Source organism: Camellia sinensis, chromosome 2, assembly GCF_055761805.1.
Source record: "Camellia sinensis isolate YWXY chromosome 2, ASM5576180v1, whole genome shotgun sequence".
NCBI lineage: Eukaryota > Viridiplantae > Streptophyta > Magnoliopsida > Ericales > Theaceae > Camellia > Camellia sinensis.
In genome coordinates, this window is record NC_138962.1 from 17,781,483 (window position 1) to 17,853,571 (window position 72,089).

At 32.6% G+C, this 72,089-nt stretch overlaps 3 protein-coding genes and 1 long non-coding RNA gene across 4 annotated transcripts; 2 read left to right on the forward strand and 2 right to left on the reverse strand.

Annotated features, from left to right (window-relative positions):
• Positions 1-9,357: 9,357 nt before the first annotated feature.
• LOC114311400 (protein NUCLEAR FUSION DEFECTIVE 4) lies at positions 9,358-17,119 on the forward strand. The gene is made up of 3 exons (XM_028257544.2): positions 9,358-9,896; positions 10,832-11,652; positions 16,358-17,119. The coding sequence occupies exons 1-3, from the start codon at positions 9,567-9,569 to the stop codon at positions 16,833-16,835; spliced, it is 1,629 nt and encodes a 542-aa protein (XP_028113345.2). The 5' UTR covers positions 9,358-9,566; the 3' UTR covers positions 16,836-17,119.
• On the reverse strand, positions 12,464-16,358 carry LOC114311401 (uncharacterized). Its single transcript, XR_003646477.2, has 2 exons — positions 13,218-16,358; positions 12,464-12,986 (listed from the first exon to the last, which is right to left on the reverse strand). It is a non-coding gene; the product is annotated as an uncharacterized LOC114311401 (long non-coding RNA).
• Positions 17,120-17,405: 286 nt separating the features above from the next.
• LOC114311398 (endo-1,4-beta-xylanase 5) lies at positions 17,406-22,232 on the forward strand. Its single transcript, XM_028257543.2, has 8 exons — positions 17,406-18,367; positions 18,503-18,537; positions 18,762-18,924; positions 19,188-19,363; positions 19,676-19,777; positions 20,012-20,158; positions 20,542-21,180; positions 21,647-22,232. The coding sequence occupies exons 1-8, from the start codon at positions 18,283-18,285 to the stop codon at positions 21,998-22,000; spliced, it is 1,701 nt and encodes a 566-aa protein (XP_028113344.2). The 5' UTR covers positions 17,406-18,282; the 3' UTR covers positions 22,001-22,232.
• Positions 22,233-39,958: 17,726 nt separating this feature from the next.
• On the reverse strand, positions 39,959-42,975 carry LOC114311402 (Pathogenesis-related thaumatin superfamily protein). The gene is made up of 3 exons (XM_082913847.1): positions 42,484-42,975; positions 41,684-42,353; positions 39,959-40,634 (listed from the first exon to the last, which is right to left on the reverse strand). Exons 1-3 carry the CDS (start codon positions 42,554-42,556, stop codon positions 40,376-40,378), a joined length of 1,002 nt encoding a protein of 333 aa, XP_082769973.1. The 5' UTR covers positions 42,557-42,975; the 3' UTR covers positions 39,959-40,375.
• Between the last annotated feature and the right edge of the window lie 29,114 nt (positions 42,976-72,089).

A 72,089-nucleotide genomic window follows, 5' to 3' on the forward strand; every position in this document is an offset into this window, starting at 1 on the left:
CTGGGTCACGACGTCAGCAGCAATAGGAGCTGGGACAAGTCGATGGCGTTGCTCGGCGCTGTGATAACAGTCGATATGCAAACGACGGTGGTCTTCAAAGCAAGAAGAAGCTCTGGTTTGTCGAAAAAGAAGCTCTGGTTTCTTCAAAAAAGATAAAGCTGGGCTGGTCTCTCAGTTTAAAGAGAGAGAGCGCCAAAACGACTGTGCAACAAACAAAAAAATAAGAAGCTAAGGATTAGGGTTTTTGTCCCTTTCCTTAAATAGAAAAAAAGGGTATTATTCTTTGAATATTCCCTCAGATATACTAAATGTGTATATATGCATATAGTGTGCCTGCTGTATTCCCAAAAAAAGAAAAAATGTGTGTGAGCTTATCTTCTCAATAATAAAAAAATGGGTGCTTTATTTTTTGCTTAAAGTGAAAAAGAAAATATTTTTCAGATGTTCTAAAAAAAAATTAGGAAAAAAAAAAAGAGTAAATTTTTTTTTTTTTTTACTTGTCGATTTTATCTGTAAATTACAGTGAGTCATCAACTTTATCCATAACTTCTATCAAGACAACATATTTTTGGGGGCGTGATGCGAAGTAGGGCCGAAGAAGTGACAATATGCATGTCCAAGAAATTTAAAATTTGTCATACACGCAAGGGGCAAATGTAAGAGACGTTAACATGAATCCACTCAATTAATTAGGCCTAATGAGAAAGTCTACGATTGGTGGGCCCGAATTTATCGCAAGATCAAGATTGGTTGGCACGGATTAATCGCCAGCAAATGGGCCGAATTGCTCCAAGCCATGAAAGGGTTCAGATCTATGAACTTAGAGACTTACTCGGGCCCAGACTCGAAAGGGTATTAAGCAAGCCTAGAGATCCGAGGCACTCGGGCTTTAAACAGATTCGATTGCAATTTATAAGTCGCTCCATTAGTGAGTCCCAAAACATTTGTGAACTTGGACCATTTCGGGATCAACCCATCAGAATCATGAGTGAGGTTAAAGCCCGAACAAAGGGCCGGGCCCGAATCCCGAGGACGAATGGTGGAGATTAATTCACTCATCAATTAATTTAGCCTATACCTGAGTTGAGGTGGCACGATCTTGGGAGGTCTATGAGACTCAGTATTATTTAGCGGCAGGGGGTCCTCTAGGACTAATTGGGGATCATTGGTTAGGTGTGGCTAAGAAGAAGGGTTCGCCGAGAGGTTGATTTCCTCTTCGAGATTTTTCTCATCCTCGGACAGGTCACCTTCTTGAACAAGGTGGTTAGAGAGAATATTTCTCATGTGCCTTATACATGAGCTCCATCCTATATTATGAGGTGCCTATAAATAGCACCCACCCATAGCTTTACAAGGAATGAATTTTGGAGAGGTAACTATTGGGAAAGAACTAATTTTCCTTTTCCATTATCAACCTTTGCCAATATTCTCTCTCTAACTACTTTGCCTTCTTCTTCATCCAATCTCTTATCTCCATCATCTCTTTACTTTTGTGTTCTTAGTTGTAGTTATTGAAGAATCTAAGCCTTTCATCATTTTCTAGGTAATTCGAATTTTTCTTCAAAAATCTTCTAATTTTCCAACAACGTTTTTGAACCCTCTCATACATTTGTTTGGTGAATGAGTTTTGAATTGAATGAGAAGTTTTTAATGTGACATATGATATATGATATAAAAATTTACAACCCATAACCAAACATACAACTCAAAAATCTATTATAAGTTTATTAAAAAAATTTGAAAATATTGTTTTATTAAAAATATATATAAAAAAAAGTGTCAATTGCAAAAAAAAAAGATTTTTTTTTTTTTTTACCATGTTCCGGTTGACCGACCGAACGACCGATTATCCCAAATTCTAAAAAAAAAAAAAATTCCATCTGACACAGAATTTTTTGTAAAATTTTCTTTTTATTGTAAAAATATAATTTGAAAAATACATCTAAACAGAACATTAAAATATAAGAATAGAATTATAATTTGAAAATTTATCCAAACACAGCTTTTCTTATATTATCCCAATCACTAGCATACTTTGCAAATGGTAAGTACGAGCGAGGAGACGGGTGAAGTGAAGTAAGGTCCTGTTTGTTTAGGGATTATAGGAAGGGGATTGGAACTACTAATACTTTGGTATTACTAATACCTTGTTTGTTTTGAAAGATTACCTTGGGACTACTAATACTTTGGTATCACTAATACCCCTAGAAGGGGGATTTATAGTGAGGAGGTAGAGATGGTATTAGAAAAATAATGAGGGGATTAGAAATTTTTTTATTTTTTTTATTTTTTATATATTGAGATTTTTTAAAAAATATTAATGTTTAATTTTTATATTTTTTTTATTTGTTTTATTATTTTGTATAAAAATAATTTAACAATTTCTTACTATTAATCCCCTCACTATCAATTCCCTCACTATTAATCCCTACATTATTGATTCCTTTACTAACAATTCTCTTATTATTAATCTGCTCACTATTAATTTCCTCTATCCCATCTCTTAAAACAAACGGGCGTAAGTGAAGCACCGGAATAACGTGCAAGACAGAGGTCGCATAATCCAGCGGTTCCCACGTAATCTCACTCAGGTAGGCAATGAACACGCTTCCCGCTTTCTACGCCTTAATCCAACGGCTGGGAAACGTGCCGTAACCTCTGACTTTAGCCCCACTACCCCTGAGCTTCCATGCCTATGTCTGCCACGTCACGTTTAACAAACTAGTTTCGTGTAGTAACACTTACCTGAGTCTCTTTCTATTTTTAAATTTTTTTAAAACATAAGCATTGATAATAAAATTAGACATAATTAAATTGGCAAATTACATTGGCGGTGTATTATTTTGATCTTTAACCTTTTAATTGATATATATTTAATTCTAAATTTTTAATCTCATTCTAAATAAGAATAATTAAAGATATTATTTTCTTTGCGAACAAAAAATGCTTCGTTTTGGGGACAAAGTCGTCAATCTCAATTTGGGAACTTTGCTAAAAACCAAAAGTCAGCTTTTAACTCATTTTGAGTTACATCATCTCTCTAACTTTTTACACATTTAAAAAAAATAATAATAATTAAAACGTCAACTTTTAACTAACTTTCCAAACCAATCCTAGTTTGACAAAACTAAATATCAAAAAGCTATTTTAACTTTTAAAAAATTATTTATGCTATCAAAGAAAAATTATATAAAAATGATAAATTTTTTATATTTCTATATTTTTATCAAATTAATTTTTATTATATATTTGGATGATAATCATGTAATAAATGGTTATTTTTGTTATTTTGTTATGGTTATTATGTAATAGATGGTTGTTTTTTTGCTGTTAACATATATTTTTTTTATGATTATCATTTAATAAATGGTTATTAGACTTTTAATGTATAAACGATATATTTAATATATAAAATATTTTTAGTTTTGAATTTTTTTAATTTAATGGATTGGTTTAATAACGACATTAAAGTTGTCACCATAATGGACTTTTGAAAAAATAGAAATTAATTTAATGAAAATAAATATCAAAAAGTTATTTTTAAAAATTATTTCCACCCTCCTAAAAGACAAAATTATATAAAAATTATGTGTTTTTAATTTTTTTTCACTAATTTAATTTTTAATTTCTTAGAAAAAAAATTTAAAAATAGATTTTTAAAACCAAACCAAACATAACTCTATAACCAAGAAAGTCCTAGCATTATCATTACAAAAAGACCATTACATTTCAAACAATATATAAGTTAACCAAAGCAACTTAAGTTATATGGCAATTTTACCTTTGGAATGGACCGTTTGTAAAGGAAACTTCTTTGATTGTTTTTGTTTGAAATAAAATTCAAAATTCAAAATAAAATATATCACAATTAAAAAGTTAGAGATCAAAGTGATATAAATCATAAACTATAGGAATTGTTAGTGTAATTTGTCATAATTAAATTAATCTTTTGGTGAGTTCCACACCCATATATAGGGGTTGCATAGTTCGGTACGATTTAAGAGTAAATTTACAAATCAAACCATGAATGAGGGATTGATAAATAATTAAATCATAATTTGGAAGATTTGAATTTGTCAATTGATTGAAAAATAATCTTAAACTATTATTAAGTGTTTTCATAATATATAACACTAATTGAAATAATATTTTTCATAGGATTAACACCAACTAATTTACATAATATTTATATATATATATATATATATATAATACTAATTTATAATAAATTTCACGTCTTAAATCTGCCTTACATTGATTTAAACTTTGATATTTCATTAGAGGTGAAAAAAAAATATTAATTGTAGTAGAGTGGGGCGATTTCAAAAAACAAATTATAAATTTCACATCTCGAATCAAAGTATCCACAATTAACAAACGAATTTTTACGAATTAGTGCGATTTTAACATATTTGACTCATATGAGAGTTATGTTTTTGTGCTATGTATTTTATTATTATTATTTTTTCTTACAGGAAAATCTTTCCACTCTCCCGCAAGTTCAGGGCATCGCCCGTTGCAGAGATCACTAAGGTGCCTGTTGTCACGACCCGCTTTCCTGTACCCAATGGTTAAGTATCGTGATGACCAGTAACTAGGGTTACCTCCGGCCAATTCTTAAACAAATTAATAAACGCGAGCAGAAGTAATATTTAAATGAGGGTACCAAAATAATCATCGGAGCTTCTATTTTTATTACAAAATATATTGACCAAAAAGGCCGATATTTACATATAAAAATATCATAAAAGTGTTGTGTGTGTCTATTTCGCAGCCCCGTATCTAAGACTTTCCAAAAATTATTTCTGAATTGCATTGTTTCTTGAAAATTGGTAAACAACTATAAACACTTGGCAGAATGAGAAATATTATACAAACAATATAAGGGACACGAAATAACCATAGATAGTTAACTAGACCAAAACATTTACATAACTCAATTTGGTAAATAAATCATTGGTAAACAAATCATTTAAATGGCAAAAACTGAAATATAAAAATTATGTAAATAAATAACCATAACCACGGTGCTGAACAGAACAGAGGTACGGACTCAAGAAGTGGCTCGTACAGACTATAGAGGTGACTCCCACAATAGTGTAGCACTTATCTCCGCACAATACTTTGCTCCGCATAGAACAGGGGTCAATGGATCCATGACAAACAGAGTACCACAAAGTGGCCAAACAGAAATCAATGGTTATTTAAGTCCCCAAAGCGTGGGACTCCCGTGGTGGTACTTACAAAACATAATTATAGTCATAATCAAATATTTTTTAAAAGTAAAACAAACATATCCATGATTTCCTTTTAAGGAAATAGGGTTTAAAAAATAGTCCACGTAACTGAAATATTAATATAGTTTATAATAATTTATAAAGCATAACTTATATAAAATAAATGTAATAAGTCAAAATATATGTAAAATACATTATGGTAATTCAAAATATAATATAACTCACCTTAACTTTAATACCTTACTCTTTTTTTTCACTACCAAAAACCCTTTCAGTATCCATTATTTTTTCATCCTTTCTTTCACTCTTCTTTCCGTCTCTCATTTCTTTCTTTCTTTCTTTCTTTCTTTTTCCTTTCTTTTCCTTTTCTTTCTTTTTCTCTAGCCCAGGTGAACCCGCTTCTCCTTTAATAGGGAGGAGAAACCATTCTCTCGCCAACACGTGGCCAGGCTCAAATCATTCATTCTTTTATTAATTTATAGATTTATATTTATCTTTTAATAAATATTTAAGATAATTATATTTTTACCAAATGTTTTAATTTAAATATAAATTAATTAATTCTTAATTAAATTGCACTCTATCGTATACCAACATAAAATTAATTATTTATTTTACTATGACATCTATTATTATTATTATTATTATTTTGAGCCAAAATGAGAAACAATTTGTGACTTTAAAAACTTTTAAATCGTTTTATTTATGATAAAAATAAATAAAAAAAATAAAATAAAATGAGAATACAATGACAGAATCATATGTAGGAGTTGAAAAAATTTGAGATGAACTTTTCATTAATGGAAAATAATTTCAAAATTAGTATCCTTATAATTTGAACCAACTTTTAAAAAGTCGAAATAAATTTTTTTTTTTGGAATACTGAACTGAAAATTATATGTATTTAATTATATTATAATTTTGGTAGGTGCTTGAGCCCGACATCTTCTGTTTCTTTTCTTTCTTTTTCTGTAATAAATATAAATTATATCTAGTATCCTTCGCAAATTATGTACACAAAAAAAAAAAATAGTATATATAATCATATAAAATTATAATATAATTAAATCAACTAACAAAATATAATATTTAGGTACTAATTACCCGCTATCCTACTTCTTAAATGTGCGTGTGTCCTATGCTCCAATGATGACTCTTTTTTTTTTATAAACCATTGCTTTGATACCATTTGTCACGATCCGCTCCCTGTACCCAATGGTTAAGTATCGTGATGGCTAGTAATTGGGGTTACCTCCGACAAATTCTTAAACAAATTAATAAACGCGAACGGAAGTAATATTTAAATGAGGGTACCAAGATAATCATCGGAGTTTCTATTTTTATTACAAAATATATTGACCAAAAAGGCCGATATTTACATATAAAAATATCATAAAAATGCCGTGTGTGTCTATTCCGCAGCCCCACATCTAAAGCTTTCCAAAAGTTATTTCTGAGTTGCATTATTTCTTGAAAATTGATAAATAACTATAAGCACTTGACAAAGTGAGAAATATTATACCAAGAGTATAAGAGACACGAAATAACCATGGATAGTTAATTAGGCCAAAACATTTACATAACTCAGTTTGGTAAATAAATAATTGGTAAACAAATCATTTAAATGGCATACACTGAAATATATAAATTATGTAAATAAATAACCATAATCACGATGCCGAACAGAACAAAACAGAGGTCATAAGAGTGACAGTCAGAATAGAGGTACGGACTCAAGAGGTGGCTTGTACTGACTATAAACGTGGCTCCCACAATAGTGTAGCACTTATCTCCGCACAGTACTTTACTCCGCATAAAACAAAGGTCAATAGATCCATGACAAACAGAGGACCACAAAGTGGCCAAACAGAAGCCAATGGTTATTTAAGTCCCCCAAAGTGTGGGACTTCCGTAGTGGTACTTACAAAACATAATTATATATAAGGTTATAATCAAATATTCTTTAAAAGTAAAACAAACATATCCATAGTTTCCTTTTAAGCAAATAGAGTTTAGAAATAATCCATGTAACTGAAATATTAATATAGTTTATAATAATTTATAAAACATAACTTGTATAAAATAAATATGATGAGTCAAAATATACATAAAATACATTATAATGACTCAAGATATAATATAACTTACCTTAACTTTAATGCCTTACTCTTTCTTTTCACTACCAAAAACCCTTTTAACTGCCAATTTTTTTTTCTTCCTTTCTTTCACTCTTCCTTTTTTCCCTCATTTCTTTCTTTCTTTCTTTTTCCATTCTTTTCCTTTTCATTCTTTTTCTCTAGCCTAGGTGAACCCGCTTCTCCTTAAATACGGAGGAGAAATCATTCTCTCGCCAACACGTGGCCGGCCCAAATCATTCTACAGATTCGTTCATTAATTTATAGATTTATACCTATCTTTTAATAAATATTTAAAATAATTATATTTTAACCTAATATTTTAATATAATTATATAAATTAATTAATTTTTAATTAAATTGCACTCTATCGTATACTAACATAAAATTAATTATTTATTTTACTATCACATCCATTATTATTATTATTATTATTATTATTATTATTTATATTTTGACCCCTAAACTTTTAATAATTATATTATTTTACAAAATTACACATAATAATATATAATAAATTATATATTTTCCTAACTGTGATTAATAATATTAATATAAATTATACGGAATAATTAAAAATTTGAGTTGTTACACCTGTTGTTCATTCCAAATAAGGAGACTATAACTTTGAAGTGCTACGTATTTTCATTGAATAAAAACAAATGAATTTTTTTTATCTATATTTTAACACGAAATTCGCTTAATCTAGTAATAAGAAATATACATCATTCATAACACACATCCATGCATACATAGTTATTAGGTGAATTATAATTACTAATTAGTGTGCATGTAGGGCTTGCTTTCAATTGGGGGTGAAAGTGTTAAAAACATGAATCTTTTTCAAATATGCCCTATAAATAAATAAAAGTATCTGTAATTTATCCTATAAATAAATAAAATACTTCACTAATGTTAAAAAAAATCCCACGTGGGACCCATTGCTGGGTGGAGTCTGAATTCCTTTTTTTAATAATAAATTTTAAATATATATATATATATATATATATATTTTATATTTATTAACAAATATATTTTATTTTTTTACTTTACTTTCAGCATGGATCATCCCTTCCCAACGAAGTACTGGTTGTGTTAAAGACCTCATAAAAATATATTTGCGCATAAATAAAGAAAAATATTATATAAGATCACTTTTTAAATTTAGTGATATATAATAAAAATGATTGAATGAGAATTAAAATATTAAAAAAAATTACTTTATATATTTTAATAGACTGCCACACTATTAAATTTAAAAAAGAAATATAATTTTTGAAATAGAGTATTTTTATTCATAAACAAGTCACAGAACACACATAATAAGCAGTAATTATAAGTATTTTATGATTCATTCTCTCATTTGTTTGTGCAAATAATAAAAAAATACAATTATAATACCATAAAGTGAGTCTCACTGTTTTTAGGCTTCGTTTGTTTGGAGAGTTAGAGAGGTGATTGTGATTGGTAGTGAGGTGAGACGCACCAATATTGTGTTTATTTTGAGAGATGAAGAGGGAATTGATAGTAAGCTCCGGATTAGGATGGGCCTCCCCAAGGAGATTCGAATGGGTTTCCAGGACTTGGTATTAAAAAAATAGTCCGACAGACTAGAAATTTTTTTATTTATTTATTTTTTATTTTATTTTTTACACGTCGGGCATTTGTTTTTGAACATTAATATTTAATATTTTATATTTTTTGTTAAGTAAAAATCATTATTTTATTTATTTTATTTTATTCTGGAAATTTTTTATTTTATTTTTATTTTTTAAATTTTTTTTACATGTCCATTTTTTTTAAAAAAACATTAATGTTTAATGTTTTTGTATTTTTTTTATTTGTTTTATTATTTTGTATAAAAATAATTTAACAATCCTTACACTACCAACTATTATCAAAACAAACATAATTTTACTTAATTCCCTTACTATCAATCCCTTCCATTTTATTTCAACTATCAATCTTCTCCATTCTATTTCTGAAAACAAACAGACTTGTTAGGCCTTGTTTGGCAAATGCTATTTTTTTTGCTATCCACTAGACAGTTAATTCCGCTTTAAATAACGGCTCACATTGCATACTCTAACTTGGAAGTCACCTTCTCTTGTCTATTTCTCTGGTTTTCAGAGTTATTGCCTTATCAATTCAAATCTTTTGCTTTTGAAGTGTTTGGTTCCTAAAAAAAGCCAATATGGGTTTGGAACTATCTCCGACGAGTCCAGCCGGAAAATGGCTGGGATTCGTGACCGCCGTCTGGGTCCAAGCCATCTCCGGCAACAACTACACCTTCTCAAACTACTCCGACGCACTCAAGTCCCTCATGGCTCTGACCCAACTCCAACTCAACAACCTCTCCGTCGCCAAAGACGTCGGCAAAGCATTCGGCCTCCTCGCCGGCCTCGCCTCCGACCGCCTCCCCACCCCTCTCCTCCTCCTCATCGGTTCCCTAGAAGGCTTCGTCGGTTATGGCGTCCAATGGCTTGTCGTCAGCCAAAAAATCAAGCCTCTTCCTTACTGGCAGGTAACCACAATATACAATTTAAGAGAAATTACTAATTACTATTTCAAGGAAAAAAATATTTATAAAATTAATATTTATAAAATTATTACGAATTTATAATTATTTTTTATACACACTTGATGATTTCCCTACAATTTACAGGGGTGTTGATAAAAATCAATGAAATCAGTAAATTGATCAATCTAATTTAAATTATCGATTTAATTTGATTTTTATTAATTACGATTTTAGTTTTTAAAAATGGTAGTGTTACATGTTCTAACTAGTTTAAATTATCGATTTAATTTATTTTTTTATTAATTAGAATTTTAATTTTTAAAAATGGTGGTGTTGTATGTACTAACTAATATATTAATCAGTGTTATTACATTATTATTGATCTCACTTATTATATAAATTATAAAAATTTAAAATCTCTAAAATTATGTCATATTATTTGTTAATATACTAATTGGTGCATTATTTTTTTTAAAATGATAAAACTGTGTAAATTGGTTGGATTCTTAATTTCAAAACTTTGGTTGCAATTACTAACCGTGACTTATTTATTATGTTTTAATATTTTTATAAGTAACAATTAAAATATAAAATAATTATTATAATATTAAACATTTTTTTCATCTTAAAATTAATAAATTTTAACGAGTTTAATCAAATTAATTATTATTAAATTATTTATTACCATAAAATATATATTATATAAAATTTATAGAATTGTAAAACCAAATGAAATCAAACCTCTCTGTAGTTTTATTATGATCTGGTTCTACAAATTTAACAATTCAGACCCGTAGGAACCGAACAAGTTCTTAATTTACTTTAAAATCAGACTAATCCCATCCTTATAATCATCTTCATTCATTTCACACATTTTAACAAAACACTATACATTCATGTATTGAAATTTGACTGAAATTGTGAATTTGTGAGTGTAGATGTGTATCTTTCTGTGCATGGGAGGGAACAGTACAACATGGATGAACACTGCAGTGCTGGTGACCTGCATTCGAAACTTCCGCAAAAACAGAGGACCCGTTTCGGGGATTCTAAAAGGGTATGTGGGTTTAAGCACCGCCATATTCACCGATCTCTGCACAGCTCTGTCCTCCTCCGACCCTTCAACTTTCCTTCTCATGCTCACAATCGTCCCCTTCCTCGTCTGCCTCACCGCCATTCTCTTCCTCCGCGAAATCCCACCTTCCTCCACCGCCGGCGAAGACAAAGAAGAAGCTCGGTACTTCGGAATCATCAACGCCGTCGCCGTCGTCGTCGCCGTCTATCTCTTGCTATTCGATGTCACCGGAGCTCACAATTGTTTAATTTCTCAGTCATTCGCAATCATCCTTCTAATCCTCTTAGCTTCTCCAATTTCAATCCCGCTCTACATCGCAACCCAGAATTGGATTCGATCTAATTCCGAATCAAATTCGGACCTCGAGGGGGTTGTGACTGAACCGTTGCTGGGTATGCCGGAGAAAGAGAAGACGGCGACGGAGGCTGCGGTGGCGGTGGAGAGGAGAGCGCCGGTTATCGGAGAGGATCACACGATAATTGAGGCGTTGAGGACGGTTGACTTCTGGGTATTGTTTGTGTCGTTTCTGTGCGGAGTTGGGACTGGTTTGGCGGTGATGAATAATATGGGGCAGATGGGTCTGGCTCTCGGGTACGTGGATGTATCCATATTTGTATCGCTCACCAGCATTTTTGGGTTCTTCGGGCGGATCATTTCGGGTTCGGTTTCGGAGTATTTTATCAAGTAAGTTTAAACATACTCTTCATCTCATATTTACTTGGTTTAGGTTTATTTTAGGAATTAGGACTGGTAATTATATATTTTAATTAAAAAATTAAAATATTATTATAAGTTGTTATAATATTTTTATTTTTTTACATATATTTTTTAAAAAAATTAAAAAAATATTAAAATAATTTATTTCAAAACGAGAACTTAAAAAAAAATCAATGTATTAATTTATTGATTTATTTAAATCACATCTATTCGGTTTGTTTTTGCACTTTTTTTTTAAAAAAAAAAAGTAAAAAAATAATAAAGTTTGAGTTTTTTTTTTTTTTTTTTTTTCTACTTTTCTAAAAAAAGTTTTAATCTTTATTTTGTTTATTTATCAAATCCTATGTATTGAATATGTGATGCTTATAAAATCAATTTATATTTAGTAAAATAAATAATTTAAATAATCAAAATAGAATCATAATAAATTTTTTGAACCCATACAGCACCCATAAGTAATACTAAAAAGTAGAAATGGGATTGACATAAATCCTCCTTGGTTCGTCCGTCGAAAGAGTTTTAAAACACTCAGAATCTTTTAAGTTTAGAGATGCTTCCATTTGTCATCACTTGAAGAAGCGGTGCCACACGCCTGATTAATATATATTTTTTAAAAATAATATGTAAAATCGTAAGTTATTGATATTGATTTTGAGTGGTGAATTTTATTATTTTACTTTTATAACTAAGTCAAAAAAATTTAAATAGTCAAAAAGTTAATTTTGTTGAGGAATTTTATAAAGGAAAAGTTTTAGACAACTTGTTTGGTTTCAAAAACTGTTTTTTTCTTCGTTTTTTTTAAAATATTTTTTTATTGAACTTTTAAAAAAATTCACATGTATACTTTACTTTTAAATTACTTTAAAGTACATCTAAATTGGGTAAATATAAAAATAGATATAATTTATAAACTTTATATTTTAAACACTTTTGTGATCTTATTTGGTATGAGCATTTTGATTGCTTCGAAGCTAATAAAGCTACTGGTCAAATCACTGGTTAAAAAAAATGAAAATTGGAAAATGGTGGAATTGGTAAAAGATTGGGGGTTGAGTTGGTAATTTCCAAGGAAAGAGGGGAGACCTGAGATTGATGACCTCTTTCTTTGTTAATTCTTAACCTGATGCAATGCAAGTAACTAATGATCCAACAGGTGAGAGCAAGCAATGAACTGGTCAGCTTTTACTGTACTTTTTTTTTTTATACTATAATCAATAAGGCAGTGTTTTTCTGTGTTTTTTTACTTTAATTCTTTGTGGTGGTTGCCCTATGAAGAAGTAACCAATATCTAAAATTTTAGACTTAGGCCCCGTTTGGAGACTTACTTTTTTAGTCAATTAGTCAAAAAGTTACTAAATTAGTCAAAAAGTCAACAACTCGTACCAAAAAGTCAAAGATTCTCTTCTCTCTACTTTTTGCACATCTTTTTGTAATTAGTCAAAAAGTCATTCCAAACATATAAATTTTTTTTACCTACTTTTTTAACCAAATAGTCAAAAAAATTATTAAATTAACCTTTTCCCAAACGAGGCCTTAAATTCTTTAGGACTTCTTCAAGAAAGGCCTACCCTAACCACCGGAGAAATGGCAAGTAAAAGGTCAATTTTGTGGAAAAGACTTTAGAAAAGGCTGAAGTACTCTCCTATAATTTCAAACTTCTTTTTATGGATCTAACCTTCACTGAGGGATTGAATATGACATGGTAGTATTATTAATAAAAAAAATTTACACTGCTTTTGTCGGGATTTGTCAAAATTATCTAGAAAAACGCCGGAAAGACTTTTGCTAGCGTTTTTGAGACTTTTACCGGGATTTAGAAAATGTTAGAAAAATCTTTTTTTCTTGTAGTGGCTTAATTTATTTTGGGAAGTAAGATAGTGGGACAATTATACTCAATATTTGTTCTTGATCAAGATGTAAGTATATATTGTTTTCATTTCATTCCTATTCATTTTTAGTGATTTTGAAGAAGAATATTTAAAAAAAAAAAAAAAACAAATTTGAAACACTCCATTGTTTTTATATTGTTGTCATTTTGTGACAAAACAATTTTGAATTTTTTCCGTGAGAGTACAGTTTTTAAAATTTAAAAACAACTATTTAATCTCCTAATAAATAGGTTATTTTTTGGGAGAATTTTTTTTAAGGTCCCTGGTATTAAGAGTTTACAGCATAAAGGACACTCAATATTTTCATAATGTTTAAGGTCTCTCAAATTGATCCAGAGAAAATTGGTCAAGAGAGAGAAATTTCCAGAATTTCTCTGGACTTCGGAATTTCTCTCTAGAGAAATTCTGGATTTATCTTCAGAGAAAATTTCTCTGACTTCGAAATGTGTTTTAATCAAATTTTTCTGACTTCGGAATGTGTTTTAACCAAATTTCTCTGATTTTGGAATTTATCAAATTTGTTTTCATAATGTGTTTTAACCAAATTCAGAGATGACTAACAAGGATAACCAGTGAAACAACATACTAAAGTTGCTGAAGAAACTGTCTCAGGTTTGATGTTGATCTCTAATTGAGATATATAGAAGGAAAAGAAACTTGTGCACTTCTGCCATTTTTTTTTTTTTTTTGCTCTGGATTTTTTTTTCTTTGGATCGCAATGAAAGGTAATAGACATATATATATATATATATATATTAGGGAAGTGGGGTCTGAGTTGGTAGAGAGATAGGGAGTGTTGTATGGGTTCTATTGAGGGAAAAGAAGGAATAGTTTTGGAAATTGATACCCAAAAGTTATCTTAAGAACAAGATGAAGGAGGGGGCACTACGCCAAAACAGGGCATTAACGGTGGTAACGAAAACCGTCGTTAAAGGTACTATTAACGGCGGTAACGAAAACTGTCGTTAAAAGTATCATTAACGGCTGTTTTTTTACTGCCATTAAAAAAATCGCCGTTAATGCCCACTTTTAATGGCGGTAACAAAACCGCCACTAATGCCCAATCATTACCGCCGTTAATGACGGCGGTCTTTGCCGGCGAAACTCCGACGTGCTCCGGCGAAACTCCGGCGAGCTCCGGCAAAACCATCTACAATAAAGTAAAAGTAATGTTTAAATATTTATTTAGGGAATATATTTCATGAAGAGTGGCTATGGTAGAGTGGTTAGTGTGGGTGGATGAGAGGTTGAGGGTTCAAGACTTGGGGAGTGCAAGAAGAAAGAATTATTTTTTGAAAAATTTGAACCTATTTACGGCGGTAAAAAACTGCCGTTTTTGGTTGACTTTTAACGACGATAATTTACCTTTTTATGACGGTTGTACTTTTTCCGACATGCGCATAAACGGCGGTAACAAAACCGCAGTTAATACCGTCGTTAAAGGCTTTAACGGCGGTTTTACAGCCTTTAACGACGGTAAAAAATCGCCGCTAAAAGCCCAATTTTGGCGTAGTGGGGGTTGGGTTCTATCGTTTACTAGCGTTGGGGATGGTGATAGAATATCCGGTATGTGAATTGAAATAGACGTTCTGTGAGTAAAATTTCTCTGATATATGTTTAGGGACCTTAGATATCAAAAAATAATATTATGGATCTCTTTCATTACGAAAAGTGGGAGATGGACCCTAAACTAATTTTCCCTATTTTTTTTAAAAAACATTTATATTTTTTTAGAAAAGTAAAAGTAAAAGCAAAACACAGAAAACAAAAAACAATAACTACTTTGTTGACACCAATTTACCATTAACATACACTGACGTCATAGTGAGGTCATAGTGCACCTTCTTTGCTGCTAACGACAGGATAAGGTTTTGATATTTTAAAAGCAAATGGATTGATTGTATGGTAATGGTATGGGCAAATTGATAAAAACAAACATTATTATCGCCCATGTTTCAAGTGTGGGATTTTATTGGATATCTATCTAGTTCCTTTTGTGCTCTTAAAATTCATGGACCATATGGTTTGAAGTTAGGAAGTTCTTTACAAATACAGTGTTTTGATTGTGGATTCGAGTAAAAAAAATTCAAGTAATAGCAAAAGAGTAGAGAAAAGGTGACAAAAGTATAAGTTAAATTTTTGTCACATTTTCCCATTTTTCTTTTATTTTTTTTAATAAATCACTACTCAACTCCAACATCCAAAGACAACCTTAATTAGTTGATTAATACTTCTGTGATCTATTTTGTGTTCCTAGCATTACTCTAATTTCACCAACTTGAGAATCAATTGCTTAGATCTTATATACCCTTTTCACTCCTTTTTACGAATTGTGGACCAAGATTGATGAGGTAAGAAGACAAAGAAGAATAATTAATTGGAATTGTAAATCACAAGCACATAGAAGAACACAAGACTTGTGTGGTTCATTCCAAAACTAGGGCTAAGTCCACGGTATGCACGGTTTCTATGGTTTTTTCTATAATTTGAAAGGGTTACAAATGCGATATATAGATAGCCGCCCCCAACTATATATTTATGAAATTAGTAGCACACGTGACAAACACCAAAATACCCTTATTTGGAAATTTGTGATCTTGGTTAAGTATTCAATATAATACATAACATCATGATTCACACTATGTCAACATAGAGATTTGGTTATGCTTGTCTGATGGATCCATTCTAATACATGTCTACCAAAGTTAGAAACTGATCCTGTTATAGTACTATAAGTATTTATCTACTCATACTGATATGATTCACATTTCATTATTTTGCAGGAAAGCTGGAACACCAAGGCCTCTTTGGAATGCTGCTTCACAAATTCTAATGGCTGTTGGTTACATTCTGATGGCCATGGCCTTGCCTGGTTCACTATACATTGGCTCAATAATTGTTGGGATATGCTACGGTGTCCGTCTTGCTGTCTCCGTTCCGACTGCCTCTGAATTATTCGGCCTCAAATATTATGGTCTCATCTACAACATTCTGATCCTCAACCTCCCCCTCGGCTCCTTCCTCTTTTCAGGCCTGCTTGCCGGTTTTTTATACGATGCAGAGGCGACAACTACCGCTGGAGGGGGAAACACATGTATCGGTGCCCACTGTTACAGGCTTGTGTTTATTGTCATGGCTATTGCTTGCGTTGTAGGGTTTGGTTTAGATGTTTTGTTGGCATTTCGGACAAAGAGCATCTATGCCAAGATTTATGCAAGCAAGAAGTCGAAGAAATCAATAGCTGTGTCTAGTGTCCACTAAACACTAATGATAGGGATACAGAAACCATTTGCAGAACCGTTCTGTATTCTTTGGAGACGGGTGTGGCCGGTTCTGATGGTTCTGTGTATGCAGTATTACTGACTGGTAAATGCTTAGAACGACAAGCGAAAATGAAGAAAATAGGTATATAGGATTGATGGGTACTTTTATACCCAGTGATATCCTAGCTGAGTATTTGGTATTAAGTCATCTCTAAGAAGTATTGTTGTATTGCTTTGTGTATGAATTGAATTTTAAAATAATTCTCAAGCTCCAAATTGTAATTGGTTTGTTTGTTTTGTTTAGATCAGTTCAATGCATTCTTCTAATACAGATTTCAGTCAACATTTCTATTTCTGCAGCAAAGGTAAATTTGGGCTCAACTTGTGCAACCCAAGCCAGCCCTTAAAATGTTTGGGCTTGGCTCTGTGAATCTGTGATGGAATCTTGAATAGAGACTAGAGAGAACATTTTTAGCTTCAAAAATTGGTGGATGTCTATTTCTTTCCTAGTTTCTTGTACCAATAAATAGTCTATACATTTATTTTCAAGTTATTTTTTTGTTCTTCTTCTTATTATCTTTTTTGAATTCATCGTATTACGGATACATAAAAATCTCTCTAGTATGAGTTATCATTAGCATGTTAAATGAAATCAAACTACTTGAATTCACTTGTATTTGGCTAATTAAAAATTTATCAAGATCACCTCATTATGTAAATAAGTCAAGTTTGAACATATTTTCAAATTCATTCAGTTATCAAATCAAGTTTAAATAATCTACTACTCAGCTCGATAAACTTATATGTATTATACAAATTAAGTTATTCGAATTCAACTCATATTTGACTGGTAAAAAACTCGTTCAAAATCAAATCGTTATTCAAAATAAGTCAAACTTAAAATACTTTAAAACTTATTAAGTTTTCAAGCCGAATTTAAATAACTTGACTCATTTATCCTTTGCCAGTATACTAATAATTAACAACAACACTTCTGAGTCACAGACACAGAAGAGGCTCCTTTCCAGTCACAGGATCACTGCGTTGGTTAAGAGCTTTGATGTCAGTTTTTGTTTCAAACTGCACCAGTAAGAGATGCACATGTTTGTTGTTTGTTTCCTTACATAAGTAAAAATCATCACACACCATCAAGTTGACTTGTCTGAAATGTGGTGATCGTTAATTCATTCACATTGACATCAAAACAAGAGACACTCACGAGTCAATTAAAAATAAATGTCTTCTCATTGAGTTTGGTAGTAGTACAGTACAGCCTGGGAATTTAATTATGCCTCAAGTTTCTTTCCAGTTCATTTATATAATAGATTGAATGAGTTTAGTTTTCTTGGAGAACAGAAAACTAAACTCAATCACTCACACACTCTCTCTCTCTCTATATATATAAATGTGTTTATTATTCAGTTGTGTGTCTCTGAAAGAAACTCATGTGTTCTAAGCAGAAGAGTATGCAAGGCTTTTGCCTCTGGCTTCTCCTCCTTTTCTATTGCTCTTGCTTGGCTTCCCCTTATGGTTCTCTCTCTCTCTCCCTCTCTCTCTCTCTCTCTCTCTCACACACACACACACACACACACATTCACACATCTATTTCACTATTTTCTTTAGTTGGGTATTCACTACTTATTTATTTTGTTTTCTTGACTGCAGATGGGCCTCTATACGATTCTTCTGCTTACACAAAGGTAAAATAAGAAATACTGAATTCTAATTAAAAAATGACATCTACACAATTAAAACAATATTATCAAATTATAATAGACATTGCAAAATGTTAAAAATTGACATCAACATTATAATTTTACAAACAGTAACAATCTTATTGTTACAATGAGGTGCTTAGGCAAAGATATGCCATTGCTGGTTTAAGAAGTGTTGTGTAATGACTCTTTTCATATGGTGTGAACAGTGTAAACAGCAACCGGAGGAGCCGCTTTACGATGGAGGGGTCCTAAAAGATCGTGCTCCTGATGTCCAACCGATTTTCCATGGCGACAGTGGAAGCACAGTTCATTATTGGCCTGGTTTCGTGTTGCAAAATCTCACCCAATCCACCATTTACTGTTTCTCTAGTTGAGTTATCTATATTTTCATTTTTATGGTCAATTTTCTAATTCTTAGCACAATTAAAAATAGAATTCGTGTAAGTATTAACATCTCAAATACAATTACATGATTGATTCCAATTATTTGCTAGGATCCACACTGCTTTAACACAGCAGATTCCAATTGTAGGTTCTATAGTATATTCATTTGCACTCAACCGAAATTATGCAATTTGTGCAAATTTAGTGAAAAATACAAAAAAATGTGTTTAATCTTTGGATCTCAACAGGTTGGGTGAAGATAGATGGTGCAGAGTCAGCTCTTGTGAGGGCAAGTCTGATGGCTGACCATATTACAACCTACAAATGCATAGGGACCGTTGTAGCCAAGCGTGGATGCTGGTCTTTTCTCAAGGGCGGCTTCGAATTAACTTCATCCTCAAATTTCTATATACTATACTTTCAGGTGGGTAAATGCAAACTTACTCGCATGATAGCCTAGCGATAATGAGAGCGAACTGTGAAACAAGACATAACTATCGAATGTTTTGTGTTTGACTCTTGCGGGTATCTCTTGGGTTAAATTGATACCTGTGGCTTGCGAATGACTACAACTATCCAAAACTTATTCTGCAAGAGTGGGTCCAAATGGAGCCTTAGAAGATTCATCAATTTAAAAATAAAGAAGAAGAAGAAGAAGAAGAAGAAGAAGAAGAAGAAAGAAAGAAAAAGAAAAATGAGTCAGCCTATTGACTATTTGCATTTGTTGTTTTTACAGAGTTCAGACGATAGAGATATCAACATAACAGTTACAAGCACTTCTTTGCAGCCATTCACCAAGGAGCAATGGAGAATGAACCAACAGTACAAAATTAACACAGTAAATTCTTTAGGCTTCATCATTTAATTGCAACAACATGATTGAAAATATAAGTCCTAATACTAGAGCCTTTGATTTCGAAGTGTCATAAAATCCTGAAGTTTCCATAGGGGATCCCTTCGTCCTTCAAAAAAACAAAATTTTAGTACATTCTACAATGCATCAAACAATACACGGCTTTGTTTTTGTTTTTGTTTTGGTTTTTTTAGATTTCCCCCCCTTGTTTCTTTGAAGGAACGAAAGCGTGCTGCAACAATTCATGTGTCAGATGGACATGGAGACAGGTTGCAAGGAGCCAAGATTATGGTAGAGCAAGTCTCAAAAGATTTTCCATTTGGATCTGCTATAGCAAAGACCATTCTTGGAAATGTTCCCTTCCAGGTGACAAGTTCTGCCTATGAAAGATTAAGAGAAAAAAAATGAAGCATTGATAATTAATCTGAACAATTGCCTGTTTGGTACCATTTTCATTTTCGTAAAAACACAAAAACTTGTTTGATGAACTGGTGTCATGAAATTTTTCTGAAAATAACCCATTTATCAAGAAATACCAAAAGCACAAAATGAAAATGATGGGCTTTTGAACTTTTTATTGTTTTGTTTTTCAAAGCAAGAAAAATAAAAAAAAAACAAATAGTAAAGCAGCTGACCTTGTGCACCTATGCTATAGCCAACAGATTGGTGAACTTTCATTTAGCTCAAGCAATACACAATTTCACTAATATTTTATTTTTACAAGTTGAATCTTTCTCTATTTGCTCTAGAACTGGTTCGTTGAGCGATTCAATGCAGCAGTTTTTGAAAACGAACTCAAGTGGTATGCAACAGAGCCAAAACCGGGGCATATTGACTACACCTTACCAGACCAAATGTTAGAATTTGTTCGCGCAAACCAAATAATTGCCAGAGGGCACAACATTTTCTGGGAAAATCCCAAATATACCCCCGAATGGGTTCTTAATCTCACAGGTCCCGAGCTGCAATCTGCTGTCAGCTCACGCATACAAAGCCTGATGAGCAAATACAAAGAGGAATTCATTCATTGGGATATTAGCAACGAAATGCTTCATTATAATTTCTACGAGCAAAGGCTTGGGCCTAATGCCACATTACATTTTTTTGAGATGGCACATGAATCGGACCCATTGGCAACACTGTTTATGAATGAATTTAATGTGGTGGAGACTTGCGAGGATGGTAGTTCCACTGTGGATGATTATATTTCGAGGTTGAGAGAACTCAAGCAAGGTGGTGTGTCAATGGATGGGATTGGATTGGAGGCTCATTTTACAGTGCCAAATCTTGCTCTGATGAGAGCTGTTCTTGACAAGTTGGCTACATTGGAACTTCCTATTTGGCTTACTGAGGTTGATATTAGCAGCACAATTGATAAGGAAACACAGGTGAGGAAGCTTTAATGATAGTTAATTGATAATTTCACTGAGAAATGATATTATGTTTATCATTTGATTTATTGTCACCAAAGAGTAACATATAGGGATAACCACAAAAAAATGGGATCTACACAAATAATTACAATTTGACGGAAGAAAAAAAATACATTAGACATGACAAGTCACAAAATTTGCAAATAAAAAGGGGATAATCTATAAAATTATAAATCTACCCCTTCTCCTTTCTCTCTTCTCTTCCTTTCCTGTCTTTTCTCTTCCCTCTCTGCAAACCTCCGTCACTGCTGGCACACCACCTTCTCTCGCGACAGCCAACAAATAAGAATTGTTTTTTAAAACTTATATTGACGTGGTAGTTTATATATATATATATATATTCAGTTGATTTTGAATTCTGATGACGTGTTGCAATTTTGTGGCTAACTTTCTTTTCTTTTCTTGTTATCGTCTTTCGCAGGGTGTTTATCTAGAACAAGTATTGAGAGAAGGCTTTTCACATCCTTCTGTAAATGGGATTATGCTATGGACTGCTCTCCACCCAAATGGGTATTGTTACCAAATGTGTCTTACTGATAACGACTTTCATAACCTTCCAGCTGGCAATGTTGTTGACAAGCTCTTGAAAGAATGGCGAACCGGGTTTGAACATGAAGAGGATGGTCAGATTCAGACAGATGTGTATGGTTCATATAGCTTCTATGGTTTTTTAGGTGAATATCAAATAACTGTTTCATATGGGAATAGAACTGCCAAGTCAACTTTCTCACTCAGTCGAGGTGATGAGACTCTGCATTTTAACATTCAAGTTTAATTCATGTAATTGTTAGTGGCCAAAAATCAACATCCTATGTTTTGGATGATTGTGATCTCATGGTGAGATTGTAAGGTTAACTTGACAATGACAATTGATCGGAATACCCGTAAGGGTGTTTATCACGCAAGATGGAATAATCCGGAGACAAAAATTGGTCTTAATGTAGGTTGGTATTCAATGCAAAATAGAACCCTCTTTGCCAACTATTTATACAAACCTTGACTACCTTTACCAAGAGTCATTATCTGTTACAAATAGACACAATGCTTTAGTGCTTAAATTCAAACCAACTTCGACATTATTCTTTTCATCTAGCGGGAAGGTTTGTAGACCGCCATATAAATATAGATTTGGTGTGAGAGAGTTCACCATATTATGGTGTGATCATCTCTCATGCCTTCATTTTCCATTTGATCACATTATAATATTAGTGATAAAACCTGAGTTGGACGTGTTTACCTTGGTACCAATTTTTTGCCTCATGCCAACTTTCATCTATGAATGTACCTCATAGATTGATGTCCGATCGTGACTTGGCCATATGTGTGCACGTTTTTGCCACCAATCTGACTGCACCCGTATGAATGTGTTCTCCCACTGACAACATATTCCAGATAACTTCAATTCACTATATTTCAAATGAACAACATCAATTTTCAGTGTTGGGTTCGTAGTCCATACCCAATCACCATTGAAGACTTCAGCACACATTCCTCATGTGTCGACTTGCACCAAAATTTTTGTTAAGTACTTCCTCTAAGGCCCATTTCTGAAGGTTTTCCTTAACACACCTTATCAACGATTTTTTGCTGATCAAGCAGACAAAATCATCTCGTTAGCACATTGCATATCATGGACTTTACATCTCATGCTAACTATGATGTTCGTACCTTGTCAATTCCTCTATCTGATTACCTGACCAAACACATGTTTCCATGCAAGATAGAGTTGCAAAACATCGGTTATCTAGGCGTTCCCAAAGTCATCCGACTATGCTCTTATATAAGTAGCTAAATCAAATAGCTAGGCATTTTTCAATCCCATATTAGCTACATGTTCTCTGAATTTTTCTAGAGACAACCCTTTGGTCATAAGATCGGCCACCATCTCTTCTGAGGGTATATAGTTGACTTTAATTTCACATCTCTCCACTATGTCCTGAATATAGTGGTAACTTACATTAATATGTTTTCCCTTAGAGCTATTCACTCCACTTTTTATTAATGAGATGGCGGACTAATTGTCACAAAACATATTGATCGGTTTGCAGGTATACCTAATTGTAAACTGTCAACAAATCGATTTATCCAGACCGTATTACTCACGGCTGTGCTACAAGCTATGTATTTAACTTCCATAGTGTACTTTGCAACACAACTCTGTTTCTTACTTAACCAAGAAACTACTGTTCCACCAAACAAGAACACATGACCACTAGTAGATTTTCTATCATCTACATCTCCTGCCAAGTCCGCATTAGTGTATCCTTTTATGTCTAGATCACACAAACCAAAACATAACTTCAAATTTTTAGTGCCTTTTAAATATCTAAATATTCTTTTGACTGTTTGCCAATGTTCCTTACCTGGATTGGATTGAAACCTACTTACCAATCCGAATGCATGACAGATGTCAGGTCTTGTGCTTGTTATAGCATACATTAGGCTGCTTATTGCCTGAGCATATGGAACATTTCTCATTTCCTCAACGTCAGACTTACTTTGAGGACTCATACTTTTACTAAGATTTTGTCCCTTGCAAACAGGCGTGCTTAAAAAATTACAATTATCCATATTAAATCTTTTGAGCACCATGTCTAGATATTTCTCTTGATCTAGATATAATAATTTTGATTTTCTATCTCTTGAAATTCTAATTCCTAGAACATAGGTTGCAAGACCCATGTCTTTCATCAAATCTAGATGGCAAGAAAATTTTGGTTTTATAATCATATTTGGATAATTCTCTGCTAACAATTTGTCATCCACGTATAAAGACAATATTGCTGACTTATCATCATTTTTCCAGATATAAACACAGTGATCTAATGGACTCACAACATAGCCCATTTCTAAAATGGCTTGGAGGAATTTCAAGTACCATTGTCTTGAAGATTGTTTAAGTCCATACAGAGATTTTTTTCAATTTGTAGACTTTATCCTCATTGCCTTGGTTTTGGAAACCATCAGGTTGCATCATATAAATTTTCTCTTTTAATTCTCCATTGAGAAAAGTTGTTTTAACATCTAATTGATGCAATTCCAAATCCATCTTGGCTAGTACCGCCATTAGAATCCTTATTGAGGCAAATTTTGCAACAGGAGAATATGTATCTACGAAATCTATTCCAGGTTGTTGAGTGAATCCCTTGGTTACTAACCTAGCCCTGTATTTCTCCAAACTTCCATCTATTTTGAATTTCTTTCTAAGAACCCATTTGTAACCAATGGCTTTTCCTCTATTCAGGAGATCAGTTAATTCCCAAATATCATTTTTCTTGATCGAGTCAAGTTCTTCATTCATTGGCTCAAGCCATTGTATAACATCACTGCTACTTATTGCGTCATTATAACTAGTAGGATCATCTATTAAGTTATTAAATTCTTCAATTTGAAAAACATAATGATCTTTCAGAAACATAGATGGATGTCTTGCTCTCTCTTACTCCCACTTATCTCATGATTCAAAACAGGTAAAACAACGTCATGTAATTTGCGTTTCCTTCCACTATTAGATAATTCTGGGAGAATATGTGGATCGTGTGACAAAGAAGGAAAAGAAGAATCCTAAGATACTTCGGAGAGTAATTCAATTTGTTCGATAGGAGTAGCAAGATCAGTGGATTCAAGAAAAATAGCATATGTACTTTCTATTAATCCACGTTCGGGATGGTAAAAATAATAACCACTCCCATTTTCAACATAACCAATAAACTTGCATTCCCAAGTTTTACTTTCTAATTTATCCCTTAAAGATTTGGGAATAAGTACATGTGCTTTACATCCCTAAACTTTGAGATTATGAACATTAGGTTTAGTACCATGCCAGCATTCGTAAGGAGTTAGAGGTTTGGCTTTTGTTTCGACTCTATTTAATATGTACGCAGCGGTGGACAAGGCTTCCCCCCCCAAAAAAAAAAAAAATGAATAGGAAGATTAGTATAAGCCATCATAGACCTTGTCTGTAACGACCCAGAACCGTATACCATGATTACCAGTAATTAATTATGTGTTAGCATGATTTAATTGAAGATTATCTGTTGAACTTAGAAGAATATCTGTTGAGATGAGAACTTTGGGACTGAAATTGATGACCGTAATGGGTTCGGAAAACGAAATTGAACACGCCTATGTGATACCGGGAGTTTGTAGAACCATTTGGGAAAATAAATTGAGAACTGAATTTCGTCTGATTCGTTAAGTCTTGTTTGGCTCAAGATAATGACACAATTCTATTTTTATGGTATATATATATATTTATAGATTAAGATATTGACCATGTTTTGACTCAAAACAAAAGAGAAGAAAAATCTGGAAAGGAGAGAGAGAGAGAGAGAATTCGTGAGAAAGGGGAAGAAGAGGAGGAAAAAGAGAATCAAGCTAAATCTTCTACAATTAAGTGATTAAGGTAAGGATTCCTCTCTAATTTCTTGAAATAAGGTTGGTTCATGCATGACCTCATGGTAAATAAGTGGATTGAAGAAGAAGTATGTTTAATTTGAGCATGTATGGCATAAGTTGATGATTTATGTTTATATTTGGCATTTTTGAGGAAGAACCTCCATGGATTTGAAGAAATGAAGCTTTTTACATGAATAGTTATGATTCTTCACTTTAAATCATGGTTTGATCTTGTGCATGATGCATTTGGGTTTGTTTAGAAGCTAAAATGTTGAAATCAAGTGGGTTCCAAGCGTTTTGGGACTTGGGTTTTCATCAATGTTGAAGTGTTTTTGCAAAAAGGAAAGGTTAAAGCTTGAGAAGAGTCCAGAATTTCAGATTTTCGCGCGGTCCGCTCGAGCGGAGGTATTCCCGCTCGAGCGTGAAAATAGGCCTTCCAGCAGTTTCGGAAAATTGTGCAGTCCGCTCGAGCGGACAAAGTGGCGCTCGAGCGGGGACCTCTTTTTCAGGAAATTTTGAGAAGTTGAATTACTTGATTTTACCATGTTATTGACATCATTTAGCATCTCATAATCACAAAATAGAGTAAAGAAGGGATAATATGGCATGTATTAAGTGATTTAATGATAATGTGTATGGGAGAAATGTGTTCTAATGTTGATAATTGCAGGTCAAGAGGCGAAGACCGTGCAATCGGTTTTGGAAACCCACTGTGAGTAACATTTCTGTAAAGATATGTTAGTATGATCTATGTTTAAAAGTGCTACGTTATGCTACGGTTTTGAAATGATAAATGTTTTCTGTGAACGAATGTCCAGTTTGCGAATCTAGTATGGCATCCATAGATAGTCCTAAGTGGACCAGTTTACGAGATCTCGGTATGTGTTTAATCGGTGTCCGGGACCGGCTACTCTAGTCGTTGGACGACAAATGTTATGTTCTATGGAGTATGCCATTATGTATGTTATGATATGAGATGATTATGTTTATGGATGATTTATTTTATGGTATATGGATGTGGAATCCGTTCACTACCCCTTTACTTTAATGTTACTTGCTGAGCTTTAGCTCATTGTTTGTATATATGTATTTATAGGTGAGCACTCTGGGAGTCAAGCCTAGGCGGGGTTCGAGCCGAGCCGCCGTTTTGAAGCCTACTCGGTGTTTTGGTGCCTCCGAGTTGGGGCTAGGCCTAGAAGGCCGTTAGGAAGCTTGGTTTTGGTTGTGTATGTGGCGTGAGCCTATGTTTTGTACATGAATCTTGTTTATATGTGATGTACAGTTAGTGGGTAAATTAACCACATTTTTGGCATGTAATGTATGTTCATATAAATGCACAGCTCTTTGGACTATTAGTGTTTTGTTTTCGCTTCCGCAAGCCCCGCTTATGTATGTTTTGTACAGAAAGGCCTGTGGTAATCTAGAATTACTGGCCGGTTACGATGCCAACCTTCTCGGGGCAGGTTTGGGTCGTGACATTGTCATTTCCATTAGAGTACGATTTCGTCTTTCTGCGACTCCATTTTGTCGTGGTGTGTATGGCATTGTAAACAAATGTTTTATGCCATTGTCCTTGCAGAAAGAATCCATAGCTTCATATTCGCCACCTTGATTATTAATCAAGTGTTTAATGTACTGACCAAGTTGCTTTTCTACCTCTAATTTATATTCCTTAAACTTTTCAATTGTCTCTGATTTGTGTTTAAGAAGGTAGATATGTCCATATCTTAAATAATCATCAGTGAAAGTAATAAAGTATGCCATGCTTCGATGAGTTTTAGTTCTTGAAGGGCCACAAATATCCGAATGAATTATTTTGAGTAATTCCGATAATTTCCAATGTTTGAAAAATGGCTTCCTAGTTATTTTGCCTTTGATACATGGTTAACATATATCAAAATCATCAGAACATACTTTAAGCAATAAGCCACTTTTAAACATTTGAGACATTTTATTTTTATTAATGTGACATAACCTTAAATGCCACAAATAAGAACTATTACTAGTAGAAACATGCAAATAATCAGAAATACATACTTTATTATTATCAATAGGAAGAGAGTACATGTCATTCACTCTTACACCTTTCACTAATACACTTCATTTCTTAATCAATACTGTGTTAAACCTAAAATTAACCTCAAAATCCTTTTGGGTTAACACCAGAACTGAAATTAAATTTCGGCAAATGCTGGGTACATAAAGCATAAAGAAAGTTCCATTAATAGAGAATTGATAGTTGTCGATTCCCAAAACATTACTATAGGAGTTGTTGCGCATGTAGATTCTGTGTTCACCAATCTTCTTTTCAGTATACTTCACGAACATGTCTTTATTCTGCACAATATGCCTAGTTGCAGCAGAATCAATCCACCATAAATTTATTGAAGGTTTAAGCACCATTGCCTCAGAAACTGTCATGGCAATAGGGTTATGATCCTTTTTATGCTTCTTCTGAGAACAAGTGGCTTTGATATTACCTTTTTTACTGCAATTGTAACATGGGGCAATCTGATGCTTGTGATGTTGTTTTTGCCATTCTTGGTGTTTCTTTCATCCTTTCTGAAATCCCTTCTTCCATTTTTTTTTTTTTGAAAGAAGTAGTCTTTTTCTTGTTGAATGGTGTGTGAGAATTATTTTGTGGTTGTGGTGAAGATTGTGCCATCAACAAGTTAGAAGACAAACCTTCTTTACGCTTTCTGTCACGACCCGAACCCGCTCCTATGGGTTAAGGCCATAACCGGCCAGTAATCACGAGATTACCTACGGCCTCAAACCAGATAAGACAAAACTCATCAGAGTAAAGGGGCCAAATGGAAGCAAATTTAAAACTTTGTCCATAGAGCTGTACTTATATGCACATCATAACATTTCATACATACATATGTTAATAACTCACAGCAGAAAGTACAGTAACATAAAGTTTTGTACAGACAGGATCATTCAAATCTAAGTCAGCCAAACAAAACTAAACACAGTTGTAAACCAAAGTCCTTGCCAACATGAAAAATAGAATATAATGGCAAAAGGGCGAAGACGTGTCTCGTGCGTGAGACGTAAGGGCTGACTCTTCAAAACTTTAGTTGTTCCACACAGAATTCACTGAGGCTGGGTTTGGACTTCTCTTGGCTCACCTACAAACACATGAATGGGCATGAGCGATAGCCCAGTGAATAATATCAAATAAAAGAGTTATTCAAACGGTATATAGAACAACATGCTCCAAACGGCCTTGGACCCAATTCATATTTCTATTTAACATAAATATATATATATATATATACACAATTTAAATCAAGTGACTGTGGTTCCAAACATACTGACCTTTGGCCCATTTATCTTTCATTTATGTCAAACTGGCCTCTGCCCCATTCATTCATGTCAAACTGGCCTCTGACCCATTCATGCATGTTAAACTTTCATTTGTGTCAAAACTGCCTTTGGCCCAACCATTTATGTCAATCGACCTTCGACCCAATCATTCATGTCAATCGGCCTTCGGCCCAATCATTCTTTCATATCAAACTGGCCTTTTAAGCCTTTCAAACTTTCATATCAAATTGGCCTTTTAGGCCTTTCAAACTTTCATATCAAACTTTGTCCACTATTCAAACTATTGAACTTTACAAAACTTACATAGAAGTAAGCAATTGGACAACAACATATTTCAGATATTACTCACAGTGATCGGCTTGTGGATTTGCTCTGGAGTTTGACCCTACACATCATATAACACATATGGGTCATAAATAATTCAATCCGTTCTTTAATTCACATATTCCTCTTTAGGCTTCATTCTTATCTTTTTAACTCAATTACAATGCTCAATGTATGCCTAAGAGTGCTTAGAAGTGAAAGGGAACGGAAAATGAAACACAAAATGTCTTTTCATAATTTTAGAAAACAAGGTCCCTCCTCGAGTGTGGGATTCCCCGCTCGAGCGGATCCATTAGGTCTGCAAAAGTGCTGGTTGTATCATTTTTACGCTCGAGAGTGAACTCGGACGCTCGAGCGGAAGTTCATCCTACATAGCTCCCCGCTCGAGCGTGAACTTTCCCGCTTGAGCGGACACCATGCCTACAATAAAATACTGGGAGCTGGAAATCCCTGCTCGAGCGGCGGTTCCCCCGCTCGAGCGGACATCAAAAATTCTGGGTTTTCCAGAATGGTTCTTGAGCTCGAATTCAACACTTTAACCAACATTTCTTGCATGCCATGACTCAAATGTCACATATACATATACTAATCATGATACCAATACCAAATTACAACACAATGAAGCTCAATTTCTTGAATTACTTACATGCATGCCTCAAATTAACCCAAACTTATCACCAACACATCAAATTCAAACATGCAAAGCCCATACCTCCATGATCTACTCTTGCATGTGAGAAATATTCATTCATATCAACTTAATTGGTGAAGAGATGATCAAATACATGGATTTCAAACAAGATTCAACATAGATTATACACATTGTGTTCAAATATGGAAATTCATAGTAATTTCCTACATGCATGCATCTATTGACTTTAAATACAACCAAATCAACTCAATTTCCTTTTAATGAATTTAATCCATGTTCTTGGCCATTATTCAACTTTGAATTCACAAAATTACAATTCAAAATCCATGAATTTACTTACCTAGATGTTCAATTCTTCACAAATTCTAGTTGAATGTCCAAGTTATACAAGTTCCTTGTTCAAATCTCCAATTGCTTCTCTCTTTCTCTCTCTCTCTCTCTAGCTGACCCTCTCCCCTTTTCTTAGAGTTGAAATCAGCCAAAATGATATTCAAGAGAGGAATTAAATATAATGAGCCCTTTTTATAAAGCCCCACTCAATTACATTATTCTAATATTAAATAATTGAGCACTTAATTCTTCATTCTGAGTCTAATTATTTTGATCTACATCAATTTTCAATTAAATTTCACCGTAGGCTCTAAAAATTATGCCAATCACAATGGCGTAATCAATTTCGGGTTCTGTGGCCGATAAGGCTTTCAATTTAATTCCCAAAGTAGATAAGCAAACAGATATTCCTACGGTGAACAGATAGAAATTCAAAATCACACATTTGCACATAATGGCACACAAAATCATATTAGACATATGAGCAAACTCATAATAAGGACCAATTAGCTAATTACGGAACAGGGTTATCACAGTCTTCCCCCCTTTAGGAAGTTTGGTCCTCCAAACTTGTTTTACCTTTAGTCGAAAACAATTCGGAACGCTTCTCATTCAACGGTTCCAATCCTTTTTGATAGTCATTTACTGCTTAGTCTCAAAATCATGCAACACTCTGTTCTCAATCAATCAAAGACTCACCTTTTCCACCATACAAGACTTGTATGGTATCGCACCGAATTAGAGTGTAAGCTGTCGTCGTAAGCAAGGCCTACCAATGATGGATAGATCTTTCCAACTTCCCTGAAAAATCTAATGCATATTTTTGGAGTATTCCTCCCAAAAATCTAAAAAGTTCTTTTTGATTATACCTCAATTTGCGGATGGAAAACAGCGTCGAATCATAATTCAGTCCCCATTGCCTCTTGAAGGCTTGTCAGAATTCAAACGCATTTTAGGATTCCTGTCTAAAATAATAGATACTGGGATCCCATACAAACAAGCAATCTTATTGATGTAAACAGTGGCTAGTCTACAAACATCATACGAAAATTTTACAGGGAGGAAATGGGCAAACTTAGTAATTCTTCATACAATAACCCAAAAGGGACTTATACTTTGGGTTCTCAAGGTAGCCCCACAATGAACTTTTTAGTCACATATTTCTATTTCCATTCCGAAATAGAGAGAGGTTGCAGTAGTTCCGCCAGTATCTGTTATTCAACTTTGACTCGTTGGCACCGAAAACATTCAGACACAAATTCAACAATTTCCTTCTTCACAATGGGTCACCAACATATTTGTTTCAAATGCCAACTAACCTTACCATAGAAGTTTGATCCATTTCTTGTCACAGAAGTTCAATTCATTTCTCAATAATTCTGCAATTCACAACCCAATTCAGTACTTAGTTTAGTGACTCATCACAGTTATCCAAGGTTAACCAAAAGTCTTCAAGAATATGAAGTGGATCTAGATACTGATTCCCGAATTAACAAAGGTAGCATCGAAGCAATCAATTTCTAACACAATACACGTGTCCTCAATTCATTTAACAGTTTACGGTTTACAATTCAGTCCACATTCAATCCCCTGTTCTATCGAGTCTTTCCATATTATTTGATAATCGTCAAAAACATAAGGCAATGCATATACAAATCCCCATGATGCCAAGGACAATATCAAAGGAGTCAATCTCATATTAAGCACAATTTACACATCCTCAGAGCTCCAATTACAGAACATAATGGCACTGAGCAATTATTTACACAGTGCGTACTGAATTCACACACTTTCGGATAATCAGGGTTTTTAAAAGCTTCTTGGATGTCAATAACGCCCACATAACACCAAAGGATGACATTCCAGACAAAACAAATGAATAATCGTCTCGGAATCAAAGCACACCCATTCGCGACCGTCGGTGGTCGACCCGAGATCGATTAGACAAATCCACCCGTACAGTGGCAAAAGAGGTATCTCAACAAGGGTGCTACATAGGCTTAACGTCCCCTAGCACGAAAGGACGTTTCAAGAATGTCATCAAAACAAACACAATACCACTCACATAAACTGATTTTCCAAAATCCGATAACACTGAAGCAGACATATGAAACATATTTTAATTAGTCGAGGATAAATATTCATCATTGTTTACAGTCAAATCAATCTATTGTCATTGGCTTCCATAGCGTTAAATAAGCAAGAGTATGACAATACACCAGCATTGTTCCTTAAGACACCCGATCACTGGATTTGCACAACCCAGTTCGTTTTTAACACATATGTCCTCAATAGTTGAAGGTTGGTTCTCAACGGTGTTCATGGTTAGATCAATCTGTTGATAGCCCACCAAAGGTCTTTCAAGTAAGTCAAGTACTCCAAACGGATTCAAGTTTTGGATCTATAAATTTTTCTGCCAAGAATAATCTGGTTATCCGTACTTCCCTTTAACAAGGTCAAGTCAGATAGAGGGTCTCATCAAATTAATCCCGTCAAAGGTCTTGCCAAACCAAATCGAGCAAAGGTCCCATCAAATTATATCAAATGAGGGTTCTAACAGGCCCAATCAAACAAGAGTTCTATCAGATTGAATCAGACAAAAGTTTTCTCAATGGGGTATTTTTGGTTCTGTAAGGCACACCTCGTTGCTTAGGTACATAGTCGATAGTTTTACAACTGTTCTAAGTTCATCAGTTCTCAAAATCATATTGGAGTCATTTATCACAACTGTTTATGTCAAAGTATTTCAAATCATGTACAATATGGCACTGTTCACATAAGTTCAGGTGTAGTTGCATATGCAAGCGTTCATATCAGGAGGTATATATATCATAATCAGTATAGAAGTTCTCAAATAGGTCTTATATGCAAGCACATGGTACACAGTAACACATTAAGCAAAGTTCTTCAGTTACACATAATACAGGATTTGTCACGCAGAGGTTCCAAATTAGTCGCAAAACATAGGTTTATGAGTCGGGCCCAGTATAGTCACATAATCCAGTCAATTCTCTACCAATCAAAATGCACGGTCTCACAGTTATAGAGTTCATTACTCGGGGTGCTCAACTCAGTCACACAATCACAGAGTCACAATTCCAGTGGTTTAGTCAATGAAGGTAGTAATATAACAAATCACCCCGAGCATAGGTTTCGATGTACATGTGCATGTGCAGAGTTATTCGATATCCCAACACATTTTTCACAAATTTCCCAAATGGAATATATACATTCAATGAATACGGTCTCGATCTTGTGGGTCTAATCAATCTAGATACACATGCAGCAGATACGAAAGAATATGCTGATCCGAATCAAATAATACCCCAAGCAAAGATGTACACATGTATTAATTCAGAATCAATCAACACATAAGCATTCGTTTATAAACAGTATAAATACTTGGGATAACGGTCGCAGTATTATAAGCACTTTCTGGGATGAGTGTGATTACTCTATCCTGATTAGCAATTCCTATACCATTGGTATGGATCTAGCTGAGGCAGAAGATTTGTTCACATTTTATTCAATTCGGGGACAGTTCCTCGCCATACGGTCCATTTCACCACACCTATAACAAACCCCAGAAATCTGATAACAAACTTCTCAATGTTTCTTACATTGGTGGTGGCAAAGGTTCTTGCCGTAGCAGCAACTGACATTGTTGTTTTAAGATTTTGGCCATTTCTTGTACTATTCTTTCCAGTCTATCAAGTCGGGCTGTGGAAGAGCCTTCCAGCTCATATGCCCTTAATTTACCCACTCTCTACACAAACTCTTATTAAACCTTGCCGATTACTGGGGTGCCCAATACAAAAATAAACACAGATACACATGGGTACATTCGCACGTTGTTATATTCTCATTTCATGTATCATCAAGATACAATTAATCACATACGTAACAGATGATTGCATACTTATCAGATATCGCATGCTGAACATTTACTAAGTAGTTATATACTCAAATCATGTTCACACTTCACATAGACACCCATTGGCAGAATCGAATGCACATAGGCAATTTTTCATGCTTCATATGTTCATGTATGTGCATTATAACAAAATAAACTTGTTGTACACATTGGTGCAACAATTTATATCTCATATAATCACATGTTCTCACCATCTGATTAAGCTTGCATTATACTTTATACAAAAGATTCACAGGTATGCATATACTAAAAAGCATACGTATTCAAACAATTTGCAATGCAAGCGAATCACAAACTTATAATATATATATTCGTTCATATTAAACATTTAAGCGTATTCTTGATGCTTTCAGATTCATACTAATCACATGAATGCATCCTAGATCTTTTCTAGATGCTTGTTGCTCTTTTGGACAAGTGTGTGAGTTATTAACTCGTGCTCTGATACCACTCTGTCACGACCCGAACCAGCCCCTATGGGTTAAGGCCATAACCGGCCAGTAATCACGAGATTACCTACGGCCTCAAACCAGATAAGACAAAACTCATCAGAGTAAAAGGGTCAAATGGAAGCAAATTTAAAACTTTATCCATAAAGCCGTGCTTATATGCACATCATAACATTCCATACATATATATGTTAATAACTCACAGCAGAAAGTACAGTAACATAGAGTTCTGTACAGACAGGATCATTCAAATCTAAGTCAGCCAAACAAAATTGTACACAGTTGTAAACCAAAGTCCTCGCCAACATGCAAAATAGAATAGAATGGCAAAAAGGCGAAGACGTGTCTCGTGCGTGAGACGCAAGGGCTGACTCTTCAAAACTTTAGTTGTTCTACACAGACTTCACTGAAGCTGGGTTTGGACTTCTCTTGGTTCACCTACAAACACATGAATGAGCGTAAGCGATAGCCCAGTGAATAATATCAAATAAAAGAGTTATTCAAACGGTATATAGAACAACATGCTCCAAACGGCCTTCGGCCCAATTCATATTTCTATTTAACATATATATATATGTATACACAATTTAAGTCAAGTGACTGTGGTTCCAAACATACTGGCCTTTGGCCCATTTATCTTTCATTCATGTCAAACTGGCCTCTGGCCCATCCATCCATGTCAAACTGGCCTCTAGCCCATTCATTCATGTCAAATTAGCCTCTGGCCCATTCAGGCATGTCAAACTGGCCTCTGGCCCATTCATGCATGTCAAACTTTCATTTGTGTCAAAACGGCTTTTGGCCCAATCATTTATGTCAATCGGCCTTCGGCCCAATCATTCATGTCAATCGGCCTTTGGCCCAATCAAACTTTCATATCAAACTGGCCTTTTAAGCTTTTCAAACTTTTATATCGAACTGGCCTTTTAGGCCTTTCAAACTTTCATATCAAACTGGCCTTTTAGGCCTTTCAAACTTTCATACCAAACTTTGTCCACTATTCAAACTATTGACCTTTACAAAACTTACATAGAAGTAAGCAATTGGACAACAACATATTTCAGATATTACTCACAGTGATCGGCTTGTGGATTTGCCCTGGAGCTTGACCCTACACATCATATAACACATATGGGTCACAAATAATTCAATCTGTTCTTTAATTCACATATTTCTCTTTAGGCTTTATTCTTATCTCTTTAACTCAATTACAATGCTCAATGTATGCCTAAGAGTGCTTAGAAGTGAAAGGGAACGAAAAATGAAACACAGAATGCCTTTTCATAATTTCAGAAAACAGGGTCCCCGCTCAAGCGTGGGATTCCTCGCTCGAGCGGACCCATTAGGTCTGCAAAAGTGCTGGTTGTATCATTTTTACGCTCGAGCGTGAACTCGGACGCTCGAGCGGAAGTTCATCCTACATAGCTCTCCGCTCCAGTGGACACCATGCCTGCAAGAAAATACTGGGAGCTGGAAATCCCCGCTTGAGCGGTGGTTCCCCCGCTCGAGCGGACATCAAAAATTCTGGGTTTTCCAGAATGGTTCTTGAGCTCGAATTCAACACTTTAACCAACATTTCTTGCATGCCATGGCTCAAATGTCACATATACATATACTAATCATGATACCAATACCAAATTACAACACAATGAAGCTCAATTTCTTGAATTACTTACATGCATGCCTCAAATTAACCCAAACTCATTACCAACACATCAAATTCAAACATGCAAAGCCCATACCTCCATGATCTACTCTTGCATGTGAGAAATATTCATTCATATCAACTTAATTGGTGAAGAGATGATCAAATACATGGATTTCAAACAAGATTCAACATAGATTATACACATTGTGTTCAAATATGGAAATTCATAGTAATTTCCTACATGCATGCATCTATTGATTTTAAATATAACCAAATCAACTCAATTTCCTTATAATGAATTTAATCCATGTTCTTGGCCATTATTCAACTTTGAATTCACAAAATTACAATTCAAAATCCATGAATTTACTTACCTAGAGGTTCAATTCTTCATAAATTCTAGTTGAATGTCCAAGTTATTCAAGTTCCTTGTTCAAATCTCCAATTGTTTCCCTCTCTCTCTCTCTCTAGCCGACTCTCTCCCCTTTTCTTAGAGTTAAAATCAGCCAAAATGATATACAAGAGAGGAATTGAATATAATGAGCCCCTTTTATAAAGCCCCACTCAATTACATTATTCTAATATTAAATAATTGAGCACTTAATTCTTCGTTCTGAGTCTAATTATTTTGATCCACATCAATTTTCAAGTAAATTTCACCGTAGGCTTTAAAAATTATGCCAATCACAATGGCGTAATCAATTTCAGATTCTGTGGCCGATAAGGCCTTCAATTTAATTCTCAAAGCAGATAAGCAAACAGATATTCCTACGGTGAGCAGATAGAAATTCAAAATCACACATTTGCACATAATGGCACACAAAATCATATTAGACATATGATCAAACTCATAATAAGGACCAATTAGCTAATTACGGAACAAGGTTATCACACTTTCGCTCCATTCTTTCTTCTTCTTCCAAAACTAAGAGTACAGGCAATGTTACCATTGAAATCTCTCGTTCACTATGAGCTAGAGATGTGACAACATGATCCCAAGACAATGGAAGACTATTAAGTATGGTAGTTACTTGAATCTTGTCTGATAAAAGGTGAACAACGTTGAATAATTCTTTAGCAATTAATTCCATTTGATTAACATGATTACCAACACTATCATTATCACTCATACGAGTGTTATTATATTTGTCCAAGAGCAATTAAATTTGAGTGTCCGATTGAACTACATACTTACTTTCTATTGCTTTCATTAATTGTTTTGCAGTTTTATGTACTTCAAAAAGCGGAATAATGTTGTCTTCCATATTATGTAACATAGTTGCCTTTGCCATTGCGTCATCTTCTATCCACTTATTTTGAAAACAATTAGAATCATCATTTGGTTTATAAGTGGATAAAGTGTGCAATGTTTTTTCATGTGTAAGAAGATAAGAAATGTGGCGTTTTTATGCTCGGAAATTATTTCCATTAAGCATCTCAATTCTTGAAGAATCCATGAAATTTTTAATAGCCATACTAAAAACAAAACGTGTTACAATAAAAAATTCAAATGTGGATATTACAAACTAAAATAAACAAATAAGAAAAATTAAATACAACAACAAGTCTTAATAAGGATAAGCCTGGTAGTTGTTGAGCCGACCCTTGTGATAAGCCAAAAATCGGTCGTCTTGCTTTGGGTAAGAAGAATGATGAAAACCCAATGGCTCATTAAACCCAATGCTTTGCTTTTGAGTATTGTAAAAATAGTTACGAGCCCAAGGGGCACAACGGTGCTAATTAAATATTTTTCCTTTGGATGTCTTACTATGTAACACCCTTGGATAGCATCCTTGTCTAATTATTTCTTCCAAAAATTTAGTACAATTACCCATGAAAAAATTCTTAGAAGAATTCTAGAAATTTTGGCTTTTAAATGACTGAAAACGGCCTTGAAATGAGTGAGAACGAGCCAAAAAATCGTTTGGACCAGGCCGCTGCTAGTCCAAGGGCTGGGTTGAACTGGTTTGGACCGGTTGGTGCTGAACTGGCAGATCAAGGTGCTGGACAGAAGGGCGCGAACCTTGGTTGGAATGTGGGTCAAGTCGAGAGTGGGTTGCGCAAGTCTAGGCTGGCACGCGGGTCTACGTGCTGGCCTGGCTGAGTTGCTAGGCTAGGTTGCGTGTCTGGCTTGGGCTGCGCCTGTGGCTTTGGGCTGCTGGGCTCTATTTGTGGCTCAAGGCTATTGGGCTGCGCCTGGCTAGTTTGGGCTTTTAGCAAAATTGGCCCAATTAGCTTGTTTTTAATTTTCAAGCTCGATAGGATAGATTTCCTAGCAGTAACTCTAAGTTTTGGCCCTTTTGTCTTTAGCCCAAATGTCTGATCTTTCAAAACAGAATCTGTAACGGCTTTATTGTTCCGATTATCTTCTCTGGTGACAGGTGTCGGAGACCAAACACTGAAAATTGAACTTTGTGGGTCAATTTTTCGTTGTTTTTCACAACGAATTGCACTGTCGTGATCAAAATTTTGAGAAGAACAAGATGGGACTAATTTGGAGACGCAATTTGAACCGAAAAATATTTTATAAAATTGCTTCCAACGATACAATTCGGCCTCATTTTCGGCATGGTTCGGAACAATAGCACCACCGACGGTTATTTTCTTTGGATAGTTTTTTGGGAATACAATACGTTGGTGATGATTAAATAAACAAACGGAATTACCCAATATCGAAGATTGATGGTCAATAATTTTTTGAATTTTTGGTAAAAAGAGTTCGGAAAATTTTTGTTCCTTCGGATTGTATTTCAACATCTGCGATAATGTATAATTCAAGCTCTGATACCACTGTAAGGTGAACTTGACAATGGCAATTGATTGAAATACCCGTGAGGGTGTTTATCACGCAAGATGGAATAATCCGGAGACAAAAATTGGTCTTAATATAGGTTGGCATTCAATGCAAAGTAGAACCTTCTTTGCCAACTATTTATACAAACCTTGACTACCTTTACCAAGAGTCATTATCTGTTACAAAGAGACACAATGCTTAGTGTTTAAATTCAAATCAACTTTCAGATTATTCTTGAAGGTTTGTAGACCACCATATAAATATAAATTTGGTGTGAAAGAGCCCACCATTTTATGGTGTGATCATCTCTCATTCCTTAAGAGATGAGAGTTATGTCATTGAAGATAAGAATCAAAACATTTTAAGTAGCACGTGTTATGGTTTTTTTTTTTAAAAAAAAATTGTTTTATAAAATTTTTAGTACTTATATACCAATTTATGACATTAAAAAAAATAAAAAAAATAAAAGAAATCATAAATTAAAAACAACTTTTAGTGAAAGTAGAAGAAAATCTCTCATAATTTCAAGGTAATCAACTTTTTGAAATTTATTTAAAATTTGTATCTAGTAAATTATGAGGAGAAACTACACTCTATGATATAAATTCTCAAAATAAAAAAAAATAAAAAAATTACAAGCAATAAACTGTGCCAAATAAAGCCCTAATATATGACATTTAAATTTCAATCTATTTTTTAATTTTTCTATATGATATGAGGGAACATGGGTGATGGCCAGCTAGTTGGGTTATCACGGACAATAGAATTATTTCACAAAATAACTTTTTCTTAGCCTATTCATAAAATTAATATTTTATAATATGACAATTTTATTCTAGTCTCCACTACAATGAATCAAATCCAGCCTTAATTTCAAAGAATGAACTCATTTTTCCTTCAAAAGACAAAAAAATTCCCAACCATTCAACATCATAATCATCATTATCACATCCTCTACCCAAAGATAAGATAAAAAACAATAAACACTAACACACCAAACAATGATAAATAAAAAAAAGTAAAAGCAATGCTTGCAATCCCAGCAAAGTGATTCTTAGCCTACCAATCTACATGTTTGTTCACATTACATTTACACTCTCATTTTCTATTACCAAATCGAATTCCAATCTCTTCACATCTTGGTTTCTTCACACCAATCAATAACAGAACCTGAAAGGCTTTGAGAACATGCCAAAAAAAAAACAAGCAGGGAGGTGATTTTAAATCAAAGAAAAACAGAACACATTTTAAATATATATGGCATTGAATATTTTGGGAGAAAGAAAGATTACAAGTAAAGAAAAGAGAGAATAAAAGAGAAAGTTGAAGAGGTAATGAGTAGAGAATGTAGAGTAGAAGGAGATATAGTCATGGTTGAATCACCCATGGCCAAACCAGCTAACCATGACCCATCAGCTAACATAGCCGACCCTGAACCCGAGCCCGAACCCATTGTTTCTGACCCTGAACCAGAACCCGTCATTCCTGACCCAGACCCATCTGCTGTTGTTGTTGATGAGTATGGTGAATCTCTTGTAGATTTTTGACTGCAGACCAAAAATTAAGTACTAAGTTGAAAAAATTTAACAAAAAATTGCAATATTAATGGTTTGTCAGACGTTGGTGGGAATGTAATGCACCAACTAAATTCCATATGGATTTTTGTTGATCTCCAATTGAAAGTTGAACTAAATTTGATAGTTAAAAGGCCCTGACTAGTAAGGGTTTGTGAAAAATATGATCTAATTAAATTTTTTAAAAAACTGTGACTAGTAAAACTCTTCTGTTTAATAAATCTTACCCGTCAAAGATATTGGGTATGGTTGATTTGTGTTTTGAGATAAATTTTCAAAAAAAAAAATTTAGGGAAAGAGTTTTGAAATTTTTTTGATTTGTTTAGTTATATATTTTGAAAATAGTTTTGGAGTTTGAAAGTTTGGGATGATTTGATATTTTATTATAATTACGTAGATATGTGAAAGAGAAAAAGTTATGAATTAATGTGTAATAGAAAAAAGTAATTTTAAAATTTTTTTAAGAAAATTTGTAACTAAACATACTTTTTAAAATTTTCTTCCAAAAATATGTTTTAAAATAGTAACCAAACACATCTATCAACTCCCTGATTGGGTTAAAATTTTTACCCGAAGACAAGCCATTCCTATTTCGTATTTGCATTGAAAGTGACCCAACAACTTGATTTAATTCCCAGCAATGAGTAACCAAAGCAAATCTTAATTCACATCCGAAACATATTCCACATAATACATACTACAAGCATAGACAGGGATAGGCCAAATTAATTCTTCGCTCGATCTTTAAAATTATTATTTTTCACTTGAATCTTTAAAATATTTTATTATATATAATTCAAATTTTTTACACAAACTTAAATTTTAATATAATATATTTTTTATATTATATGATAGTTAACGTAACATTTTTTATACAATTTTAAAGAAAAATTAATTTTACGAAATTAGTAAAAAGAAAAAACTTTAAATATAACAAAATAAAAAATATATATATGTAAAAAACTAAAATAAAAAAAATCAAATGTAAAAAGGACAAATAACATTTGAATATCACTCTTTACCTTGGCATGGAAGGGCAAAACGTCACCGTGTAATCAGCACCCGAACAAGTGAACGTACTCGTAGGATCATCGTATGCGTAGCTATATGATCTTGGACAAGCCGACTTGAACATCTCCGAGTAAACCGACGGCTTACAAGCCGCCGGTGAATTAAACGCGTCTTTACAACAATACTCTGGACTCCCAAACGCCTCACACGCGCTCTTACACGCTTCTCCATCTCCCACTCTCAGCTCAGCCGGGCATTGCAAATTCAAGTCGGTCACACACCCAGTCGTCGCACACATACCCGACCCGCCACTCGTTTCCACTATCATGGGCAAGTTGTACCCGTCAACAAGACTCACGTCGTAGAAGTCCTGCCCGCCCGACCCGAGCGTGATCTCGGCGAGAGTCGCAGGAGGAGTAGCTCCGGCTCCGTTGCATTCGGCTTGGCCCGACCCACAGTCGGCGGTGGAACATGAACCCGACTCGGATCCGTCGAAGTTACATCCGGTTCGGCCCCAGAACCGACCGGACCAGCCGGTTGGGGCTTGGAATGTGCGTGAGCTGTCCTTGGGGAGCTCGAATCCAGTGCTGTCGAGTCTAGGACTGCCTGCATTTGCGAGAATTCCAGGCCATACAGTGTAGTCACATTTGTTGACGAAAGTGAATGTAGTCCCTAAAACACCTGAGAAAGAACAGAGCATGAAGATTTGTTACCATATAAGCTTTGATTTTTGAAAATTCCATGAAAAGTGAGAGAAACCCAGATAAAAATAAAAATAAAAATAAAAGAGAGAAATTTTTTCTACATTTACCTCTTGAAAGAAGAAACAGAGTGAGGGAGAAGTAAAGAATAAGAGGTGAGGAGGGTAAAGAGAAGAGATCCATGTGGGTTTACTCTTTTTTTTTTTACTAGATTAAGCGAAATGGGGGTGAGATTTAGTTGGGGTTTTGTGATTGTGGTTTAGTGGGTGAAGTGATAAATTGTGGGTTGAGTGAAGATGGTGCAGATACAGAAGGGGCATTTATGTCTAGACAGAGGACAAAGAAATGGGTACAATGCAGAGCTTTGTTGGTGGTGGTGGTGGTGTAGTTGTGGTTGTGCTCTGGCTCTGCAACAGGTTGATGACAGTGAGAAATGAGGAATGGAGAAGAGGTCAGCGTTCCACACATAAAAATCAACAAAACAACAAAAATGAGCAGCTTTTTAGCCTGGAACAGAACAAAGAAGAGGAGTGGTTCGGTTAGTGAGCAAGTAGAGAGAGCTAATATCCGAGAGTTTTAGATCCTTGTCATTGGCGCTGTTTGGTTAGTTAATTATTTTGATAGATTATTTAAATTTTTTATTATTATTATTTTAGATCATGTCTAATGATTCATTAAATAAATTATCAAATTTAAATTTGATGAAAAAGTTTATTTTTTTATGCTCTAACTGTTCATCAAATAAACTATCAAATTTAAAATTTCTCAAATTTTTCATCAAACTAAGAATGGATATTCCTTTTATCAAATCACTGTTTATTGCCGTTGGATTTTCACCAATAAATATCATCTCGGATATCCCCAGATAACCATTTCAGAGTAAAAATTTGTGTAAAATTTAAACTGGCCGATCAACCAGATAGACATCCATCTAGTCGTTCGGTATTCTGATAAAGCTTTGAAACTTCCGTTGGAACACTTATATCAAATGGACCTTTTACTCAAATTTGGTAAAATATTTGATGCACCTTTAGAATTGCCCTTAATCTGCCCAAAATAATTGTGTTTGGGAAAATGATTAAATTTTTTTATAGTTGAATGTAATGTTTGTAAAAAAAAAAATTGAAATAATTATGATTGATGTAACATTTTATCTTGTTAATTATTTTAGCTAATTTTATTTTTTAGGCCTCATTTGAAAATAAATTATTTTAGTAACTTTTTAATTCTTTTATAAAAAGACATATAAAAAAAGAAGAAAAAAATGATGTAGTAACTTTTTAACTAAAATTAAAAATTACCAAATGAGACTTTAGTACTATTTTAATCAAAAAAAAAAAAAAAAAAAAAAAAGAGTCCAAATATGATTGTTTACTTCAGTGACTCCTGGCATGGTATTAAAACAAAGTTTTAAGTTTCGTTTGGAAATTTTTATTTTTAGTCAAAAAATTATTAAATTAGTCAAAAAGTCAATAACATATACCAAAAAATTAAAAATTCTCTTTTCTCTCTACTTTTTGCACATCTTTTCATAAAAAGTCAAAAAATTATTCCAAACGTACTAATTTTTTTAACTCATATTTTAACCAAATAATTAAAAAATTACTAAATTAACCTGTCCCCAAACGAGGTCTTATTATTATTATTTTCCCCTCAGCCTTTTCCTTTCCCCCTCTTTTCTTTTATTTGTTATTTTTTGTTGTTTTTTCTCATCGCTGAACTTTACCTAGAAAATTTCAACTGTTGCTAGACCTCCTCTAATTGTAGACATTGATTCTATGATTTTTTATACAGTTGCGTTTGATGAGATTTAAGGAAGAATTTAAATATATATATATATATATATATATGTAAAACTAAATAAGATATGAATATGTTTCATTTACATTCACTTTCACATTTCTTCATTTAAGAAAGGTCAGCAATGTTGGTGACATGGAAGACAAGCTTTTGGTTTCAACTTGGGTTGAGATCTTTGCACTTGGCTTGGGTTCTTTATATTTGGTTCTCAAACTCTACCTCTAACAAATGGAGAGGACAAGCCTTCACCGTCTTTGGGCATCAAGTTGTGGGCTCCTACTACTTCTATGACAAGCTTTTCTTTGTTGGTGTTCATGATTGTTGAGAGAGAGAGAAGCTTACCCTCAAACTTTGTTCACAATTTACAACTAGAGCTTACCACAAATCAGCAAATCAACCAAGCATTTGTTCTTTTTCACCTCTTTCATTGTGAGGCTCTGAATTGTTTTTTTCCTTTCTCAACTTGTAATGGAGAATCATGGGGTTGTTCTGTCAAATTAAGGAAATTTTCATAAATTAAACTTTCAATTTTTTTAACGTTTCCCCCTCTTTTAGCTGGTTAGTTTAACTCTTAAATATGGGAAGCAATTTGAAGATCCATTATCGTTGCCGCCTTTCCTTGCCGCCGTCTCGCTCCTTTTCGTTTCGTCTCTCCGTTCTCTGTTCTTGCTGTCGGGTGGGTTAGGGTTGAGAGAGAATAGAAAAGAGGGAAAAGCAAACCAAAATTAAAAAAAAAATATATTCAAAACACCTAAACAATGTTGCTTTTTGTCCCATGGTAGGAATTACAGTAAAAAATAATGATAGAGGACCCGGCCTCAATCCGATGGTTCATTTTAAAATACACATCATATAAATTATGACATTTAGGGATAATTATTACATATGTCATGAATAAATTATTTATAATTATAACTAAAAGTGAATAATGAGTCATAATCATAAGATGTAACCAAATTTTTTAAAAAATTATAATTGAAATAATAATCATATTAGGTCATAATTAAGATTAAGATTAAGATTAAGATTAAAATAAATACAATAAGTCATAATTAAAATTACAAATATCATAATTGAGCATATGTTACATACTTCAAAATACAATATATTATAAAATTTCTCAAAATTTATATACACAACCTTTTTTTTAAGAGGTAATTTCACTTCAGTAGGTATTTACAAAAATATTTGTAAATTAATGATAAATTTTATAAATATTAAAATGTAAAATTATAATTTTTTAATCAATTTATATTTAATATTTAAAAAGTAAAATGGGAGATATAATTTCCTCATTTTTCAATTATAATGGCCCCACATGAAAAGTGCTTTGGATACCCCGAGTGTTTTGTTCTTTTCATAATTCTGCAATGTTTCATTCGGCAGCTGGAGCCTTTTGACCAAATAATTCTGAAAAAAGATAAATTACAAATATATTCTTTAAATTTGATTAAAATATAAATTAATTTGTATAGTTTTAAAAATTATATTTTATCTGCTAAGATTTTTATTTTTATAATAAATTGTCATTTTTATTAATAAATTATCAAGTCAATTAATAATTTTTAATAATATTAAAAATATATTTCAATCAATAATTTATGTAATTTTATTATTATATAGGAGAGTAATTATGAATTTTATTTTTTAGTTAATTTTGTTAAATAAAAAATCTAACAAGAGATATTTGTAACTTTTCAAACTATATGGAGCAATTTGTACTTTAAGCAAATCTTAAATGATGTACTTGTAATTTACCAAAAAAGAATGGTTATATAGAATTTTTGTTGAAAATAATATAATAATGTTAATTTAAAAAATATAAATTACCTTAACCAGCTTTTTAAAGTGATAAAATTAAAATTTAATATATTTTATATTGAATTATGTAAAAAATTTTAATTTTGATGGTGAAAATACCAGAAAAATTATATTTTATTGATAAAAAATTACAAAGAAAATAAGGTACAAATAGATCAGATTGAGGCACAGATATCTCGTTTTTTTTTAAGGAGATCAAGCCCATTGCGGTAGGAAGAACCCAAATACCGATACAATAGTCACAAAACTATGACTTATCCCTTCCAGGATACAACAGCCCGACCACTTGTCGTATCGTTCAGGCCAACTCTGCACAAGATGGTGAACCCAAAACTCTACCAAGAAAAGCACCCTTCTTTGCTAGTAATCCCTCAAGTATAAACAATAGTTGGTGTGTGGGTGTAGAAAAGAGTAGATGTGAGGAATTATTTATAAGCCACTAGGACTTTGCAAAATACACCAAAAAATAATAATGACCATGAACCTAGAGAAAAGGGAGAATCTCAAAAAAATTAACTCACCACCAAGTTCATGAACTCCAATTAATCTCTATTCATGAACAAGACAAAATGTCATCAAAATAATGAATCTCCATTTATGAACAAGACAAGATTCATGATCAAGAAAAAAAAAAGATTCATGAATAAAATATATAAATAAATAAATAAAATATATTAAAATGGTCCAACAATCCCCCACTCATTTTAATATCAACAAGGACAAGAGAGATTACCAAACAAAGATAGACTAGTATGCATCATGAAGGTGTGCTCTGTATTAAACCTTCATTAGTGAAATAACAACTTCTACTCTAGAGTCAGTAGTGGTCTCAGAATTGAACTATGACTTCTTAGGAAAAATAAAGTATTACTGCTCGCACATAATAATTCAGGTGTTGACATGAGCTTTTAATAGCTAGCACATTACGACTTTGTGCTTATCCCAGCTTTCATGAGTATATTTGAAGATAAACCTTATTCTCATGGAGAACGGCCCCACTATCATACTCACATAGGTGAAATCTGTCAATGATGTTCCTGTAATTTACACACCCCACTCAATAAGAGCTACATAATTTCATTAAGAGTATAAAAACACAACCCTCCAACATTACAAGACAAATGCACTTACATCATAGGGATGGATAACAAAATATTAAGGAGTGCATTTTTTACAACCACCATATGATTCATTCTACCCATTGAACCTAGTTACAGGATCTTTGATCCCTAGGTTGGATGTCCTCATACATGGTTTATGATTTTATAGGCTTTAAACCCATCTCCCTCGATGTATTCCAGACCCTATCTCTCGCCAAGGCCTTGGTTTATGGATTCGCAAGATTATCACAAGATCTTACATAATTCACAGTTATGATGTCATTACTCAAATAGGATCTCACATTACTGTATTTCCTTCAAATATGTCTGGATTTACCATTATAAAAATAATTATTCACTCTACCACTAGCAGCAGTGCTATCACAATGAATTAACATAGGAGGAATTGATTTTTCCCAAAAAGGGATTTTATGTAATAAATCTCTCAACCAATTCGTTTCTTCACATGTTGAAGCCAACGTTATAAGTTCAGCTTCTATTGTAGAATTAACAATTGTAGTCTATTTTTTAGACTTCCAACATATAGCACTACTATCCAAGGTAAAAATAAAACCCGAGATAGAGAGAGAATTACCTGACAAAGTGTTTCAATCGGCATTACTATATCCCTCAAGTATCGCAGGATACTTGTTATAAAACAAACCATAATTTTTTATACCAGATAAATATCTCATAATTCTTCTCATGACTAGCCAATGATCTTGACTTAGCTTGCTAGTAAACTTGTTAAGTACTCCAACAACATATGCAATGTCAGGTCTAGTACAATCAGTAGCATATCTCAAACTACCAATCATGCTAGCATATTCCTTTTGATTAATCACTTCTTTTTCATTTATTACAACAGATGAATGTATGTTTGCATCAAAAGGAGTAGCAACATGTTTACAGGCTAGAAAGTTATACTTCTTTAAAATTTTCTCAACATAATGCGATTGATCAAGAAAAATGCCATCATTAGTCTTGGTAATTTTAATTCCCAAAATAAAATTGGCTTCACCAAGATCTTTCATATCAAAGTGGCTATTAAGCATATTTTTAGTCTCATTTATAATATGCAAATTAGAGCCAAAGATAAGTAGATCATCCACATATAGGCTAATAATCACATATGCATTCTCATAAGTTTTATAATATACGCACTTATCACATTCATTAGTCTTATAGCCATTATCAAGCATGCAAGAATCAAATTTCTCATGCCACTGTTTAAGAGCTTGTTTTAAACCATAAAGAGATTTAGTTAAGTTACACACCTTGCTTTCTTTGCTAGGCTCCACAAAGCTTTCTTGTTAGTCCATGTAAATTTCCTCATCTAGATCTCTATTTAAAAATGTTATTTTCACATTCATTTGATCAATTTTTAAATCATGAATTGCAGCCACTGCTATCAACAGTCTAATGCATGTAACTTTAGTAACCGAAGAAAAAATATCAAAAAAATCAAGATCAACTTGTTGCTTAAAACCTTTAGCGACAAGCCTCTTTTTATATTTATCTATAGTTCCATCCGGTTTAAGTTTTTTACGAAGGACCCATTTACGCCCAATAGTTTTACAACCTGGAGGTAAATCTACTAGTTTCCATGTTTTATTTGAAAGTAGTGAATCTATCTTATCATTTACAGCCTCTTTCCAGAAAATAGTATCAGGTGATGATAAAGCTTCTTGCACCGTAAGAGGAATTTCTTCCACATTGTAAAGATAATAGTCAGGGCCAAAATCTTTTTTAACTCTAGCTCGTTTACTTCTTCTTGGTTGGATTTGAAAATTTTCGTGTTCTTGAAAAATTTGAAAAGGAGTAGAAGAGCTAGGCATAGATAAAATATTTTCAGAAATTATTTGATCCTCACTATTTTTAGATTTGAAAGGAAATTTATTTTCATGAAAAATAGTATCACCTGATTCAAAAATAATATTATTTTTCTTATCCAAAAATCTATAAGCTATACTATGCAACGCATACTTAAGAAAAGCACAGGTGGTAGCTCGTTCACCAAATTTAGGTCGTTTAGGATTTGCAAACCTCACAAAAGTTAAACAACCCCAAATTCTCAAATAACTTAGATTTGGTTCATGCCCCCGCCACAACTCATAAGGTACAATTTTAGTCTTTTTGTGTGGCACTCTATTTATCACATGGCAATCTATCAAAATAGCCTCGCCCCAAAGATTTGAGGAAGCACCTTAATTAATAAGCACAACATTTGTCAAGTCAATTAATGTTCTATTTTTTCTTTCAGTTACGCCATTAGATGGAGGTGAATATGGTGGAGTAATCTCATGAATAATTTCCAATGACTGAATAAAAGAGTTGAATCCAAGAGATTCATACTCCTGGCCTCTATCACTTCTAATTCTCTTAATCTTTTGACCGAATTGATTTTCCACTTCAAGAAGAAATTCTTTAAATTTCTCAAAAGCATCACTTTTATTTTTTAATAAATATACGTTTGTATATTTTGAAAAATTATCAATAAAAGTGATAAAATATCGGTTACCACCCCAAGTTAAAATTCCTTCAAACTCACATAAATCAATATGAAATAATTTTATCAATTCTGTATGTTTTTCAACACTTTTATGAGGTCTCTTGATAATTTTTGCTTTACTGCAAACTTCACATTTCTCAAATTTTTTTGTCACTTTAAGAATTAATCCTAAACTACTCATGATTTCCACATATTTATTGTTAATATGACACAAGCGAGTATGCCAAAAATTAATAGAAGATAAAGTGTAAGTGGTGTCATAGTAATAATCATAAAATTAATCAGTAAGAAAATTTAAGAGATAAAAATGACATTTATACTCATCTGTATTGTAGGAAGCCACTTTTGCTTCATGTGCCTCATAGTCTTTATCATTCATCTCATCGGTTAGGATTTTGTTTGGGTTCTTCTCGGTAAAAACATATGCAACTTTTAAAAGGCTGAGGTAAAAAAGAACTTTTCATTTCCACCTCTTAAAATGAACTCCCTTGAACTTGAAAGGTTTGTTGAAATCTTCAATTCCATCTTTGATTTTTTTCTAGTACTTGATCCATGGTTGATCTCCTTAAAATTGATGGTAAAAATACCAGAAAAATTATATTCTATTGATAAAAAATTACAAAGAAAATGAGATACAAATAGATCAGGCTAATGCACGAATATCTCATTTTCTTTAAAGAGATCAAACCCACTGCGATAAGAAGAACCCAAATGCTGATGTAGCAGTCACAAAACTATGACTTGTCCCTTCAGGATATAATAGTCCGATTACTTGTCGTATCGCTCAGGCCAACTCTGTACAAGATGGTGAACCCAAGGTTCCGCCAAGAAAAACACCAATCTTTGTTAGTAATCTCTCAAGTATAAACAATAGTTGGTGTGTTGGTGTAGAAAAGAGTAGATGTGAGAAATTATTTATAGGCCACTAGGACTTTACAAAATACACAAAAAAATAATAATGACCATGAACTTAGAGAAAATGGAGAGTCTCCAAAAAATTAACTCACCACTAAGTTCATGAATTCCAATTAATCTCCATTCATAAACAAGACAAAAGGTCACCAAAATAACAAATTTCTATTCATAAATAAAATGAGATTCATGATCAAGAGAAAAGAAGATTGATAAAAAAAATATATAAATAAATAAATAAAAGATATTAAAATAATCTAACAAATTTATATATTATTGTTTAAATGGCAGTCATGAAAAAATAAAACCACGGCCATTGTCAAGCCATGTTGAGGTTGGGTTGGGGTTTATGTTTATGGATTTCAAAGATCGAAAAAAGAAAAGATAAATAAATAAATAAAGTTTTATTCTTACAAAATATTTATATAGAGAATAATTAATATGGTAATGTTATCTGTATCTATATAAAATGCATTTTCATTGTAGTTTTATTTTAATATGAGAAGTATATATTTAATTATGAAATTTTTGTTCAAGGCTATTTTAACGGTCAAAGCTTTTATTGTGTGCTTTTCAAGGACGGATTAATGTGGCCGACACTTTTAACAAGAGTGCAAAATGTGACCGGTAAACTTAGAATCATGAAGGTAAAAAAAAAAAAAAACACTTTGTCACAGCTTTTTTGGCAGATGTTAAAAGCAAACGAGAAAGGCTGTACAAATTAAAAAATATGTATATATACAAAATAATGTCGGTAAGATGTGAATTTATCACCTTAGAAAAAAAAAGTTGCCACAAGTCATTTTTTTAAAAAAAAAATATTATGTATATAAAAAAATACTCAAAATTTGAAAAAAGAAAAAGAATAAGTTAAATTTTCCTGAATAATTAAAAAAATTAAAAATATATTTTTCTTTTCTCATATTCGCGATCGTTTTCAAATGTGAGGGTGAGTTTTTCAAAAGGAGATCGCTTTGGGAGATTTTAGGACATTAGGTGGACCAGACCACACGACCTGATAAACCACTCATTTCACTTTACATGAAAAGAAAAATAAAATAAAATAAAAAGTGACGAATTTGTTCCGTTGTGATTTGATAAAAGAACAAAGATTAGTAATTTTGTGTTTTTTTATATCCAATTGTCCTGTAAAAGTGAAATTCTCCCTTTTACGACGAAATTCAACTTTTTAAGGAAAATGTTGCTATCTTTTCATTTGTTTATTCGGTGGAATTGCCTACGCCGATACAACATATGAACTCATGAATCATGACTTATGAGGTGTTTGAAAAAGAAGGTTAGGTTAAAATATTTCATTAAAAGATAATATATGTTAAAATAATTAGTAAAATAATATATCATATTTAATTTATAATCATTTTATTTTTTCTCTTATAACTATCAAATCAACTAAAACAAAACCAATCAACTTTTGAAACACAACTACTTTAATTAAATTAAAATAAATAAAAAATCAAATAGCCAACTTTCTAAACAAGGCTTGATGGCCAAATATAAAATTGTCCCCTATCAAAAAATGAGAAATTATAAAGAATATCTCTCTCTCTCTCTCTCCCTCTGAAAATCATTTATAATAAGAATGTATTCTAATTTCATAATCTCAATTCTTAAAGGTCGTGTGTAGTTTGTAAATTTGAAAAGAAAATAAAAAATATAAATAAAATGTAAATGAAATATATCTATATTTTACATATTTTTTTTTATTTTTTCTTTTTAAATCACTTTCTAAATCAATAAACTAAATACAATCTAAATAGATCAAATACAAAAAGAACATACTTGTCTCTTACTACGAGGGATTAAATAAGAAGCAGTTGGGATTAAAAAAATTAAGTAGTGTACATCCATATAAGGTGAGGGTTTCTCTCCAATTCATTGTGAATATTATTGGACTTGTGGGATTTATTATGAATTTTATTTTGATAATCTAAATCGTTAATATGTAGAACTCATTGAATACTTTATGCCTATAAAAAATCACGTTGATCGGATATCGGTAGCCTCTTGATCAAATTATATTTTTGTCAATAGTAAATATACTAGTAAATATACTTTTTAAATAAATTGTTAACAAAAATATGTTCCGATCAAAGGACTACCGATATATGATCAACGTGATTTTTTATATGTATAAAGTTCTTGACAAGTTCTACACATTGAATGATTTTGATCATTAAAATAAGACACATAGGTGGTGTTTGGCAAGTTAGGTTGGGCTAAAATAGCCACAAAAGACAAAATAGGCTATTTTAGCCACAACAAACAAAACATCACATCCAACCCATAATCATTACACTCTTCTCTCACAAAAAAAGTCAAAAAAGCCAAAAAGCCAAAAAGTCCTTCCCAAACTAAGCTTTTTAGCCCAGGCTAAAATAGCCAAAAAAACCAAAAAACCAAAAAGCCAACTCACTTCCCAAACTGAGGCATAATGAACCTCACAGATTCAACAATATGCTTTAGTCACCCGAGAAAAGCCATCTCCATTATATACATCCAGGCGATAGAGAAGAAAAACTTTTTTGAATGATTTCTCTCTACATTTTTAATCGTACTATTCATTCACATGTAATCCAGTATTTAAACTAAAAACATCCACAATGACGTTTCAACTAAACCGAATCCCTCGTGAAATTGGAGGGACATCAAAAGTAGATAATCTTTTTAAAAAATAATAATGACATCAAAAATAAAATTTCTTTACTCTTTGTCTTTTGAATTTTTTTTTATATATAAAAATAGATATATAGATAATGCTACTTTAAGTATCTGTCAGGAGTATCATCCCTTAACATTCACAACACATTTGTAAAGAATCTCATTACACTTACGCCGGAGTCGAAATTTAGGTGCCTGTGTGTTCTGGCCGCTAAGAAGTATACTAGCCCCCAATAAATAGTTATAGAGACTCGAATCCAAATTTTAATTTTAACCGAAAAATTCAAAAGTCTGATCCCTGAACAAATTTGAATAAAGAGGCCACTAATGGGTAGATAAGATTCTACTATCATCATGTGCTTTTTGAGACAAGTATGGACACTTTTTACTCTTTTGTTATCATTTTTTTTCACTGCTTTTTTTTTTTTCTTTTTTTTGACAGATTTTTCACTGCTACGAGTCACAACAAATTTGAATGGCTTCACCGTTTTGTTTTCACCGTTTTTACTTAAAAAATTCAAGTATGAAATCTCTTGAGATGCAATGGTGTGATGAAATTTCTCTTTTCCATAACATTGCTAACTCGATAGTATAGAACTACAAATTAACCATTTTAATTTCTACCTAGCAGAATGATAAAATAATAATAATAATAATAATAATAATAATAATAATAATAAATATAAATAATAAAAAAAAAACAACCACCACTTATCCTTTTTTAAGCTCAACCATTCGATTAGAATTTTTATAATTAAAGTTTGTTCTTCAATGGGGTTGAACTTGCCGTCAATGAGGAAGGCTTAGGTTAGTTTAATTGCATTATCCATTAACTAATGTTTTCTACAAAGCCATTATCTCCATTGAGAAGCAAAAAATTGATTCACTATACCCTTCATTCTAAACTTTTCTCCTTGGTCATAATTACGAATGATTAAGTTTGAACAAATGTGGATAATATATCAAAATCACACTTCGTGTTTCAATTTATAGATTTTAAATGAAAGGTTTCCACACTAATCATTCAAGATGAACAACTCAAATTCAAAATGGATAGCTTAGATATGAATTTCAAGATTCAATTTTGGAGCTTTAGGATGATGAATTAGGACGGTTTGAAATAATAATGTAAAAATAATTATTTGAAATCATCCTTACTAGGATTTTAGTTGTACGAAACTATAATAAAAAAAATGAAAAGAAAAAAAAAACACAAATCTTACATATTTTTTGTGAAATTCCATGTAATTCTATTAACACACTCTCGATAGTGTTCATAGCAATGAAAAAAAAAAAAAAAAAAGACTTTTTTGATATTTTTCTGGTAATAATATTTATTGGCATATTCAAAACTAAATTAATCATAAGTTAGAAATATCAATCGATTTCATATTTGTGTAAAACAAACTTTTTTATATTTTAAAAAGTTGGTTGTTTTTAGAATTTTTATTTTTTATTTTTTATTGAAGATAGTTTTTCGAAATAGTTCGTCAAACATTTAAGAAAATAAAGATAGAAAACAAAACAAAACAAAACAAAACCAAAAAAAAAAAAAGGAAAAAAAAGAAAGAAAGAAAGAAAGAAAGAAAGAAAAATGATACCAAAACATAAAATTTTGGTCAAATATTTTGTTAAAATTTTGTTCAATAGATGACAAGGAACATGCATGGCATTCCTCTGAAATAGACCCAAAAAAAAGGGACTGCATGTCCATTCCTGATAAAATACTGAAGCATCCCCCTAAATATTGAATGGATTTGTTTTGAGTTGTGTGTGGTCCTCTTTTCATATAGGAGGAAACAATGTTCCACCTGGCACCACATGTCTCACACAATTATTTTAAGCCGGTGCAAATAATTTCTTGGCTAGTCCTTACAATTTTTCTGTTGGTCGAGTTACCATCAAACTGACGTGTTTTGGTCGAGTGTGACTGGCATTTCTATGACATTGACATGGTGAGATTGTTGTGGAAGAAGATAAGATCATAAAAAGAAGGGAATAGAACACATGTCATTGCAGTTTTAACTACCCAACTAACTACTTTATCAGCTCATTTAATAGCCGCATTACTGCTATCTAATAAACAATACGTGTTACCAGCCAAGAAATCATACAAGAGTTTGATCGTCAATCAACAGCTGCGTATGATTTGTAAACAGGTCATTAGCCTGCTATATATTTCAACTGTAATGTTGTATACAATAATAGATTTCTCATCAAAAATTTCTTATTACCATACCAAGTATTTCTATTCAAGTTAAAAAATTATCAACCAATCATTTTCTTGACAGATCACTAGATATAAAAAGTGGGCTTGTATATTATTTTCTTTACTATATATATACAAATGTAGCACAGATTCACATTAATAAACATATGTGAGACTCATGTTTTTATATCCCGTGATAAAAAAAAAAATTAAGTAAATTTTTTTGGTTTAAATAACATTTTCTGTTCCAAGTCCAAAATAGGATTTTTTTTTTTTTGGACAGCATGTTAAAGATGGTTCAAATAAAGATGTTCTTCTGGTTTGGGCCTGGACTGATTAGAACTCTCATTGCAGCCATAGCTGCCTCCTTGTTGGGTCAATCAGTCTTTGAGTCTTAGTGTCCTTTCGTTTGTTTAAATTGAAAAGGCTATTGAGATTCAGGGCCCCTCTTTTTTTAATGGGCTTTGCTTTGCTCGTCATATGGACTTCATCGTCCAGTCCGGACCGCTTGCTTAAACACGTTTGGGGTGGGCTTTCAAAGTGTAAAATCATGCAAACCATAGCATACCTATAAGTCATTTTATTATGTCCTATTGCCATTTTGACATACACTATGGATATAAATTTTACAACAACTATAAATGAAATAAATAATTATAAAGTTATAAAATACAAAGGATACACAATTAAAGAGTAAACTTGACGAATAATATTTTCTAATTTTTTTTTATTTTTTTATTTTTATATCATTTAGAACACCATACACACTTACATATATATATCAAAATTTATACATAAATAGAAATACTTACATAGTTTGATCTCACTTTCAAAAGCTCTTCACCAAGCTCTGATACCAATTTCATAACAAAAAAGGAAAGGAGTTTTCTACCATTTTTATTATGGAATTATGATGAAGTTAGAGACAAAATAGGCAACAAAAGGATGGAAAGAATTTTCATACCTTCATTCATTAGCTTGAATGCCAATTTATAGAATACATTTTGTCTATACAGACAAAAACCAAAAGCTATCCTAACATTATTGCATATCTACCTTACGTCTAACACTTTACAACTCTTGACAAAGTCTACAAGCCTAGGCATAGGCTTATACAAAATTTTCACAAAATTAAATGCAAAGACAAAAAAGTCATAAATGAGAAACTACAATTATTTGTCATCTTCATACTACAATTATATATATACATTGTCTACCCTTTCCGGTTTTCAAAGGGATAGACTGAAACAGATAAGATTTGGCTCATCTTGTCTGTCTGATAGCGTCGGCTGAAAGGATTTGTCTTATCACTTTCCGCCAAATAATGCAGGTTGCTCCACGTATCCGGGATAAGGTTGAAGCCGATTAGGAGACAGCTGCATGTGATAGTGGGGTCCATTATGCTTCTATCCGATTTACAAGATTGTGATATCCTTCATTAGTCTCTAATGGAAGGGAATCAAGATCCTGGCTATGTTGCTCATTCCGAAATTGTTCTACATCATCTGCGGTCATAGCTAGTTCCAACAGAAGATTCAAATTATTTCTCTATTAATAATATGTCAAGAGCCTCATTAATTTGTGTAGGAGACCTTTGATATGTTATTAGAAAATGAGTTACAAATAGTATTTTACCATCTGTGACCATAAATGGCAATTTTGTTGAGCCATGGATATTAAAAGTTGCTTGTGAAACAGATATTAGACTGTCTATCCAATATTCTGTTAAAGAAAGTTTTTGAATAGTTTCCAATCACTTCCTCCTGCGATCTTTATCCAAATAATTATCTTCAAATTCAAAATTTTCAGTTTCTTTAAGATACCGAATTTGGTATGGTAAAAAATGTTCTCGTTCTTATCAACCAATAGTGCTAGAGATCCAGAAAGTAAAATATTTACTCTATCGGAAGCCTTTTACTACCTATGAGAGCATTGCTTTTATGATCATTGGATATTCTATCCATTGAATTGGATCTAAAATTTGAAAAATAACTTGATTAGTTATTCCCCAATCTATGTCTTCAAAAAACCACATATTAGGGTTTGTTATGATGGTTATTTTGGAAATTTCATATTTAAAATTTAATTTATCATAGGATCGTTCTAAGATTTGTCTAATCTTATTACGATGATATCAACTCGATTTTTTATTATCATAAAAATTTCTTTTAGAAGCAAAGTTCTTACTTTTTCAAAAAAATAAATTCTTTTTATTTGTTCAAAAACTGGATAAGAAAACTCATCTGATATGAGGTCTGATAGTTGAAGAAAATTGTTTATTTTTTCAAAATTAAAATCTTCATTCTAATTCATTTATTTAAGGATATTAAAAAAAAAATTTTGCAAATATTTTAATTTAGCTGTTTGCTCAGCTAATTTGTTGGCTAGGTGTTTTCGAATTTTACTTTGTTGTTTACAATGTGAGTTTTCCAAACTTCATTGAGTTCTGTATAAATTTCTCTGAATATATCAGGGTTGAAAATTTTTTTTTATCTCAGATTCATCTGGTTTAGATGTCTGAATATTAGTTGAAACTAGGTTAGTTCTCATTTGACAAAAATTATTTTGATAAACAGGCATAGCTAGTGCACTGTAAAAAGCTTTTTTAGCTTTGGTCATGCTATCATAGGATTTATAGCTTGCTCCTGGAAATCCCCAAACTTGCGTATTGCAATCATTTCATTTTGTGTAAATTCCAGGTTGTCTTCCTGCAACTACAACATAAACTTTCTCTTGTTTGGGAATTGTTTTTTTAGCAATTGTCACCCAATCTCCTTGAGCGGGTTTTTTTAACCCTGTCTATTTTTTCCTCTTGGTCTAGAGGTCTTTTGCAAAAATTAAAATTACTTGTTTAGTAATTTAATTTTTTGAAACAATTCCTACTAAGAAAATCTGTAAGAAAATTGTTAGTACCTTTAAGATGTTATACCTCAAAAGTATATTTAGAAATTTTATTATACCAAGCTAATCTTCTTCTTTGCTTAATAGGTTTTTTATTGATCAAGAAATCTTTTACTGCCTTATTATTAGTGCGTAAAATAAAAATTTTTGGGGCTAAATAAATATGAAAACTTTTTATTGCCAATTTTATTGCGAGTAATTCTTTTTCAAAAATAATATATTTATGTTCATTTGGATTAAATGTTCTAGAATTATATCCACAAATTAATTCTTCTTTTTTTGTAATTTTATGGGTGTTGGATTTTTTGGGGGTCTAATCTCATTTTCTGATAAAGGTATCTCTTTATCACGCTATAAATTACTTGGTATTGCTTTAAGAACACATTCCCAACATGCTTTTGAGGCATCTGTTTATAAAATTAATTTATTGTTGGAAATTTTGATTTTTATAGGGTTATTTTGGGCGAACTTTGAGCCCAAATTTGAATGGGTCCCACATGTCTTTTGGAGTGGATCCAAAGAGGTGAGATGTTTCTTGCCGCATGGCAAGTCACACGGTGAAGACGAATCGTCAAAACTATTTATGAGTGAATGAGAACTTGACGTCATATTCAAATTTGTGGAATGGACAATTAAAAGAATTAAATGTGGGTTTCTTTGTAAGGTTTATCCCAAATTGGGAAACTTAAGAGAACTTGTGTGTGCATATAAGTTCTAGGTGGCAACACTTAGGTTGGGTCCCAAGGGGCATCCCAAGTTCTTAAAAGGAAGGCGCTATGGACAAATGGATCCTTAGCTCAAATCACTGCGCACGCGCATGCCACCACCACTGTCTGCTAGCCGAGTCGGGTCGGTCCTAATATTGATTTTTGGACAAAAATTTATTTGAATTTTTTAATGAAATTAAATTCTAATTTTATGCCAAAATTGAATTTAATTTTCTATCCAAATGTTATCTCCTCTTGTCCAATTTTTCCAAACAGATTAAATTGTCCAAAACAGTTTTTCAAATCTGTTGCACCCGGACAGATATAAACTGCCCAGACAAATTCAAATCTGCCAGCAGTTTCCAATAGATGGAAACTACCCAGTAGTTATCTGTTGGCACCTGTTCATTCAAAATCAGACCTGTTTGGGTCTGTTTATTTGCCTATAAATACCATTCATTTCTAGCAGTTTTTTAGGACTGAAAAAATTCATTTTGTTGCATTCTTTTTGCTCTCTTACATAAATTATTCTTCATATTATTTTAGAAAAAAATTCAGAGAGTTTAAAACACAAGTTTTGTTCGCCGAACAAATTATTTGTAGTGCTACTACAATTTGTGAAGATCATTGTATCCTGGGAAATAGACGCCATTAGTTCGTAAGCACCGAAGCGTGACGAATCTGTCTTAAGGACAGAGTGTCACACATTCGACTTGATCTTTTAATTTTTTATTCAGTTTGGTAAAATAAATTCGGTAAATAATTTATTTTATTTGTTTCATTATTTAATTTACACAGAAAATTGTTCCAACAATCTTAAGACAGATTCAAATAATTTTATTTATACAGATTTTTTCGTTTGTTTCCTTTTCTCTTTCTTCTTCTTACAGAAATTATTTTCTGTGATTTTACAAAATAATATTCTGATTGGAAAAACAAATAGTAGTAATATACTGCTTGATAGATAGTAGTAATATAATGTCTATTTTCTTCGACAACTAGTGATAATATACTGGCGTCATTAACAATTCAGAATATTTATTTGTAGAGTTTGTCAAAAATTAATTTTGATTTTCAGAAATAATTTCTGGGTGTTCATTAATTAAAATTTTGTTTTCAGTATTTTAATTTTTAAAATGTTATAGAAATATTTTTCTGTGTGGAAGTAATTTGTTTAAATAAAATTTTATTTTATTTTCAAAATTATTGAAAATAAAAGTTACAATTCTTGTTTCTTTTATTTTACAGAATTTAAAATTCTGTGTTTATGGTTTAATTTTCTGTGTAGTATAAAATTCTAATTCTAATTTTGTTTTATAATTTAGAATTCATGGCTACAAAACTGGTCAAACTATGTTCAAACCAATGCTGGTATGGTGGTTGCAACTGTGTCGACCCCTTATTCTGTTGTGACTGTACCAATCAATCATGGTGAAAAACCAAAGAAGTTCTTAGGAACTGATTTTAAAAGATGGCTGAAGAAAATACTAGCTAAAATAGGGAAAACTAAGAAGTACAAGTTTAATGGAAAGTGTTACGTTTGTGATAAAGAGGGACATCGGGCCAAAAGTTACCGTTGCGAACGCAAAGGCAGAGGAAGATCAAGCAAGAAAGTTGTTCAAACCAATATGACCGAAGTGGATAAAATTTCCAATGGCGTAGATGTCATAAATTTTTCTACAGTTGTTTCCGAGACAAACCTTGTCGGAAATCCTAAAGAATGGTGGATGGACACTGGTGCTACTCGTCATATTTGTGCCGACAAAAAGAAGTTCACATCTTATTTTGTAGTGGACAACGGTGAACAACGTTTTGTTGGCAACTCCTTGACTTCTAAAGTTGAAGGACAAGGAAAGATTATTTTGAAGATGACATCTGGAAAGTAACTTACTCTCAACAATGTGCTGTATGTACCGGACATTCACAAGAACCTTGTTTTTGGATATTTGTTGAGTAAAAATGTGTTTAGGCTAGTTTTTGAAAGTGACAAGTTTGTACTTACCAAAAACGGGATGCATGTAGGAAAATGTTACATGTCAGATGGCCTTTTCAAAATGAATGGAATGACTGTTGTACCCTCTGTTATTAATAAAAATACATATTCTTCTTACTTGCTTGAGTCTTCAAATTTATGGCATGATAGACTACGACATGTTAATTATGGATCTTTATGTAGATTAATTAATATAAAATGTTTACCTAAATTTTTCATTGATTTAAATCATAAATGTGAAATTTGTGCTGAGGCAAAATTATCAAAATCTCATTTTCTTACAATTGAAAGAAGTACGGAACCACTTGAATTAATTCATAGTGACATTTGTGTTAAATCAATTCAAACCAGAGGTGGAAAAAAATGTTTTATCACTTTCATAGATGACTATACTAGATATAGTTATGTTTATTTAATTCGAACCAAGGATGGAATTTTGGAAACTTTCATTCAATATAAGAATGAAGTTGAAAATCAACTTGGTAAGAAAATTAAGAAACTTAGAAGTGATAGAGGTAGTGAATATGAATCATCTTTTGGTGAGTTTTGTAAAGAACATGGAATAAAATCAAACCACTGCTCCTTGCTCACCTCAGCAAAATGGAATTGCTGAAAGAAAAAATAGGACTTTAAAAGAAATGATAAATGTTATGTTAATAAGTTCTGAATTACTTCAGAACTTGTGGGGGGAAGCAATACTTTCTACTAATTATATACTTAATAAAGTACCCCGGAAGAAAAATGAATCAAACACCTTATGAAATGTGACATGGGAGAATACCATCTTAGAAATACTTAAAAGTGTGGGATGTTTGGCTAAAGTGGCTATTCCTAGTCTTAAAAAGACTAAGATAAGTCCTAAAACGGTTGATTGCATTTTCATTGGTTATGCCAAGAATAGTCGTACATATTGGTTTTTGATTCATAAATCAGAATATTCTGAAATGCATGTAAATACTATTATTGAATCTCGGAATGCATCTTTCTTTGAACATATGTTTCCAAATAAATCTGGACAAGAGACTAGTACTAACAAAAGATCTCATGATGCCATTACTAGTTAGGATCAAAAACATGATCAAGAACAAGAGTAAGAGATAGATCAAAATGAGGAAGAGGAACCTAGGTGTAGTAAACGTGCTAGAACCTCAAAATATTTTGGTCCAGATTTCCTAACATTTTTGTTAGAAAATGAGCCTTTAACTTTTAAAGAAGCTATGTCTAGTCCTGAAGCTCCTTTATGGATAGAAGCTGTAAATAGCGAAGTTGAATCCATCCTGCAAAATCACACTTGAGAATTGGTAGATTTGCCACTAGGTTGTAAACCTCTTGGGTACAAGTGGATTTTCAAAAGAAAAATAAAAACGAATGGATCAATTGACAAATACAAGGCAAGACTTGTGGTCAAATGTTTTAGACAAAAAGAAAGTTTTGATTACATTGACACATACTCACTAGTTACTAGAATAACATCCATTAGAATACTAATTGCCATTGCATCTTTTTACAATTTGAAAATTCATCAAATGGATGTGAAAACCGCTTTCTTAAATGGTGAGTTAGATGAAGATATTTATAAGGAACAACCAGAAGGATTTTTTATTGTAGGAAAAGAAAAGAAAGTGTGTAAATTAATTAAATCATTATATGGTTTAAAACAAGAGCCAAAACAATGGCGTGAGAAATTTGACAAGACAATAATAACAAATGGATTCAAAATTAATGAATGTGACAAATGTGTTTATATTAAAAACACAAACAAAAGCTATGTTATAGTATGTCTTTATGTGGATGATATGCTCATCATAGGTAGTAATAATGACATGATTAAAACTACTAAGAAAATGTTAAATAAACATTTTGACATGAAGGACATGGGAATTGCTGATGTAATTCTTGGTATGAAAATTACCTAAACATCAGAAGGTTATGCTTTGTCATAATCTCATTACATTGAGAAAATACTTGACAAATTCAGCAAAGATGATGATCATCTTACTAGAACACATGTGGATGTTAATTTGTTTCTTTCTAAGAATGTATAGGAAAATATTTCTCAATTAGAATATGCCAAAATTATTGGAAGCTTAATGTACTTGATGAACTGCACTCGCCCAGATATAGCTTATGCAGTAAGTAAATTAAATAGCTATACGAGTAATCCAGGAATAGAACATTGGAAAGTAATTATAAAGGTTCTAAGATATCTCAGATTTACTCGTAACATTGGGCTGAATTATACTAGATATCCAACAGTACTTGAAGGATACTGTGATGCAAACTGGATATCGGATACTTGAGACTCAAAGTCCACCAGTGGGTATGTTTTTACTCTTGGTGGTGCGGCTGTGTCTTGGAAATCTTCCAAATATATTTGCATTACTAGGTCTACTATGGAATTAGAATTCATAGTTTTAGATAAAGTTGAGGAAGAAGCAGAATGGTTTCGCCATTTCCTTGAAGATATTTCAATGTGGCCAAAACCGATGCCTGCTATATGCATACATTGTAATAGTCAATCAACAATAGGTAGAGCACATAGTCATATGTATAACGGTAAGTCATAACACATTCGTCGTCAACATAACACCGTGAGACAACTACTCTCTAATGGAATTATTTCCATTGAATATGTGAAGTCTAAAGACAACATAGCGGATCCACTAATCAAAGGGTTAACAAGAGAGTTAGTTGAAAATTCATCGACGGGAATGAGACTTAAGCTTATTAAATAAGAGTTACCACAACGGCAACCCAACCTAGTTGACTGGAGATCCCAAGATCTAGGTTCAAAAGGGACAACCAAGTTGTGTATGACTCATAAAGATCACTGGGGAGTCAAACTCCTACCCATTTCTATGATGAAATAGTGATGTCTGCAGCGTTTTAGATTAAGCAATATTTTAATGATTCTTATATCTAGGCAAACTTAGTGGAGTATGGCAGGATACTCTTTATAAGAATCACCTATATGAGTGTGAACTGGGCCGGTTCTATGAGACTTGTGAAGGGCTACAATTCTCTAGAGCACTCATGTCACACCCCAAACCCGCCCCTAAAAGTTTGGGCATGACCTATTCAGAAACAGACATGTAACCTGGTAACATAACATACGGGGCCTTGTCGGAAGCACGAAAAAAAAATGGAAAAAAATGAAACATATAAACTCCATTGAGCTACTTCTACATGCCAGGATCTCATTCATCACATGCATTATAGTGGATAGATAAAGTTCCAAACTATATCCCGGAGTATATGCATACATATTTACAATCCCGGCCCTATGATTGGGCGTATACAAAACAAACATGAAAGTTATATACATAAAATAGATGGACACCCATAAACAAGTCAATATCATAACAACTTAACAAAATAAATGGCTTATACAGTGCCTGGACATATGAAGGTTGACACAAGAAAGCGGGCGTCTTGGCTAGGACTGACCACCTGATTGGTGACCTACAGAAACAGACATAACAGAGAGTGAGCCGGGCTCAGTGAATAGTAATACGTAATTAAAATGACGCTTAACTTGAAACATAATACATATCAATGCATATAAAAATGTAGAGTTCATATAGTTAGTCTGATTCTGTACTAAGTACTTGACGGCCTTAGGCCCAATCCTGCAACATAAACATAATGGCTATAAGCCCTTGGAACGTGGTGGCACGAGGCCCTTGAAACATGTGGCACAAGGCCCTTGAAACATATGGCGCGAGGCCCTTGAAACATACTTGAAACTTATGGCACGAGGCCCTTGAAAGATTGGCATAAAGCCCTTGAAACTTTGGCATAAAGCCCTTGAAACTTGTTTGACCTTGTAACATATTTAAACTTGTAACATATACTTGAAACATACCTGAACATACTTGTACTTGTAACATACTGGAAACATGCCTGAAACATACCTGAACATCATTCATTAATTCAAACGGAACATATCATAACTAAAGCATTTCTTGTTGTATCATATCATTCTTGTACGCTTACCAACGAGAGACTAATTCACATTCTCATGAGGGTCACACAATAATGCTAAACTTTGCACTTATATCGCGAATTCCGAATAACTTTCAATTTATAAGCAACATAGCAAAATAACTTCAAACTCATATGGATACACATAGTACTTTTATATTTACTCAGAATCCGTTCTCCAGGAATGAACATAAATTCTTTTGGGCAAATGACTTAATTCACATGCTCTATTAATTAGTAGCATACACCTTTGTTTAATCGTTCTTATATGTTAACATAGTTACCTTACCTTGTAATTAACAGAGTTTTAATGGTAACTGTTACATCATTCCCATGAGTTGACATAATTAATGTAAAGTTAACAGGACATTCCGGATAAATAGTAACGAAAAGTAAGCATATTTTCATTAGATTACAGATGACTTTATCGGTTTCACAATTTCACAGTAGCCTTTAGGTTTCATAGATTTACAACTTATCACATCGACCTTCGGCCCTTTGGATTCACAAGTTTACAAGTTTGGCCCTTGGCCTCGTAGGTTCATAAGTCACAAGTTGGCCCTTGGCCGCATAGCTTCATAAGTCACAAGTCGGCCCTTGGCCTCATAGGTTTGATCTTCATAAATGGCCCTTGGCCACATAACTTCATATTTCACAAGTGTTTTTTTGAGGCTTTCACAATTTCATAATGTTCCTCACCTAGTATACATAACTTCACAAACCCTTTTGAAGTTTCCATAATGTCACAGTGTATCTCACATAGCATGCATAACATATATGTCAACATAATTCTTACGACGAAGATTTAACGTCAATAACGATAAACGATTAAAGGTACATCGAAGTACTACTACTTACAGCGTTGAGATGACGTGTTGCTTCCTCTCGGAGTGTGCCCTGCACACAATCATAGCTTGCAAATTAGTTCCCCTTCCTTCTTAAATCATTAAGAAATCATTTCCTGAGTCATGACACTTCGCATGAATTTATAACCATCTTAAGATCATCAGAAAAATATTGTAAAAATACCAGAGGGTTGAGCATGCAAAATAGAAGAGATCAGTTTTTCGGACCCGGGCCGCACGTGCGGCCGGACCCTCCGCTCGAGCGGCCATGCACCGCATGTGCGGTCCCCCTTCACCGCTCGAGCGGCCCAACTGCAGTAACCAAAATCCATTTTTTCTTCTTTCTCCGCTCGAGCGTCCAAGGCCTCCGCTCGAGCGGCCGTGTCCCTGTTTTGGGGCAGCTCGATTTTGACTCAAAGTTTAGCATCACCACTTCATTTTACATGCAATTCAAGATGAAATTCATGCAAAATATGGACCCAACTTCACTATAACATGAATTATCATTTGAACATCACAAGATAAACATGATTAAAAACTTGATCAAGTCCCTATTCTTTCAAATTTCATCCTTTAATTTAAATGCCTTATGTTCATAAAACATAACACATTGTATATATATATATTCCATGGAGTTGGCATAAAAACCAAAGATTAAAGTAGAATTTCATCCAACACTCAGATTAGGTTTCAAAACAACCAAAGGAGGAGTATACCCTCTTTAACCAAACATGAATCATGCATAATTAGATCTTACAACCCATGAACACAACTTGATTACACCTACTTGGAGCCTTATTTCCTTTAGGTTCATAAACACATCCAACCCACACACACACACACACCATTTGAGTAAATAAGTGAATTCAAGCTTGAAGATAAAATTCTCCATTAGATAACCCAACTAATTTAACACAAGAGACCACCATACACTTACTCCTTAAAGACAATAACATGGAGGAGTTCTTACTCAACTTTAATAGAGGCAAATCAAAAGATCAAACATACCTTAAGCTTTAGGATCTCTACAACCCCTTTCCCTTCCCTTTTCTCTTCCTTTCAAACCCTTATTTCTCTCCAAGTGGTATTTCACGTTTTTGATCAAGGCTCAAGAGGACTTAGGTGTATATATTCATAAATAAAGGCATATAGGACAAAATTCAATCGTTTAATCATTCCGAAATTGAAATTTCGTAAACATGCTTAATATTACTTAAAAATTATGCTGATCACAGATATATAATCAATTTCAAATAATTAAGCCGTTACGGCTTCCAATTCTTGATTCAAACATTCTAGATGTAACAGATACTTTGCTTGTTCAATAGATAGATATCCTTACACATGGAGTTCACTTACTCAGCCGTAATTTCTCACGGGATTTTACGGTAAACATTTAAAAGCACAAAAGAATGACTGAAAATATATCAGATAACATATACGAGGGTCGGGTTATTACAACTCATGAAAGACCAGGTTGTTCAGGGCCAAAATGAACACAATAGCAAGAACTAAACTATGTCTGGTGATATACTGTGTGAATTCTATTGTCTTGGTTTACGCAAATAGCTAAACAATTCAAGACATCATGTTCATTGATTAGCTAATAAATTCGATAGTGTTTCACAATGGAAGGTTCAAAGCCAAAAGCTTTCTATCATTTGTAGAATATTCCCAATTTCTATACTCTTTGTAACTAGATCATGTTATTGCATTTTCTCTCTGTCAAATTCCATTCATGTGAGGAATTGTTGGAAAATTTGATTTTTATAAGCTTATTTTAGGCAAATTTTGAGCCCAAATTTGAATGGGTCCCACATGTCTTTTGGGGTGGGTCCAAAGAGGTAACGCGTTCCTTGCCGCATGGCAAGTCACACGGTGAAGACGGTTCGTCAAAATCGTTTATGAGTGAATGAGAACTTGACATCGTTTTCGGATTCGTGGAATGGATAATTAAAAGAATTAAGGTTGCGTTTGGTAGAGTTTTGCAAATATGATTTGAGAGTATGAGTTGTGGAATTATGATTTGAGTGTAGAAAATTTGTTTGGTTATGATTTTTGAATAGAGTGTTGAATTGAGTTTTGAATTGAGTGTGTAATTGAGTTTTGAAAGTTTGATTTGACATGTGAAGTAAGAAAATTTGTTTGGTTATGAGTTTTGGAAAGAGTTTTCAAAACTTAATTCGAATTATTATTACTCATAACAAAACACACTACTTTCACACTATTGAAAATTCTGATTAACACTCATAACCAAACTCTTTTTAAAATTCAATTAAAAAAATTTATTATTAACAGAAAATAACATTAATCAATTTTTTAATTGAAAATACTACAAAGGAAATAATTTTTTTTCAAAATAAATATTCAAAAAATTTAAATCATAAATATTTAAATAATTTAAATAATCTAAAAAATTTAATAAGTAAAAAATTAAAATAAATATTCAAAAAATTTAATTCGTAAAAATTTAAATATTCAAAAAATTTAAATAATTTAAAATGTTAATATTTTAAATTTAAAAACAACTCTACAATCAAATCGTAACTAAACACATAAAACAAAACTCAATTAAGAAATTATTTTTTAAAACTCATAACCAAACACATAATTCGAAACTCCATACTACTTTCACAACTCTACACTCAAATCGTAACCAAATACATAATACAAAAAATTAAAATATTTAAAAATACTTTTATAAAATAGAGTTTGAATTTATTTTTATAAAATATTTTATAATTTAAAAAATTAAAATTGTAATATTTTGAAATTAAAATATTTAAAAATATTCAAAAAATTAAAAAAATTGTAACATATTTAAATATTAAAATATTTAAAATCTTCACAAAATTAAAATATTGATTTGAATTATGTGTTTGGTTATGAGCTTTGAAAAATAATGATTATGTTTGAATTGAGTTTTGAGAAATGAGTACAGAATTATGATTTGAAAACTCAAAACAAACAATACACTCAAATCAATGTATGGAACTATAATTTGAATTACTTATCAAACAGAGCCTCAAGGTGGGTTTCCTTATAAGGCTTGTCCTACATTGAAAATTTAAGAGAACTTATGTGTGTATATAAATTCTAGGTAGCAATACTTGGGTTGGGCCCTAAGGGGCACCCCAAGTTTGTAGAAAGGATGAGTTATGGACAAATGGAACCTTGGCTCAAGCCGCCACTGCCGTCCGTCCATCCGGCCGGGCCAGGCGCGGGTGTGGGTTGTGGGTCGAGTCGATTCTAATATTAATTTTTTGGACAAAAATTTATTTTAATTTTTTAATGAAATTAAATTCTAATTTTATGCCAAAATTGAATTTAATTTTCTGTTCAAATGTTACCACATCCAGTCCAAATTTTCCAAATAGATTAAACTGTCCAAAACAGTTTTTCAAATCTGTTGCACCTGGATAGATATAAATTGCCCAGACAGATTCAAATTTGCCAACAGTTTCCAACAGATAGAAACTGCCCAGCAGTTATTTGTTGGCACCTGTTCATTCAAAATCAGACTTGTTCGGGTCTGTCTATTTGCCTATAAATACTAGTCATTTCCAACAATTTTTGGGAACTGAAAAAATTCATTTTGTTGCCTTTCTTTTGCTCTCCTACATCAATTATTCTTCATATTATTTTAGAAAAAAATTCAGAGAGTTTAGAACACAGGTTTTGTTCACCGAACAAATTGCTTGGAGTGCTACTACAATTTGTGAAGATCATTGTATCTTGGAAGATAGACGCCATTAGTCCGTAAGAACCGAAGTGGGGCGAATCTGTCTTAAGAACAGAGTGTCACACACTCGACTTGATCTTTTAATTTTTTATTCGATTTGGTAAAATAAATTCGGTAAGTAATTTATTTTATTTGTTTGATTTGTTTCATTATTTAATTTACACAGAAGATTGTTCCAACATTTATCACCTGTTTTAGGAAGATAAACATATGGTAAAGCTTTAACATTTTCTTTAATTTGTTTAATTAAAGCAACATCTTCTGCTGTCCATTCAAAAATAACATTTTCCCTTAATTTGGTTAACCAATGAATTTCTATTTTTGAAATATTTTTGATAAAATTTCGTTCATAATTTAAAATACCTAATAAACTCTCTAATTATGTTATATTTTCAAGAGCATCAAGAAAATCTCATATTTTGTCCAATCTCGTATTTTGGACAAAATATGTTCTTCGTAATTTTAAACCTTTTTTGTCTAAAATTATTCTCAAAAATTAAATTGTTTCTTTTTCTAGTTCAATCTTTTTTAGAGACAAAATAATTCCATATTTTTGGAATTTTTCACAAAATAATTTTAAATGTTTCTTATGCTCTTCCCGAGTTTTGGAGAAGATAAGTATATCATCAATATAAACTACACAACAATCTTTAAGATCTTTAAAAATTATATCCATCCACCGTTGAAATACCCATGGTGATATATTTAATTCAAAAGGCATGACATTCCAGTGGTAATATCCTCTAAGTGTATTGAAAGTTATCAATTTTTTTGACTCTTCAGTCAATTGAATTTGTCAAAATCCACTCTTACAATCAAATTTGCTAAAGATTTTTTTATCATTTGGTTAAGTTAATCAAAACATCTTTTCGTGGAATAAAATATCCATCAAATTCTAAATTTTCATTTAGCTGTTTATAGTTAATCACCATTCGGGCTTTTCCTCTTTTAATTTCAGTATAGTTTCTTACTATAAAAGCTGGACTAGAGTGAGAGCTTCTAGTTTCTTCGATTAACTTTTTGTCTAAAAATTCCTGAAGTTGAATATCAAATTCATCTATATCTTGCCTAGTATAAATCATTGGTCTTACTCTAATGACAACATTAGAATCTTTTAATTTCAAATTACAATAACGCAGATTACGTTGCCATAGTATAATGGCTTGCTATTCCCAAATTATAGTTGCTTCATTCAAATAATCTTCTTCAGCAGTTTGCCAAAAAGGTTGTCAAAAACTAGCATTATCAAACCTTGTGCTGAATTTTCCAAAAAAAAAAATTGTACTAAATTTGGTTCAATTTTGGTAATGTCATTTTTGCCTAGAGTTTGCATCTGATGGTGAGGATGTGACAAATCCAACGGACAAAAATAAAGGATGGTCTTATAATTTTGACATTTTTAGTTTTCACATGTTAAATTGAGTCATTTCTTTTAATCAAATGATCAACAAATCCACTGCACCTATCAAAATTTGGATGCTATTTTAAGATCACAATGCCACATCTAATTTTGAGCTACTTCAACTTCAAGCATAATGGGATTATATACATATATATATATTTCTTTTCTTTCTTTTTTTCTTCTTTTTCTTCTTCCTTGTTTTTTTTTTGCAATGTCTTGCAGCTGTAGTAGCATTGTGATGGAATGACACGATAATGGTTGAGACACATTTGTCAAAGAATATATTCTTGTAGTCCTAAATTTGGCTCCTGCAAAGGCCAAAGAGGAAATTTAGAATGATGGTGTTTGTTGATAAATGACTCCTACATTCAATAATACTGCAGGGGTAAATATGGGCAGCCAGTAGTTTGCCAATTAATGGAGTTGGCCATCACTGGACCCAATTCTGTTACAAACACATAAATTAATCATAGAATCAGACACAGAAGACATATGAATGGATAATAGTTTACGGAGTTTATTAGTGAGGTCCACTTTTGGCAAATTTTATCCGTCTGTATATATATTCTATATCTGATTCTATGATTGATTTTTGTATTGATAAAAAAAAAACTTTCAGGGCCCACATTTTCCTTCTTGTATTTGCATCCAAAGTCAATGAGGATCCTTAATTCCATGCCTGTTGATGAGCTTTCAAAAAGCAAAAGTGCTTCTGTAATTAAAACACATAAAGCCCCAACAATGTGTTCAGATAAAGGAGGGTGAAGAATGGGGCAAAGAAGCTTTAATGATTGCTAAGGCACACAAGTATGTATCTAAAGGACTCCCTCACCAAATCTTTCAATAAACCTTGCATATCCAAAGCATCCAATGGAAGTATTAAAACTTTTCAAGTATGTGGGAAGAGTTGTTTCGTGTTGCATTCATATCATTGAGAGTGGATTTTTTTGAACAAAGTGATTAATGCCAACATTGTTATTGGATGCTTATCATTGCATTCGTATCATTCTTTCAACGAATTTTGAACAAAGGGATTAATGCCAACATACTAATTGGATGGTTATCATTTTGGGTGAATATTGCTCGTCATGTTCTAGTTTGTTTTCAAA

Bases quoted from the DNA above. Each gene is read 5' to 3' on its own strand.
- LOC114311398 (XM_028257543.2), top strand. From the start codon at position 18,283: ATGTGTTCTAAGCAGAAGAGTATGCAAGGCTTTTGCCTCTGGCTTCTC. The intron at 18,538-18,761 runs GTAAAATAAGAA...TGGTGTGAACAG, and splicing joins ATTCTTCTGCTTACACAAAG to TGTAAACAGCAACCGGAGGA. The intron at 19,364-19,675 runs GTGGGTAAATGC...TTGTTTTTACAG, and splicing joins TCTATATACTATACTTTCAG to AGTTCAGACGATAGAGATAT.
- LOC114311402 (XM_082913847.1), bottom strand. From the start codon at position 42,556: ATGGATCTCTTCTCTTTACCCTCCTCACCTCTTATTCTTTACTTCTCC. The intron at 42,354-42,483 runs GTAAATGTAGAA...GTTCTTTCTCAG, and splicing joins TCTGTTTCTTCTTTCAAGAG to GTGTTTTAGGGACTACATTC. The intron at 40,635-41,683 runs GTAAAGAGTGAT...TTTGGTCTGCAG, and splicing joins TTTTGCCCTTCCATGCCAAG to TCAAAAATCTACAAGAGATT.
- LOC114311400 (XM_028257544.2), top strand. From the start codon at position 9,567: ATGGGTTTGGAACTATCTCCGACGAGTCCAGCCGGAAAATGGCTGGGA. The intron at 9,897-10,831 runs GTAACCACAATA...TTGTGAGTGTAG, and splicing joins AGCCTCTTCCTTACTGGCAG to ATGTGTATCTTTCTGTGCAT. The intron at 11,653-16,357 runs GTAAGTTTAAAC...ATTATTTTGCAG, and splicing joins GTTTCGGAGTATTTTATCAA to GAAAGCTGGAACACCAAGGC.